The 72,089-nt window shown below is 38.6% G+C and overlaps 2 protein-coding genes and 1 long non-coding RNA gene across 6 annotated transcripts in view; 1 reads left to right on the top strand and 2 right to left on the bottom strand.

Moving 5' to 3' along the window:
* Positions 1-2,289: 2,289 nt before the first annotated feature.
* On the bottom strand, positions 2,290-36,790 carry LOC307158096 (butyrophilin subfamily 1 member A1-like). Of its 3 annotated transcripts, XM_079870376.1 has the most exons (10): positions 36,688-36,790; positions 23,192-23,265; positions 22,715-23,068; positions 22,362-22,631; positions 20,976-21,083; positions 19,145-19,186; positions 18,890-18,931; positions 6,490-6,546; positions 6,217-6,243; positions 2,290-3,511 (listed from the first exon to the last, which is right to left on the bottom strand). In XM_079870376.1, the coding sequence occupies exons 2-10, from the start codon at positions 23,247-23,249 to the stop codon at positions 2,982-2,984; spliced, it is 1,488 nt and encodes a 495-aa protein (XP_079726502.1). In that variant the 5' UTR covers positions 23,250-23,265; positions 36,688-36,790; the 3' UTR covers positions 2,290-2,981. The 3 variants fall into 3 exon arrangements, with proteins under 3 accessions (XP_079726502.1, XP_079726501.1, XP_079726503.1); XM_079870375.1 differs by lacking the exon at positions 36,688-36,790 and having other exon boundaries at positions 23,192-23,321; XM_079870377.1 differs by lacking the exons at positions 6,217-6,243; positions 18,890-18,931; positions 36,688-36,790 and having other exon boundaries at positions 2,393-3,511; positions 6,490-6,534; positions 23,192-23,321.
* A 6,335-nt stretch (positions 36,791-43,125) lies between these two features.
* Positions 43,126-47,311, bottom strand: LOC307158232. Its single transcript, XR_013821203.1, has 5 exons — positions 47,119-47,311; positions 46,766-46,850; positions 44,644-44,889; positions 43,546-43,695; positions 43,126-43,143 (listed from the first exon to the last, which is right to left on the bottom strand). It is a non-coding gene; the product is annotated as an uncharacterized lncRNA (long non-coding RNA).
* Positions 47,312-69,934: 22,623 nt separating this feature from the next.
* The window catches only part of pde6ga (phosphodiesterase 6G, cGMP-specific, rod, gamma, paralog a), a 3,045-nt gene continuing 890 nt past the window's right edge, over positions 69,935-72,089 (top strand). The window contains exons 1-3 of one of the 2 annotated variants that reach the window (XM_079870620.1): positions 69,935-70,086; positions 71,647-71,840; positions 71,940-71,980. In XM_079870620.1, coding sequence (XP_079726746.1) covers positions 71,707-71,840; positions 71,940-71,980 — 175 coding nt within the window. In that variant the 5' untranslated portion in view covers positions 69,935-70,086; positions 71,647-71,706. The remainder of the gene's footprint in view (positions 70,087-71,646; positions 71,841-71,939; positions 71,981-72,089) is intronic. The other variant, XM_079870619.1, reaches the window with a different exon arrangement.

The following is a 72,089-nucleotide window of genomic DNA, read 5'->3' on the forward strand; positions in this document are numbered from 1 at the left end:
AAACTAGGTAGAAAAAAAGATCTTATGCTGTAGAATCACAGTGATGCTGTAATCAACAATATACATTTAGGTCAGAGATTAGACTCTAAATGAGATCAGTGATTCAGGTGAAATTATGATAATGTCAAAACATAACCAACAAAACCTGATCAACTTTCTCTTTGTTCATCTGGCAGTTATAAGATGAAGCCAAAGATAATCTAATGTTTACAGTTTAAGGGTCAAGAGCCCAACTAAAGCAAACACTGATCTCCATAACGGTGTCTTAAAAAATTAGATTTTCTCCTTTGGTGATTCTGCTTGTTATCATCAGGTGTCTTCAATAATGCTCAATCATCACTCAATTAATCACTTAATGAGCTCATTAAGTTGAACACTCTTGAGTGTTAATTTAACACTCATATTTTAACACTGACTCTGGAGCCATATAAACTCCCAGGAGAGTTAATTTAACACTGGACTTTTTGCTGTGTAGCCCACTGGATCGATTACTCTTCACACTGGATTCTTTGAAGACGGACGTGGCAGCAGTTGCAAACACTTACAGGCTACATCCAAGGATGGAAACATCTCAGGTTTTAGTGATTAACACGTTCTTTCAGTGAATTTTTCGGGTGAACGTGGTAAAAACCAATAGAAAAAAAAGTACCACATGAGACGTGATATTTGACATTTTGAAAATGTTGAACATGACGCATATCGTCGAAGCAACGTTAAAAAAACGTTTTTTTTTACAAAACATTTCATCAATGGTGTGAAAATACGTATTTATAACGTTAAAAAAATGTTTCAGCCACGTTGTGAAAATACGTGTTTATAACGTTTAAAAAATGTTTCAGCCACGTTGTGAAAATACGTGTTTATAACGTTTAAAAAATGTTTCAGCCACGTTGTGAAAATACGTGTTTATAACGTTTAAAAAACCCGACATCTGTCGTATTAAATACGTAGGATAAAAACGTTGTGACAACTTTTTCACGACGTGAAAAAAACGTTTTTGCAACGTTTTTGTGTTTGCTGGGAAGTCACCAGAATTGTGATTAGTGTCAGCTTTATTTGGGCTCTTGACCCTTTACTCTTTTATATTAGTGTTAACTGTATCTGTGAATTCAATTTGCACCTTTGCAGCAGCAGAAATATCCATGAGAAAAATACGATCATATGCAGAGGTGGGAAATCCAGGGGCCAAAGAGTAGAAGTCCTGCCATATGTTTATTCCACCCATAGACTGTAAAAAAAGATGGACGACGCCCCTTCGCTCTCTTCCGTTGATGAGAACTGAAGCCGCCTGAGTCCCGATATGGCGCTGACATATTGGAACTTGAGTCTGCGCAGTAGCGATTTCGGGACCAGACCTGCGCAGTAGTGAGCAGGAAGTAGGCTAAAGCCGCGAAATCAACGCTCACTCTCTCACTCCCTCACTCTCGCAGGGAAAGTGCATTCTGCACACTTTTTTAAAAATTGATTGCAGTACGACAAGAGGCTTATTAAAATAAAGTAAATACAATCTCCTCAGTCCTCCGAAGATCCCGAAAAAAATGTCCGTTGGTGCTTCAGTGACTACTTCGCTCAGAGAACCTGTCAATCACAGCTGTCAATCATGACTAAAAACTAACTAAAAACCAACTTATTTTTGAAACAGACACTTGAACTTACATCAGCGTGATAAAAACGACAGCAAATGAAAGAAACCACCTTTGGAAAAAAGATATTTGAAGTGTAATTTAATTGTTTAGTTGGTCTCACGTCCCATTGAATAACACGGGGAGGCGGGGCTTATGACCTATACTAGGACCAGCCACCGGGGGGCGATCGAGACGTTTTGGCTTCACTTTTCAGGGCTTGTGCGGCACGCTTGATTCCACCCATGAACTCAGTCAGCTGATTTCACTAATTAGTTCTCTCTCCTGTCGGAATTAGCAAATCCAGGTGATTGGAACAAAATACTGAGGAGGACTTTTACTTTCTGAACCTGGACTTTACACCTCTGCATAGCAATGCCACATGTCAGCCAAGAGCAAAGAAATAAACCAGAACTGGACCTTATCGTAGCCAAAAAATCTGTGTATATTAAATATGGAGTAATTTCAGCCACAGCCTCAGATGAAATCAACTGAAGAGAAAAGAAGACATTCAATCTGTGAAGATCTCAGCAGAGGAGGATTAAACAACTCCACAAACAGCATTACCAGCTTCACTTATTACTAACCAGACTGACTTTATTTCTGATTTTAAATATCTTTAAATTAAATATCTATGGGGTAAAAAATTATGCTTATGCAAGCAATAGACGGTTAGAAATGTGTCCGAGTGTGGTCCGCCTTAATTGCTCTGATGTCATGCTGACGTATGTCAACAAACTCTGGCGACGGCGAAGCGGACGTGTCGGATACTTTGTTTAATAGAACAATAAAAACAGGGTTGGAAAGACATGAAAATGTTATTTTTGGGTGAACGATATCCATCCTAATAATAAAAGAATGAAAATGAAGAATACAAGTGATTACTTAAGAATACATGAATAAACTTAAACTCATCTATTCATCTGTGTCGGATCAGAAGTTTGGACATTACTAATTCTTTACACAATCCACATATAATTCATTGAAACTGAATAACACAAATGGCATTGTGGGAATGATGTAGTGAGCAAAACGTTACACACATGAAAAAGTCTTATATTTGAGCTTGTTCTTTGAATCCAGCTTTACTCAATCTGGACATTCATCAACAAACACCAAACACTATTGAGGGAGAAACAGTGAACTGTGCGATCAGCACTTCATGATGACTTTCATTCACTATCTAGTGGAGATGAGGAGGTGCTGATGAAGAACAGGTGATCAGTGATCAGATGAACTCACACACACTTCTGTGTCCACATTTGTGAATAATAGTTCATATTTGTGGCTGTTACACTTATTGTATTGTATTTCCTTTTATTTTACCTGATCATGTAAATTCATTCACTGATCTCATTATTAATCATCACAGATAATCAGTGGTGTGGAGTTTTTATTCCCCAAACCAAAAAATGGATAGAGTTTCTCATTAAAAGACTGACCAGAGTAAGAGTAGATATGAGATATGGACTCCACTTCATAAAAGGAGACGAGACCCTTCTCATAATCCACAAACACACCGACCCTCTGAGGCTCCACTCTCAGAGAAAGAGAGACAGATGAAGAATTTGAAGAGTCACAAGCCGAATACCACTCATTAAACCGTCTCACAGTCCAGTATCCATCATCAGGTCTCAGATCGATCCAGCCCTTCCTGTAACTGGATTCTCTGGCCACTCCTAAATCCCACTCAGTTTGATCCTTCACCTGCACCTCAAAGTAAAAACACCCTGAGGAGAATCCGTCCTTCCCGAGAACACTAAGATATACATCAAACCTGTCTTTTCCCCCATCCACTGCGTTCAGTCTGTTTCCACATTCCATTTGTTTCCCATCATGAGACACGATGAGATGTGGATGAGCCGTATCAGCATCCAGAATCACATTCACTGCAGAAAATATTGAAAAGTCTGCTTTACAGATGAGCATATAATAAAAGAAAGAAAATTATATTTTATAATTAGGAATCGTGGTAACTTTATTTAAATATTGCATTAATTCAAATATTGCATTAATTTTAAACTAGATTAAAAAGTTTGTAAGCAATTGTTGAAGTTGGCCTGAGAAAACCTGAACAGAAAGTCTAAAGTAGTTTAAAAAGCTTTGCTACACTGTTAACCCTTGCTGTAAAAAAAGGCCAAATTCTGACAATATTATACTATTTTCCATTAAAACAGTAATATACCGTAGAAAACAAAAATAGCCTACAGGAATATACTGTGAATTAACAGTGCTCAAAGTCGACACTCAGAGGCTGTGTTCCCAATCACACTCTAAACTCTCATACACTATTCCCCACATTAGTTCACTAATATAGTCCACTTGAATGAAAATAAGTGAGTGAATTGAGAAACTGATGAACACCTGATAAGCAGAATCACTGAAGGACAGAGAAGCAAGAACAGAAAAAAGAGAAACACAAGAACTACAACTGACTTCCAGCCACTGAGTGTGAAACCAGTTTACAAACCAGTTTAACATTATTTCTTTCATACATGTACAAAAGTTCTTGTTGAGAATTAAAGGAGAACTCCGGTCAATTTTAACATTGAGCTCGAGTTCACGCGCGTGATCATAGGTATTAAACCTATGCGTGTGAACTCTGCAATCGACTACTTTGGACTTCAACCGAAAAACAGGATGTAAACAAAGGTATTTGCGCTGGCTTAAATAACATCATTTTTATACATATCTTTCACATCTACTGCAGTCAGACTCACTCGTGTTCACTCAGAAGGAATCACTCACATTTTCTGTGCACTTGTAATGACACATCAAGGATGTTAAGAGGCTAAAAGCAGGTTTAAATATTGCCCCATTGAAGTCAACAGGGTGCAAATTTTAAAAATAGAATAACTCGGTGTAGGCAACACCGATTTTTGTTGTTGTTCTCTGTATTGACAGCACTCCAAATGTACAAAAAAATGAGCTCAATGTTAAAATTGACCGGAGTTCTCCTTTAACAGAGATTTAGTTAATAATAAAGTTTGTAGTCACCATGATGGAGATCAGTATTTGCTTTAGTTGGTCTCTTGTCCATTGACTTTTTACCATTAATTTCTCTCTGGCTGCTTTAACTTTGAGTTTATAAAGCACATTTGTTAGGGCAAGAAAAAGCCAAGAGGAAGAAGATCAGGAGTTTATGGCTGTTGTGATGTAACCATCCTGGACATGTCTGATCTCATTCTGTGTATAAGTTTTGAATTTATGGGTATTTCATATTTATTATATATCTGTTAATCTACAACATGAAATCCAGCAAAGATTCTGTAACCAATTGTGAAGAATATTGAAATCATATAGTGCATTAAAACATTTTTAACACCTGCTTCACTCAGACACACACAGACATCAACAATCAGCACATGAATCTCAACAATGGTGACAATCAAAAGTTTCATGTCGCTATGCATGCTGGGTTCTAGGATAGTATAAAACTCCCAGCATGCATTGCTGCATGAATAAAAAAATGTAAAAAAAAAATGATTGCCACCATTGATGAGAGACATATGCAGGTTTTTGATATCTCTGTGTTTCTACAAGACAATGTAGTGCTGTCTTTTGGTTGTGCATAATGTGTTAAAAAAAATCATTGTAACTTATTACTGTAGTTTCAAGTGGTGTTAATATAAAGCTTTTAATACAGGATTAATCTCTGAACAAGATTAGTGATTGAACAGGCTATATGATGATTTTGTCATCATAACCAATATAACTGCAACCATTTATAAGCCCTGTGTATGCACAAGTGTGACTTACAAAAACAGTTCAGACAGTAAGTGAAAATCTAATGATAAAAAGTCAAACACTACACAAACACTGGTCTCTATAATGGTAACTTCAAACCAAACATTTTCAATTAAACATCTCAATAACAACTTATGTAGATATATGACAGAAATAAAGTCATACTGGTTAATAATAGGTGTAATAATGTGTAATGGCTGGAAGTCAGTTTTAGTTATTGTGTTTCTTTCTATATTTTCTGTTGTTCCTCTCTCCTTCAGTGATTCTGCTTGTTCACTTAATTATCTCACTGCAACACTGCATCAGTGTTACTTTTTACTCTTTGTAGTGTGGATTTTCCTGTGGGGTTGAAAGGGTTAAATGTATAAACTAAAAAAAATTGCATAAAACATTACCGTCTAAACTTCTGTTAAATCTCAAGAACTTTTGTCGATGTATGACAGAAATAAAGTCAAACTGGTAATAATGTGTAATGACTCGAAGTCAGTTGTAGTTATTGTGTTTCTCTTTTTTCTGTTATTGTTTTTTCTCTTTCCGTCAATGATTATGCTTATTAACATCAGGTGTCACCACTAATGGCCAATCATCACTTAATTAATCACTTAATTATCTCATTAACTTCAACACTGCTTCAGTGTTAACTTAATTATCTCATTAACTTCAACACTGCTTCAGTGTTAATTTTTAACACCCTGTAGTGTGGACACATATGTACACTGAGGAGTGTTAATTTAACACTGGGGATTTTGCTGTGTACCAAAAACTCAAAAACATTAATTAATTAATTAATAAATGTTTGACATGACGGTGAATTTAAAATAAATACTTATGAATAGATTTTACTCACCTGTGTATGTTCTTAAATGTGAGACAGCTAAGTATGAAACAAAGTATGAAGTTAGAAAGGGTTCATTACAGAATTAATCTTTAATCAATAATGAGATCAATCATTTTGATCACTGCTTGAAAACACATGACTTTACACAGTTTATACTGTATATCCTATAATTACATATAATGAATAGTATAGACATATGAATGCACAGTGTATTAATTCATTGTTTTGCAAAAAAATTCAAAAGTAATTAATATTTTAATAAAAGCATATAAACAAATTCACCTTGTGTTAAAATAATCTTCTGACTTTGTAAAAGTTGATCACGTTCTAAAGAAAATTCTGAAATAGAGGAGAAAATAATATTATAGATCTGTACAGCAGAATCAAACTTTGCTACATTATTTTCCTGTTATCACTGTAAAGCTGCAGTGACACAATCTGTATTGTATAAAGCACTATATAAATAAAGGTGACTTGACTGGACATTGAAATTACAAACAAGTTACAATCACTAGTTGTGTTTATAGGGTGTGTTAACATCACACAAGTACATCAGTGACTGAATCAATATTCATTATATAAACAACTGATAACCATTTATAGGACCCAATATATACACAAACTAAATGAATACAGTGCTCTTCAGTCATTTCCGACCGGAATTTCTAAAAATCACAGCTTCATCGGAATGTTATGAAACTTGGTGACTTTTATGGCATTAGGAATGTGAGAACACAAAAAAAATGGAGGTTATGATCCGAGCAGGCTAAGAGGTCGTACAAAACAATTAGTCAAACTTTAGATTTTCGGTCAAAAATTACTGACCATAGAAAATTAATGGGAAATTGACAAAAACACAAACATTCTCTACAAATCAGCCACCATGCTGAAAAAAAGTGCTCAGCAATGAAGGGGTGAAACTCTAAAACATCAATAGTGAAAAACATAACATGATTAATAATTATAATGAATATATATATATACAGTGAGGAAAATAAGTATTTGAACACCCTGCTATTTTGCAAGTTCTCCCACTTGGAAATCATGGAGGGGTCTGAAATTGTCATCGTAGGTGCATGTCCACTGTGAGAGACATAATCTAAAAAAAAATCCAGAAATCACAATATAAAAAATATATGATTTTTTAACTATTTATTTGTATGATACAGCTGCAAATAAGTATTTGAACACCTGTCTATCAGCTAGAATTCTGACCCTCAAAGACCTGTTAGTCTGCCTTTAAAATGTCCACCTCCACTCCATTTATTATCCTAAATTAGATGCACCTGTTTGAGGTCGTTAGCTGCATAAAGACACCTGTCCACCCCATACAATCAGTAAGAATCCAACTACTAACATGGCCAAGACCAAAGAGCTGTCCAAAGACACTAGAGACAAAATTGTGGTGTTTGGTGTTTTAAGCCCCCAACGGCGCCTTCCAGGCAGCGAGGGGATGGGTAGGTTTAAGGATGAGGGTAGGGTTAGCTGCCTCTAAGGAGCCATTGGGGGCTTAAAACACCATCGAGCCAAAATTGTACACCTCCACAAGGCTGGAAAGGGCTACGGGGAAATTGCCAAGCAGCTTGGTGAAAAAAGGTCCACTGTTGGAGCAATCATTAGAAAATGGAAGAAGCTAAACATGACTGTCAATCTCCCTCGGACTGGGGCTCCATGCAAGATCTCACCTCGTGGGGTCTCAATGATCCTAAGAAAGGTGAGAAATCAGCCCAGAACTACACGGGAGGAGCTGGTCAATGACCTGAAAAGAGCTGGGACCACCGTTTCCAAGGTTACTGTTGGTAATACACTAAGACGTCATGGTTTGAAATCATGCATGGCACGGAAGGTTCCCCTGCTTAAACCAGCACATGTCAAGGCCCGTCTTAAGTTTGCCAATGACCATTTGGATGATCCAGAGGAGTCATGGGAGAAAGTCATGTGGTCAGATCAGACCAAAATAGAACTTTTTGGTCATAATTCCACTAAACGTGTTTGGAGGAAGAAGAATGATGAGTACCATCCCAAGAACACCATCCCTACTGTGAAGCATGGGGGTGGTAGCATCATGCTTTGGGGGTGTTTTTCTGCACATGGGACCCAATGACCCGAAGCACACAGCCAGGATAACCAAGGAGTGGCTCTGTAAGAAGCATATCAAGGTTCTGGCATGGCCTAGTGTTACATCCAGTGATTGTCTGTATTTCTCCTGTTCTGTATTTCCGTGTCTTGTTGTTATCCTAGGTCAGTTCCTGTGCTTAATTCATGGCGTGTCCCAGCTGATGGCATAAAGAGGGCTTGGTTGTGGCGCATCGAGCGGGAGAGAGCGGCTTTGTTTTGTGTTTGAATTGTTGCTTTAAGTTGATCCTTGGTTATGTAAACTTTTGAGTTAATAAATAAATCAATCCTTAGACATTTGTTTGCCGAACTTTCTCCTGCCTCTTTTGTTACTATTTGAGAGCCAGTAGTAACACCTAGCCAGTCTCCAGACCTAAACCCAATAGAGAATCTTTGGAGGGAGCTCAAACTCCGTGTTTCTCAGCGACAGCCCAGAAACCTGACTGATCTAGAGAAGATCTGTGTGGAGGAGTGGGCCAAAATCCCTCCTGCAGTGTGTGCAAACCTGGTGAAAAACTACAGGAAATGTTTGACCTCTGTAATTGCAAACAAAGGCTACTGTACCAAATATTAACATTGATTTTCTCAGGTGTTCAAATACTTATTTGCAGCTGTATCATACAAATAAATAGTTAAAAAATCATACATTGAGATTTCTGGATTTTTTTTTTTAGATTATGTCTCTCACACTGGACATGCACCTACGATGATAATTCAGACCCCTCCATGATTTCTAAGTGGGAGAACTTGCAAAATAGCAGGGTGTTCAAATCAAGCGGCAACCTCCCCGTCTCTCTCTTGAAACCAATACGGAAGTGAGTTAAACTGCAATTCATTGACTGGCCGCTTGAGGCTGACTGCAGAGGTGAGTCAAATCTGTATCTCCCCCATGTTAAAATTACCAACTTTACAGCAGAAAAAAACATGTTTACAGCCTGGTTCTCTCTGTGGCTTTGGTCTATACAGCTAATTTTGCCCTTCATAACAACTGTGAGGGGGGTGAATTTTTTTATAACTCATCCGTTTAGTTGATTAATATTTAAAGTTCTGCATAATTAAGGGTGTGTCCAGTTTTGAGTGACAGGTGGATTCCCGCTGATGTCAATGCTATCCGTTTGTCTCCTGTTAGCCGCGTCACTTCACCGCAGCAAGTTTTAGCTGCTGAACTTGCCACCTCTGCAGTGTTTGTGCTTTTTTCGGGATTATTTCATTCAATTTAATACACCCATTACTTCGCCCACGGCTTTGGATTCCGTCGTTGTCGTCGAGTATCGTTCGAGAGAACAACCAGCGCTGTATTTCAGTTGTTTTCCTCTGTGAACATGCACTAATGGATGTCTGACAATTTCGTTGCTTTTTGGAGTTTTCAGATTTAAAAACGTCTATAGATATAAAGGCTCGTTCGTTCTGCTCTCACGGAACATATTGATTATAATATGCTTATGTACTGTCAGATGAAATCCTGCAGGTGTCGGCGCTTTCTCCGTCAATGCAATAAATGCACATCATTGAATGAGCGCGGATTTCTAGCGCATTTACTTGAACTTCATAGGTAACGTTAATATATCTATGGTTTAACCCATTTGAGAGGCGGCCAAAATCAGAATTTAAAATGGACTGAATGCTCTCTACGAACTTGACGAGCGATGCCGCGCAATCACTGTCACACACACTCTCTCAGAGTAATAGTTACTGCATAATACATTTTCAACTAGCAGAATAGTACAGAATCACGATACACAGTCTCACTTGTAGCCATGTCTTTTAATAATATTTCGATGGGCAAAAACAGGAACTTTTAATTGTCTTTACATCATCAACTCACTTTAGCGCGAGGCCCTGTGCAGTCGCAGACTTGGTACTTTCAGTAGCATATAGCATTACCTCCCAAGCCTGAGCTAACTCGATCACGTCGAGCGGTGAGCGTGGTTTCAGATAGCCAGGCTACTCAGCTCCACTCACGCCCCGCCTCTTTGCCCATTTTCTGTTATCCGGGAGTGATGCAAGGTGACGCGAGGCCAAGATGGCGACGGTCGACTCTGCCCACTTTAGGCTTCAAAAATGCTCTTCAGAAACCTACGGGTGACGTCACGGACACTACGTCCATATTTTTTTACAGTCTATGGTTCAAATACTTATTTTCCTTACTGTATATACATGTATATATATATATATATATATATATATATATATATATATATATATATATATATATATATTTATATATATATATATATATAATTAATTATTATTAAAATGATTAAAATCATAATTAATATAATGTTTAAAATATCTAATAATAATATAAATAATAATAAGCTATGATAAAGCATTACTGTTTATTTTTATACATTTTTTGTTTGTATTGTATTAAAATTATTTTTGTATTTAATGAATCATAATGTTACCTGTAACAAAATGCTTTCTCTGTATTCAGGTTTGACTGTAGTAATAATGCAAAAACGTGTACACTTCACATCAAATTTATTTAAAAAAATTGAAAAACCTTGGCAAAAAGTTTTATTTGAGAATTTCTAAAAAAATACATTGAAATCCTCATCTTAAAGGGTAACTAAATCCTAAACCAACTTTTTTTAGTTAATGGTCTCTAAGAATGGGGCTTTATTAGTGCTGTTCATTGATTCGAGTAACTTTTTTGACATTTGTGTATAAAGTGTTTTATTTCTACAATATATGGTGTAAAAACGTCTGAGTGCTGCCCTCTTCAGGTTGAACTACGGTGGCTACTGCAGTTGAATTTTCCTATTGGATGTTTGCGGTGGTACGTGACAAAAGCGGTGGCAAGTGACGTAAGCAGAATCCTCTGGGGTCGACAAACGCGCCGGCGCATTTTGCTGGATTATTTCACATAGCGGCAAAATATGAATATGCCTACAGAGAGCACGCGCTATTGACAGCCCCCGCTCAGCTTCTCCCTCGGCTCGTTCCCTCTATCTCCACTGGGGTCTGCCCACTTTTCCAGCATTTTTCAAATATTGCCAGTGGGTGGAGTCAGGCTCTGACCAGGGGTTTAGTTACCCTTTAAAAGTAAGTAATTTGGTCCAAAAACAACTAGAGAATTCACAAGCCTCTCCATAGAGAGCTATACAGGCATCTAGTGGTAAACCCATGCAATAACATGTCAAATTAAAATTTATCAATAGATGGCGCTAATCTGACTTAAAAAAAAATTATTTAAAAGGCCCAGTCTGTATATTAATCTGAAATACTGTAATAATTGAAGAAATATTTTTAAAAATTTGAAAAATAAATGTGTGTATTATTTTCAATGGCAAAAATTAACCATAAATATTGCATAAATATTAATAAGTACCATCAAATCCTCTCAAAATACAAAAGAATATTGCATTGGTTTTACTGGAGAGGAGGAAGTTTCATTTTTAGGTGTCTCTTCTGACAGGGAAGATAACAAGTGTTCCACCCAAACGAAGAGCACCTGAGGGTTAAGTAGATATATTATGGCTGTAAACAGACTTTTAATGAACAATTCATCAATAACTTAATAAAAGGTTGTATCAGTGATTTCAGGCCCAAAAAAGGCCCAAACATAAATGATCACATTCATCTAATCTTTCCTAATGATCCGCTAGCTACCCGCCCCATAAGCAGGCCGTCAAAAAAACGTCTCTGTGTAGGCAGCCTACACAAAAACAATTGGTTTCACCAACCATTCAAAACCAAAATAAATAGTGTTCCAACTAGGGCTGGGCGATATGGCTGAAAACTGTATCACGATATAAGTGTTTCATATCGGTCGATATCGATAATTATTGAATTTTTTTATAACATAATATTATTTAAAATAAGGACCAGTCCAGGAGACAAATATATTACATTTAAATATTTTTTATTTTAAACTTAACCTACCTCTGATTATAATCTCATCAGTTATAAAGGCAGAAATGTCAACACGACCATGGAAAACTCAAAAGTCTAAAATCACAATGAACACTTAACAATTATCTCTTAACATTAAGGTGCAAAATTAAAGTATACATAAGAAATGCTTTATAAAGGGGTGGGCGATATGGCAAAAATATAATATTACGATTTCTTTCTATAAATTCTATAAATCTATTTCTTTCTATTTTCTATAAATTATACATTGATACTTATTAAAGCTATTAGTAAAGTTATCAGTCAAGAGCAGTGAGTGATTTTCTCTTTACATTTTGTTGTTTTATTATCATTAAAGGGATAGTTCTCCTAAAAATTCTAATTTTCATAATTTACTCTCTCACGTTGTTTTAAACTCGAATAAGTTTCTTTCTTCTGTTGAAAATAAAAGTTATTTGGAAGAATGACCAACAGTTGATGTTACCCCATTACCCCAGTGACTTCCATAGTATATTTTTCTCCTATGGAAGTCAATGGGGACCAGCTACTGTTTGGATACCCACATTCTTCAAAATATTAATATTAGAAAATATTAGAAGGCAATTAATACAGGTTTGGAACAACATTAGAGTGCGTAAATAATGAGATAATTTTTATTTTTGGGTGAACTATCCCTTTAAGGACAAGCGGCAGCGTGTTTACTATTACTGTCTCTTTAAGAGCTGCGCGCGACGCGTCTATTATACACGCATTTGACAAGCAGATTTTCTCTCAATTTTCTCAAGTTTGCTTTCACTTTAGACATATCCGACTAGTTTATGTAAACCTTGTGTGTATATAACAGTATTAGCAAAATAAGACTCGAAAGATAACTTAGTATTCAGGCGCTGGTAGACCGGCTTTTAGTGCATGTGAGCTTCACATGTAGCAGCTATGCGCTGAGAAACGCACACGCTTGAACAGCGCATAACAGAGAAACTGACGACGGTCTTGCATAATCTGCAGATGACATTGGTCTGACTACGGTCAGACTTTAAGTCAGGCGAGCTGACTTTTCCTGTTTTATCTAGTTACTAGAGAGTGAGTGCCTTTGTTCATGCAATCAAACTTGTTTTGCTGGTTTCTTCCGACGGAAAAAAAAAAATTATCGAACGTTTTATCGAACGCATTTTTTATTGATATTGATTACGTGTCTATCGCGATACATATCGTTATCGTTTTATCGCCCAGCCCTAGTTCCAACCAATCACCGAAAGGGGGTGGGTGTTGTGAGGTTTTACGGTGAGCTCAACCTTTCAGCTCCGACTTCGCGTGCATCCGTGCACGAGTGCAAAACCTCACAACACCCACCCCCTGTCGGTCTGCTTATGGGGCGGGCAGCTAGCGGATCGTTAGAAAACACAGTAAATTCCCCGGTGTTTATATGGGAACCACCAGCAGGGTGTTAAAAGTAACACTGAAGCAGTGTTAGAGTTAATTAGATAATTAAGTAATTAATTGAGTGATGATTAATTAATTGAGTGATGATTGAGCATTGAAGACACCTGATGATAACAAGCAGAATCACTGAAGAAAAGAGAAACACAAGAACTACAACTGACTCCATCCATCCATCCATCCATTTTCTACCGCTTATCCGGGGCCGGGTCGCGGGGGCAGCAGTCTAAGCAGGGATGCCCAGACTTCCCTCTCCCTCGACACTTCCTCCAGCTCTTCCGGGGGGACACCGAGGCGTTCCCAGGCCAGCTGGGAGACATAGTCTCTCCAGCGTGTCCTAGGTCTTCCCCGGGGTCTCCTCCCGGTGGGACATGCCCGGAACGCCTTCCCAGGAAGGCGTCCAGGAGGCATCCGGAAAAGATGCCCGAGCCACCTCAACTGACCCCTCTCGATGTGGAGGAGCAGCGGCTCTACTCTGAGCTCCTCCCGAGTGACCGAGCTTCTCACCCTATCTCTAAGGGAGCGCCCAGCCACCCTGCGGAGAAAGCTCATTTCGGCCGCTTGTATCCGGGATCTTGTCCTTTCGGTCATGACCCAAAGCTCATGACCATAGGTGAGAGTAGGAACGTAGATTGACCGGTAAATCGAGAGCTTCGCCTTGCGGCTCAGCTCCTTCTTCACCACGACAGACCGGTACAGCGACCGCATTACTGCAGAAGCTGCACCGATCCGTCTGTCAATCTCCCGTTCCATCCTTCCCTCACTCGTGAACAAGACCCCGAGATACTTGAACTCCTCCACTTGAGGCAGGAACTCTCCACCAACCTGAAGCGGGCAAGCCACCCTTTTCCGACTGAGGACCATGGCCTCGGATTTGGAGGTGCTGATTCTCATCCCGGCCGCTTCACACTCGGCTGCAAACCGTCCCAGTGCATGCTGGAGGTCCTGGTTTGATGAGGCCAACACGACCACATCATCCGCAAAGAGCAGAGATGAAATCGTGTGGTCCCCAAACCTGACCCCCTCCGGCCCCTGGCTGCGCCTAGAAATTCTGTCCATAAAAATTATGAACAGAACCGGTGACAAAGGGCAGCCCTGCCGGAGTCCAACACGCACCGGGAACAAGTCTGACTTACTGCTGACAATCCGAACCAAGCTCCTGCTCCGGTCGTACAGGGACCGGATAGCCCTTAGCAAAGGGCCCCGGACCCCATACTCCCGGAGCACCCTCCACAGGCTGCCGCGAGGGACACAGTCGAATGCCTTCTCCAAATCCACAAAGCACATGTGGATTGGTTGGGCAAACTCCCATGAACCCTCCAGCACCCTGTAGAGGGTATAGAGCTGATCCAGTGTTCCACGACCGGGACGAAAACCACACTGTTCCTCCTGAATCCGAGGTTCTACTATCGGTCGGATTCTCCTCTCCAGTACCCTGGCATAGACTTTCCCAGGGAGGCTGAGAAGTGTGATCCCCCTATAGTTGGAGCACACCCTCCGATCCCCCTTCTTGAAAAGAGGGACCACCACCCCGGTCTGCCAGTCCAAAGGTACTGTCCCCGACCGCCACGCGATGTTGCAGAGGCGTGTCAGCCAAGACAGCCCCACAACATCCAGAGACTTGAGGTACTCAGGGCGGATCTCATCCACCCCCGGTGCCTTGCCACCGAGGAGTTTCTTGACTACCTCGGTGACTTCAGCTTGGGTGATGGACGAGTCCGCCTCCGAGCCCTCAGCCTCTGCTTCCTCAATGGAAGACGTGATGGCGGGATTGACGGCGGGATTGAGGAGATCCTCGAAGTATTCCTTCCACCGTCCGGTGATATCCCCAGTCGAGGTCAACAGCTGCCCACCTCCACTGTAAACAGCATTGGTAGGGCACTGCTTCCCCCTCCTGAGGCGCCGGACGGTTTGCCAGAATCTCTTCGAGGCCGACCGATAGTCCTTCTCCATGGCCTCACCGAACTCCTCCCAGGCCCGAGTTTTTGCCTCCACAACCACCCGGGCTGCAGTCCGCTTGGCCCGTCGGTACCCATCAGCTGCCTCAGGAGTCCCACAAGCCAGCCAGGCCCGGTAGGACTCCTTCTTCAGCTTGACAGCATCCCTTACTTCCGGTGTCCACCACCGGGTTCGGGGATTGCCGCCTCGACAGGCACCGGAGACCTTACGGCCACAGCTCCGAGTGGCTGCGTTGACAATGGAGGTGGAGAACATGGTCCACTCGGACTCAATATCTCCAGACTCCCTCGTGATCTGGTCAAAGCTCTGCCGGAGGTGGGAGTTGAAGATCTCTCTGACAGGGGATTCGGCCAAGCGTTCCCAACAGACCCTCACAGTACGTTTGGGTCTGCCGAGTCTGTCCAGCTTCCTCCCCCGCCATCGGATCCAACTCACCACCAGGTGGTGATCAGTTGACAGCTCCGCCCCTCTCTTCACCCGAGTGTCCAAGACATATGGCCGGAGGTCGGATGAAACGACTACAAAGTCGATCATCGACCTCCGGCCTAGGGTGTCCTGGTGCCATGTGCACTGATGGACACCCTTATGCTTGAACATGGTGTTTGTTATGGACAAGCTGTAACTAGCACAGAAGTCCAATAACAGAACACCACTCGGGTTCAGATCAGGGGGGCCGTTCCTCCCAATCACGCCCCTCCAGGTGTCACTGTCGCTGCCCACGTGGGCGTTGAAGTCGCCCAGTAGAACGATGGAGTCCCCAGTCGGAGCACTTTCCAGCACCCCTCCCAGAGACTCCAAGAAGGCCGGGTACTCTGCACTGCCATTCGGCCCGTAAGCACAAACGACAGTGAGAGACCTATCCCCGACCCGAAGGCGCAGGGAAACGACCCTCTCGTTCACCGGGGTGAACTCCAACACAGCCCGCCGCCTCTCACCATGGGCAACTCCAGAGTGGTGAAGAGTCCATCCTCTCTCGAGGAGTGTGGTTCCAGAGCCCAAGCCGTGCGTAGAGGTGATCCCAACTATCTCTAGTCGGAATCTCTGAACCTCACGCACAACCTCAGGCTCCTTCCCCACCAGAGAGGTGACATTCCATGTCCCTAGAGCTAGATTCCGCGTCCAGGGATCGGGTTGTCTAGGCCCCCGCCTTCGACTGCCGCCCGATCCACTTTGCACCAGCCCCTTACGGTCCCTCCTGCAGGTGGTGGGTCCACGGGAGGGTGGCCCCACGTCGCTCCTTCGGGCTGAGCCCGGCCGGACCCCATGGGGGGAGGCCCGACCACCAGGCGCTCGCATACGAGCCCCAACCCCGGGCCTAGCTCCAGGGTGGGGCCCCGGCTGCGCCATACCGGGCGACGTCACGGTCCTCATTTTTTTTGGCATCATAAGGGGGTTTTGAACCGCTCTTAGTCTGACCCGTCGCCTAGGACCTGTTTGCCTTGGGAGACCCTACCAGGGGCATATAGCCCCAGACAACATAGCTCCTAGGGTCATTCGGGTACTCAAACCCCTCCACCACGGTAAGGTGGCAGTTCAAGGAGGGGACAACTGACTCCCAGAGATGAAATCAACTGAAGATAAAAGACATTAAATCTCTCAAGATCTCAGGAGAGGAGGATTAAACAACTCCACAAACAGCATTACATCTTCACTTATTACCAGCTAATTATTGAGAATTAATAGAGGTGTAGATGTTGATGTTTTATTGGAAATTATAGGTTTTGTAAGGTCACCATCATGGTGATCAGTGTTTCCTTTAGTTGGCCGGTTTGACTCTTGCCTTTTTAAGCAAGTTTGTGGTCTTTGTAACAGTGTTTACCAAAACACATAAGTTGTTACAAAGAAAGCCAGAAACAAAGATGATCATGTTATGTAATTTGAACCATAATGAATTAGAATGATTTACTAATCTCATAACTGAGCAAAAAAGGTTATTTGTAACTAATAGATTATTATTTATTTTTTTCACCAACAATAATTTCTTACCACAGGTCAGACATTCTGAATTGTGATTTTTAAAATACCTTGTGGAGCAAATTACTTTAGACACATACAGACATCAAGAATTAGCATATGATTTCAACAATGGTGACATGCTTCATGCAGCAATGCATGCCGGGAGCCACCATATTATAAAACTAATGGCTCCCAGCATGCATTGCAGCATGAAGCATGTCACCATTGTTGTGATTCATAAGCTGAATCTTGATGTTAGTGTGTGTGTTTTTCTTTTTGGGGGGTTTTCTCTAGTGATGAGTCGTTTCGTAATTCACGATCCGTTCATTGCGTCTGTCACGTGAAAAATGAACGAAAGACTCGGAAGGTAAAGTAATTATTTATGTTCCCTGTAAATTATTTTTGACTGCATTATAATGATTTCTTAATTCAGAATATGATCAAGATTGCGTAGGTGGATGTGTTCGGGGAATTTGCCTGTTAAAAGTATAACATTTAAAGCCCCTTAAATGAACGAAATGACTCGAAAAAAGATTTGTTCATTTTGATGAACGAGATCGAACAAGAGAGTCAGTAAAATGATCCGAACTTCCCATCACTAGTTTTCTCGCAATGCTAAAGATTACTTTAAAAATTAAAATTCAGAATGTTTGATCTTTGGAAAAAAAATTATTGATAATACTATAGGTAAAAATCTGTTAATAACAAGTAATCTCTTTTGGTCAATGATGACATTTGTCAATATTTTTTCTTTATAATGATGAAATATGTATCACCTGATCATCTTTGTTTATTGTTTCCTTCACAACAAGTATGTTTTTGGTAAACACTGTTACAAAGACAACATTTAAAATAAAACAATATATAGTCAAATCATCCAACTAAATGATACACTGATCACCATAATGGTAACCAAACATTTTCAATAAAACATCAACATCTAAAACTCTGTTCATTCTCAAAAAGAACTTCTGTAGATGAATAACAGAAATAAGGTCAAACTGGTTTGTAATAAGAGAGATTTCATGTCTTTCAGTTGATTTCATCTAAGGCTGTGTCTGGAAGTCAGTTGTAGTTCTTTTGTTTCTCTTTTCTTCAGTAATTCTGCTTGTTATCATCAGGTGTCTTCAATAATCAAACAATCATCACTCAATTAATCATGTAATTATCTAACTAACTCTAACACTGCTTCAGTGTTACTTTTAACACCCTGCTGGTGGTTCCCATATGAACGCCGAGAAGTGTTAATTTAACACCAGGGAATTTACTGTGAAGATTAGATGAATGTGATCATTTATGTTTGGGCCTTTTTTGGGCCTGAAATCGCTGATACAACCTTTAATAAAGACATATTCACCATGTTGTATTCTGCTCTTCTCATCCTGTAGTTGTTTGTGTGCTGAAGAAAATTCAGAATAAAAGACAATAGAAAACAGAATTCAGACAACATGAGCATTAATAACATAAAATTTCGGATTGAGTAATAACACATCACAGGAGATATACAAGTATGTGAATACATAATGTCTGTTAATTAAATATTCTGAGGATAAAAAAAAAAACAGACTTGACATTAATACTGATTTAAATAAGTTAATAAAGACAGATTCACCATGTTGTATTTTCCTGTGCTCATCCGGTAGTTGATCGAGTGCTGAAAATTCCAAACAAAAGACGAGAAAACAGAATTAATTATATAGCTTACTTACATACATTTCCTTCCGTAGTGTTTGGGAAAAAGACATTTTCCTCAGTACTTCACTTCATCAACGAAGATGAGTGAGCCAATACCTGTCTTACACGCCTATACTGTCAACACTTTACTTAACTTCTTGTGTTATCTTTTTACATGGACTCAGTTAAGCTGTATTTACTCAGTATTTTCAACTTGAACATTTTTGTTTTTTGAACTTTTTGAATTTAGTTGAAATAACTATGAAAGTAAAGTGAACTTACTTTTTAAGTTTTCTATACCAAAGTTCATGTTGATTTCACCTTATTTGGCTTATTTTCTTAGTTCTTAGTTCAACCAAATAAATAATTATTTTATTTCTGTTGTTTTTTTATTTAAATTGTAAATGATTATTTTATTTCAAATGTTTCAGTTGACAGCTTTTTTATTACCATTTAAATTCCTTTCTATGGCAATTAATAATCTGATGTCAGCCATTGAAACATATAAACTGCAAATCAAATCAAATCAATTAAATCTGTGAAGATCTCAGCTGAGGATTAAACAACTCCACAAACAGCATTACCAGCTTTATTTATTACTAGCAGTTTGATTTTCCACAAGTGTATAAAAGCTGTTTCTGAGATTTAACAGAGACTGAGCTCTATGCTGTAAAGTGTAAACTAATGTAGCACTTAGAATCACACAGCTAACGAATCAACATATGAATCTCAACAATGGTGACAATCAACAAAAAGCTTCATGCTTTTGATTTTGATTGTCATCATTGTTGAGGTTTGTATGAAGAGTGTTGATGTCTAAGTGTGTCTAAATGACCAGTTTAAACTTGTTGCACAAAAGATGTTGTTTCAGATAATCTCGGTTTTGTGTCAGTGTAAATGCATTAGTTATCGTTCTATCACAGCTGAACTGGTTAAACTAAAAAAAAAGCATTTTTGCAGTACAGTAGGTGTCTCAACCTCACTACTGCATTTGCTTTGAAACAGTGATTTAAACCGTAATATAAAAAGCAATTGAATGTCATAAAAGCAGACAAACTTCAGCTGATCTACTGTACTTTGTCAATGCTCAAGTGTTCTCAATTCAACACTATTGCAATTGGTGAAAAATAATTCATTTAGAGAAAAGTGAAGGGTCAAGTGCTCAAGTAACGACAGTAAACAATAATCACCATAATCGTGACTTCCAACTAAACATTTAAAAAAAAAAAAAAAAAAAAAAATCGGCATTACTGTAAAACCTTTCACTGTAAATTTGCAGTAATTAACTGGCAGCAGCTTCTCCTGCAAAGTAAAGCAGTTTTTAACTGTAAGAAATTGTCGCGTAAAATATTGCCAGCACAATTGCACTAAATTAAAACAACATTTAACTCATTTCATTTGCAGAAACTGACAGCCTTAATTTGGCCAATTTAACTAATATTTATAGTGTGCTAGTTATGTTATTAATAGTCAACAAAAACAATAGCTAAAAAAACAAGCAAACACAGAAAATGGTAAGACCATTCAGCTGTATAATTTATTCATGCTGCAATGCATGCTGGGAGTTTTGTACTATGCTGGCACCCAGCATGCATTGCGTAATGAACATTTTGATTGTCACCATTGTTGAGATTCATACGCTGATTGTTGATGTCTGTGTGTGTTTAAGATATGCAGATGTTCATAAATAGAAATGAGTAAAAAATTAATTATCCCCAGTCTGCCTTATGTACATAAAACATAAAATAGCAAGAAAACAAGAACTTTACCTCTGTTTTTATGAGTGAACACAGCTATCAGTATTCCAGCAATCACAACGAGCACAACAAAAACTGAACTCAGGATGACTGACGTCCTCCAAGAAATAAATCTATTATCTGCAAAACAAATCAGTAAATAAGCACATTGTGTAAATCAAACATATTTTTACAGGTGTTTACATGATGTTCAGTTCTGAATGGCACATACACAGTAAAATGTTGATACAAAACTATAAACCTAATGCTAATTGCAGACTATGCTGAATTAACCCTTGTGCACCAATTTAAAAAAGTTACACATATAGCTACATAGAGGACAAAAATGTCCATGTCAATAAACTGTCATAAAAAGTTGACGCTTGGGAGCACAGACTTAAGTTTGGTATCATTTTAAAGAATACCCTTGGTAGATTATTGCTGAAGTTTAATAAAAAAAAAAAAAGTACATCCAAAAAAAAAGTTATATAGGTTTAAGTTTATGAAAATTATTTATGAACATTATTTTATATACAATATATATTTTATGAAACAAGTTGAACTCTAAAACGGTGGAAAATCAAAGCCATAAATCTAAATAATTTGTGTTCCAATTTTGAGGTTGATATCTCAAGAAATGAGCTTTCGGTAAGATTTTGTTTGGGCGCAGTACCAGACTTTCCCCATTGGATGCCAGCAAAACTCCACTGGTGAACACAGCGATTGGCTTTGTTATTTGCAGTTGAGTTTTTCTAGCCTGGTAATACCAGACTCTGCTAGGAAGTCTGACGTAGTCAGGCTAGAGTTTTTCTCTCTCAATACTACAAACACACACATGCACACAAACACATATTTTTTTTATAACACACATACCAACCACACTCTGACATCCATACCAACACACCCACACAATTATCATTGCATAATTTATCCAATTGGCTCTATAATATTCCCGAAGCAGAAAACAGGAATATAGCAAGTATTTGCTTTATAGGCCAAACCTGAAAAAATGGCACCATCTGATAAAAAAATAGTAAAAATTTAAATTTTGAAGCCTTGCCAACAGAATGAAAGCCCATTAATAAAGATTGTATCATTTTATAGTTAAATGGTCCTGGGATAAAAAAGTGCAGTTTTAATGGGTTTCAATGGGGACATTTTTGTCCAAAAGGCACTGAGAGGGAAGTATTTTGTGTAACTAGTGCAAAATAGATTTTTTAAAGGAAATGGCGGTGAAATAGTAAAATTCCAATAAAAATACACACTGTGCCAAATTTTATGCAGTTAGCATTAACACAGGCAAAGTGATCAAAAAAACAAAACTGAAAAATCCAAAAATGTCCATAAGGATGCACAAGGGTTAAAAATATAATGTGAAACATAACTGACAAGTACATTAACAGATGTGTCATTACTTACTTGTGGTGTTAATCAGTGTCTCCAGCATGTGATGTCTCAGTTTGACTCTGCAGTGAATCTTGCCACTGTGATAAACAATGATGGTGTGTTTGACACTGAATCTGGCTGTGTTTCTGTGTGTCTCATTAGTTTCTGAACTCAAACTGACTCCTTCACTGTCCAGCCACTCAAGATCAGGTTCAGGATTCCAACCTTCAGATTCACACTGTAGATGAAGCCCTCCTGAACGATCAAACCCATCTACAGTGATCACTGGAGGACGTCCTACAGCTGCAGATCAACAAGAACTGTCTGTTGTTATTCTGAAAAGTTAGTTTGTTCCATGAAAAGAGCATTATCACTGGTTTCCTCACCTTCAACTCTGACATCAACAGTGGCGTCATCATACCAGGATTTAGACTGAATAAAACACTTATAACGTCCTTCATCAGAGACTCGGACTGTTGAGAGTTTGAGTGATGCGTTTCCTCTCTGTAGTTCTTGATGGATCAGTTTTGTTCTTCCTCTATAGGACTGAATCTGATCTGTGTTTCTGTCTTCATGATCATCATAGAGATGCACTAGTGGTGAGTCTTTCTGATCAAGTCTAAACCACTCCACTCTCATGTCCACAACACTGATGCTGGGTTTGACTGAACAGGGCAGAGTCACTTCTTCACCAGATACAGCAAATAAAGGATCTGCAGGTCCCACTACTTCATACTGCTCTGTTACAAGAGAAAGAGCAGATCTGAACTACACAGCCTAAACGTTTTTACTCTAATGTTGTTCCAGATGAACAGTACTGTGCAATAACTATAAAGTATTATTTACAATGATGAATAAATTACCTGATCTTGAATCTGTAATTCCACTGACAAGCAGGAGAGTCAAACAAATGCACTTCATCTCTGAGACGCAGATGCTAAAAATAAAATATGAAAAAAGAGAAAACATTACAGAAAAGTGTGTCAGCATACATGCTTTTTGCCTTAGAATAATACTTACACTAAACCTTATGTCCAAAAGCGAGAAACACATTTACAATAACTTTCTGTTCAAAGAAAACTGGTTAAAGACAAAGCAAATACACAATGTGTATCTACATAGTACAAATAAATTATAAATATGTGACTCATTTTAGAGAAATTAATCGAAATTAAATGAAAAAAATCATTGGGACAGGAAAGTCACCGCATACCAGGAATAAAACACAATCGGTCTTCCGACCTTTTACTATCGTGTCAATCGATGTTGATATGCGAGGGAGAGAGAGCAACAGCGCTCGTGTTGTCTGAAGAAGACTGTGAGAGGGCTCTCTCTCTCTCTCTCTCTCTCTCTCTCTCTCTCTCTCTCTCTCTCTCTCTCTCTCTCTCTCTCTCTCTCTCTCTCTCTCTCTCTCTCTCTCTCTCTCTCTCTCTCTCTCTCTCTCTCTCTCTCTCTCTCTCTCTCTCTCTCTCTCTCTCTCTCTCTCTCTCTCTCTCTCTCTCTCTGTAAGGCGGGGGAGTGGGATAGGGGAGGGTTAGCCAGTTTTTAAAACTGGCGGCCATGGAGAGTTCGGGAGGAGCGGGTTTTGCCCAGCTCACCCGGCGGCATGGAATTAAAGTGCCGGTTGGCATCGAGAGTTCAGTGGAGGAGGTTAGTATAGCGATCGGAAAAATTGTTGGATATAGGCTAACAGTACGGTCTGCATCTAGGATGAACGGTGCTGTTGTCCTGTTTTTGGATAAGATTGAAAAAGTGAATGAGGTTGTTGAGAAAGGAATAACGCTGAATGATAGCTTTGTGAAAGTTTTTCCTCTGGTTAATCCAGCGAAGAAAGTTATGCTTTCGAATGTGCCCCCTTTCATTAAGGACGAAACTTTAGAGAGTGAACTTTCAAGACATGGTCAGATTCAACCATAAGGAAGATTCCTTTAGGTTGTAAGTCTCCATTATTGAAACATGTTGTTTCTTTCAGGAGACAAGTATATGGTGCTGAAGAGCGATATAGAGGATTTGAATATTGTTCTGAAGTTTAAGATTGACGGTTTTGACTACGTTATTTTTGCGACAACTGAAAGTTTGAAGTGCTTTGGATGTGGTAAGGAAGGCCAATGCGTTCATGCACCGAGAAAGAAACGCAGAAAAATAGCATTGTGGGAGGAGATTCGGAGGAAAAGAATCAGGAGAGCAATGAAATAGAACAGGTGCTTGTAGCTGGTGAAAAAGGAAAAAATGTGGACGAGGTAGAGGAGAATATAAAGGAAACGCAGGGAAGTGATGAAGTAAATCTGATTGAGCTACAAGCAGATCTTTTTCGAGATGATGAGACCATTTTCAAAGTTCCAACAGTTAAGAGAAAAACAAATCAATGGGAAGTTGTGCCTAAATCTAATAAAAAAATTCAGGATGGTGTTGCAACTGATGATGGAGTTAGTGGGGAGTCCTGTAGTGCAGATGAGGTTTCAGAATCAGACAGTGAAAGAGATAATGTCGATTCTCTTACAAATCTGGAAGACTTTAGTGGTTACAGTTTGGAGCGAATAAGACATTTTCTACAATCCACTAAGGGGAAGCGAAATGTTGAAGTCATTGACCATTTTTCTGATCAGACGATGTTTATTGAGTCAGCCAGAGTGGCAATGAGGCGAAGAGGGGAACATTGTCTGTCAAATCCAGATGTGTATCGGCTGAAGAAAATTGTGCAAAGATTGAGTTCTCAAATAATGCAAAATGAAAGTGATCAAATGGTGGAGTAATATTAATGTGTATGTGTTGTGCCTTTTGTTTTGCTCTCTCCTATGGAGTAATTTTAAAATTTTATCCATTAATTTAAATGGAGCGAGAGACGCTGTTAAGAGAGCACAACTATATGATGTTTTGAAAATTAAAGGTATAGATATTGCATTTGTACAGGAAACTCATAGCACACAAGAAAATGCTGTAGAATGGCAAAAAGAATGGGATGGGCAGATCTTTCTAAGTCATAACAGTGTTTTTAGTGCAGGAGTTGGAATTTTATTTTCCAAAAAATTCTTGCCAGATTCCTATAATGTAGAAGAGATAGTGAAAGGAAGGTTATTAAAAGTTACAGCAAAATATGACAAGATTATTTTGGAATTGATTAATGTTTATGTTCCTGTCAATGCATCTGAAAGAATGATTTTTTTAAACACACTTGCTAATACAATTCATCAATGTGAAGAGCATTATTTGATACTTGGTGGAGATTTTAACTGTACTGCCAATGACATCGATAGAAATCATTTAGAGCCTCACAGTGCTTCAAGACGTCGATTGTTGCAAGTTATTGAATCAAATGAACTTTGTGATGTCTGGAGGAACTTGCATGACGATATAAGACAATCCACTTGGACACATGTAAGAGAAAATCACATTGCTTTGGCAAGGTTGGACAGATTTTATTGTTATAAGTTTCAGTCTCAATGCTATAAAAGTTGTCACATATGTCCAGTAGGTTTTTCAGATCATTCTATGGTGATTACTTCTATTTATATTAATTCTATAAAAATTACAAGTGCTTATTGGCATTTTAATTGTGCATTTATTGAAGATTCTAATTTTAAGAAATGTCTTGGGTATCTTTGAGAAAAATGGAGATTACAAAAAGAAAATTTTATTTCACTGCAACAATGGTGGGATGCTGGAAAGCTTCAAATCGAACAGTTTTGTAATCAATATGCTTTCAATGTGACAAAGGACATTACAAGATCTATACAAAAATTAGAATTTGAAGTTTTGGAGCTTCAAAATTTATGTGGGTCCATAGGTAATCAAGATAACTTTAAGGCACTGAAAAATAAAAAAACAATTTTGGCTGATCTGCTTGGAGTTAGAGCACAGGGGGCGCTGGTGAGATCAAGGTTTCAGAATATATCTGAAATGGATGCCCCATCCAGATTCTTTTTTAGCTTGGAAAGAAAGAATGGCCAATGGCGGTTAATGCACTGTTTAAGATCTGAGGATGGAAAAGAACTTAGGAAAACTGCTGATATACGCAGAAGAGCAACTAAGTTCTACGAAGAGCTCTATGCCAGTGAGCATAAAGAAGATAATTTAATGGCACAACAATTTTATAAAGATCTTCCTCGGGTGCCTAAAAATGCTTTTGAAGAATTAGTGAAACCCCTGTCAAGGGAGGAGTTATATGTTTCCTTACAAAGCTTAAAAAATGGCCAGGCACCAGGAATTGATGGTTTGCCTGTTGATTTTTTAAGGCCTATTGGGAGTTTTTGGGAGAAGATTTGCTTGAAGTTTTGAATGAAAGCTTAAATGGAGGCAAGCTGCCACAGAGCTGTAGAAGGGCAGTTTTAACCATGCTCCCAAAAAAAGGTGACTTAAAGGAAATAAAAAATTGGAGACCGGTGGCATTGTTGTGTGCTGATTATAAAATCCTATCTAAGACCTTGGCTAACCGGCTAAAAGAAGTGATGGGAATGATAGTACACACAGATCAGTCATATTGTATACCTGAAAGATCGATTGTGGATAACATCTCACTAATTAGAGATGTTTTAGAGGTTTCTAGGCTTTTTGGCCTAAAGTGCGGTCTGATTTCACTGGACCAGGAAAAAGCTTTTGACCGGGTGGAACATTTTTATTTATGGGATACTTTTAAAGCTTTTGGTTTTCCTCCTGTTTTTATAGACATGATAAAGGTCCTTTATGAGGACATTGAAAGCATATTGAAGATCAATGGTGGCTTGAGTGCTCCGTTTAAGGTAGGAAGAGGAATCAGACAAGGATGTTCAATGTCTAGGATGTTCAATGTCTGGTATGTTGTATTCAATTGCTTTGGAACCTATGTTAAGTCAAATAAGGGAGAGTATTTGTGGTTTCAAATATGATAGTGCTTGCTTTAACTGTAAAAATGTCAGCATATGCTGATGATGTAATTGTTTTAGTGAATGATCAACAAGACATTAACAGACTAACAGAAATTGTTGAAAATTTTGGTAAAATTTCCTCTTCAAAAGTTAACTGGTCAAAGAGTTCAGCTTTTTTAATGGGTGATTGGAAGGCTGAAAACCTGATTTTGCCTGGTGGAATGGTATGGGCAAATAAAGGTTTTAAGTATTTGGGAGTATTTTTGGGTGATGAGACCACAATGCAAAAGAATTGGGAAAATGTTTTAGAAAGAGTTCAAGGAAGACTGGGGAGGTGGAAATGGCTTTTAAGAAAAATGTCATTTAGAGGGAGAATTCTTGTAATCAACAACTTAGTGGCATCTATGTTATGGCATCGCTTGGCAGTATTAGAACCCCCAGTGAGAAGATTCAAACCTCTATTGTTAATTTCTTCTGGGACAAATTGCATTGGCTTCCAAAGAGTGTTGTGTACCTTCCTGTAGAGGAGGGAGGACAAGGTTTAATACACCTCGCAAGGCGGAAAGACGCTTTTAGACTGCAGTTTGTTAAAATACTATTGTATCAGAAACTGTCTTGGACAAATATAGCTTTTAAGCTTCTAAGTGTGGTTGGAAAGTTTGGATTAAAGAGAGAATTATTTTGGACAAATTCTTTAAAAATGGGGTTGAAAGAAATATCCTGTTTTTATGAAGGTGTTCGAAAATCATGGAGTTTGATGAAAATAACAAGGTCCACTGATGGAAAATCTTTGCATTGGTTAATGCTAGAACCATTGATTAATGGATCTCGTTTGAATTTGTCTTGTGAAATAGTACCATGGTTTGAACAAAGACTGAAGAATGAGAAGATTATAACAATGAAGGACTTGGTGGAAGTGACTGGATGGAATTTAAGTAACTCTGTTGCATTGACTCAAAGACTAGGACTTCGGTCCGAAAGAATAGTTGGACAGATGTTGAAAAAATGTCGCGACTCATTATCTGAAGAAGAATGGACGCTTCTCTATAACTTGTCAACATTAAAAAGTGAGTCAAATGCTGAGGACTTGTTTTCAGTAATGAGGATTTCTCCAGACTTGCCAGATACAGATACTAATTGTCCTTTAACAATGTCAAAAGTTTGGAAGGACCGAAATATTATGTTTATTGGTGGAAAGAGTTTTTATAAAATGTGTGTAAAAGTGTTGAATAAAGAACAATTGATGCATCGTTCTGACAATCCTTGGTGATGTCACTTAAGTGTGGATTCTAGTTTTAAGCCAATTTGGGGTACGTTATACAAGCCACCATTGACAAAGTTTATTGGAGACTTGCAATGGAGAATCATGCATGGCATTATTGCCGTTAATGCTTTTATTTCTATTCTTAATCCACTTGTAAAAGAAAATTGTGCTTTTTGTGAACAGAGGGAAACAATATTTCATTGTTTTGCACATTGTGAGAGGTTGAAGCCTCTGTTTGAATTGTTGAAAGTGATTTTTAATGATTTTGGTGAAATATTTAGTATAAATGTTTTTATTTATGGTTTTAAGGATTCAAAAACAAAGAGAAAAATGGGGCGTTTGCTCAATTTTATCATTGGTCAGGCAAAAATGTCTATTTATGTAAGTAGAAAACAGAAAATTGAATATGGAAATGAATGCAATATAGTGAGTGTGTTTAAAGGTCTTGTAAAAGCGAGAATTAAGCATGATTTTTCTTTTTATTTTCATATGAAAAATTTATTGGATTTTGAAAAGATCTGGACTTATGGAGATGTACTTTGTGAAGTTGAAAACAATGCTTTACTATTTTCTGATGAATTGAGATGAAATAATGTGTAAAATTTCTGTGAATGATTATTGTGTAGTAAAGTTTTTCTAAAAATCAAAAAAAAAATCTCTCTCTCTCTCTCTGCTTGTTCTTATGCGCCCTCTCCACTGATCAACATTATTCGTTGTTATGACGACTTATTTGTTCCCTCGTTTAAATACATCGTGGACACGTTGAACTAATTCCCTCCCTCATTTTGATTTGACGAATTACAACGTGGCCACAATATAGTAAAACGAGGGACCAAATTAGTAAAACGTGCTGAGGTATTATTAATTCTTGGCCAAAAATATGGTTCCAGCCGTTTAGATGAAGCTAGACATCACCTTTTCTCGAATGGTACCAAGTCTCTCGAGAACCTGCCACCCACCCAAGCTGCATTGATTCAGCACATCAAAAGAGCACTGCTGCAGGCCAGCTTCTACTGGAATCAGGCAACCGCTGTCCAGCAAGATATCCCAGAGTTTAATGCATGGGGATGGTTTCGGGACTCTACGAGCAAGACTTGGGAACCTTACTGGACTAATCTCGGAGATGCCAGTAAAGATTGCACCATTCTCCTCCACTGTGGCTGCAAGACAGCATGTAGAGGGCACTGTAAGTGCTGTAAAGCCGGAGTTCGTTGCACTTCTATATGTGCATGTGAGGGTGCTTGTACAAACAATGATGGTGAAGACAATGAGAGATCCGGTGATTGTGAGTGATAATGATAATTCATGTGAGAGACCATGAGAATTCACTGTTGTTTTTTATGTTATTGCTGTTTTTTTTGTTATGCTAAGCAAACCTTTAAGAGTTTTTGAAAAATTGACTATATTATTATTTTAACAATTTAACATAATATAAATATTGCCTTGCAATTTATAATTGTGTCTTATTCTTTCTTATATGATTACACTTTGAAATGTATTCACCTGTGGTACACTGAAAACTATTTCACTTTTATAAGGAAATGAATCAACATTGAGAATAACCTTCAAACTTGTGGTAAAAAAAAAGGATTTTCAACCACAGTTTTGAAAAGAATACAGGTTCCAGACTTACACAAGCATAAATATAAATATGCCAATGGACTTCCTGTGGTCAATAAACATAAAATAGACACCACATCCTCATTTGTAGCGCATTTGGTTCAAAATTTGTAGACAAAACCGTTTTTCTGACAGCGGCCATATTGAATTTAGGGAATTTGGGGGGTCCTGATATACCCAATCATAAATGTAAGTATTCCTATGGGTTTCCCATGGTCAAAGAAGGTAAAACAGACATCAAGTTTGTATTTGTATCTCATCTGGCTCAAAAGCTATAGCCGAAACCCTTTCAGGCGGCGGCCATATTGGATTTGGTCGCAATCTTGGTCTCAGGGACCATTGGCTCGGGCGCCCTGGCTAAATCATTTCAGTATCCCCTCAGCTACATCTGTGCCAAATTTGGTGCTTGTAGATGAATTTGCGCGAACAATGGTGTGGAAGGCCACATATTACAGCCCAAACTGCTTTTTTGGACAGCGGCCATATTGGAATTGGAGGATTAAGGGGTCCAGATATACTGGGTCATAAATATAAACATTCCTATGTGTTTCTCATGATCACTTAAGCTGAAAAACATATCAAGTTTGTATTTGTAACTCATGTGGTTCAAAAGTTAAAGCCGCAACCCTTTTCGGGCAGCGGCCATATTGGATTTGGCCGCCATCTTGGCCCCGAGGGTCGCTGCCTCCGGCGCCCTAGCTAAATCATTTCGGTATGACCTGAGCTACATCTGTGCCAAATTTGGCGCTTTTAGATGAATTTGTGCGAAATTACCTATTTATGTGCTTAAGGCCCCCAACTATATTGATTCAATAGCGGTGTGTGAGCTCACTAGGGAATACCAATATGGCGGCGCGATGGCTTCACTGTTTATGACGTCATGAGCTATCCAGTCATTCCGGCGAAACACGGAGTAAAGCAGCGCCGCCATTACTGCGTGCCTTGCTGCTAAGGAAGTAGAGTGTTGGTCCTGTTGGCGGCTGTAGCAGATGTAGCTGTACGAAATGTTATTTTTATCTATTCATCTTTAATTTTGTACAGTAGCCCTGCTGTATGGCTACAAAACTTCCTTCGGCCGGCCATGCAGTCACACACTACTTCGAGAACTTTGCAGTTTTCTCTCTGTATTGTTACGCAAATCTCGCGGGAGCGGGCGGTTTGAACTTTGCTGCAGGCGGGAATGGGCGGCTAAAAAAAACACTACGGGATCGGGAGGTAGCCTAAGCGTTTTAGATGTCCCCGATAGCCTAGCCAGTCTACTATTCATCTTCCCGGCGGGACTCAATCCCAATGCAGCCCTCTACACGGAGACCGACAGACTAACGTTAGACAGAGCAGGTTAGTTATGATATAAAAAAAGCTCAGCTCTCAGATTCTGTCAATTTTATTATGAAATTCAAACAATAAATACCGTTTTGGTGTTTGTAAATGTGACGTGACGGATCTCTAGAGGCACGTGAACCGATCATCTCAACTTAATAGTAAATAAACACGAATGAAACAGTACAACTTACCGAAATGTATATTCATCATACATAATATCGATCAATCAGTGTTTTTTAACCGCGGAAAGGGTCAATAAAACAGCTGGAGAACAATTATGTCATATAACATTTTTTTTTCAGGAAAGCCATTTAATGACCATAATGGACTATAGCAGGTTAGTTGGCTAGAAAAAAAAAAAGAGCTATAGAGAGTATTTCGCTAAATATGTGTACTATATTACGCATTGCGGCATGAAACATGTCACCATTGTTGAGATTCATATGCTGATTCTTGATGTCTGTGTCTTAAATAAAAAATAATTCCCCTATTATGTATTTAAAAAATTCAAAATGTCCAGTCTGTGCCAAGACAGTATTGTTAGTGAATATAATCTATTAACATCAAATGATCACTTTTGGACAGTGATGATATAAGTGCATCATTCTACTTTTTGTTGTTGAAAACTAGATAACCTGAACATCTTTGTGTCTGGCATTCTTTGTAACAAATTACATGTTTTGGTAAAAACTGTTACAAATAACACAAACTCACAAAAAAATAAGCTAAGAGTCAAACTGCCCAACTAAAAGAAACACTCATCACCATTATGGTGACCAACCATTTTCAATAAATCGTCAACATCTAAACCTCTGTTAATTCTCAATACGAACTTCTGTAAATGTATGACAGAAATAAAGTCAGTCTGGTTAGTAATAAGTGAAGCTGGTAATGCTGTTTGTGGAGTTGTTTAATCCTCCTCTGCTGAGGTCTTGAGAGATTTAATGTCTTATTTTGTCTTCAGTTGATTTCATCTGTGGCTGGAAGTCAGTTGTAGTTCTTGTGTTTCTCTTTTTTCTGTTCTTGTTTCTCTTTCCTTCAGTGATTCTGCTTGTTGACAGCAGGTGTTCATCATTAATGCCCAATCATTACTTAATTAATCACTTAAGTATCTCATTAACTTTAACTCTGTTTCAGAGTTATTTTAACTCTATGTAGAGAGGGACCAAATGTTCTCTGAGCAGAGTTAATTTAACTCTGGGGATTTTGCTGTGCACATATCGCGTCTTTTGCACGCTCAAGTTTGTTCAAATGTAGGCGCGCGGCAAGCGCACTCATAATTGAAGCAACGCACTAATTTTTTTTACCAGGCGCAACGAGATGAGAAAAATCTAAACTTTTCAGAATGCCGCAAACACACCGCAGGTCATGTGACAGGAACCAATCAATCACCCCTTTCCATAAAGTCAACATGAAGGATGGGGGTGCACCCAAACACTACTAATAAATATAAGCTAATGTGTAAATGTCAGTAATTTATCTTTTTTGACTCATTCTTTTTATAAAAAAATATTTAAAGGCTGAAATATGAGGTTTATCTTTGTATAAAACCTTTTTTGTCAAAACTTTATTTTAACTTGTACATGTTAGTAGATAACATGTTGCAAGACACTCTTTTAAAATCTGGCCATCATTTTTAATGGTATTTTAATGTTTATGTAAACAAAAAGTGCATATTGATGCTAATCAATTTGTTATTTGCTGTTTTTCGACATAAAACTTGTTGAATTGACTTCATTCTGTAGTATTAGTACTTTTTGAACAGGATTCTGTGATAACCGTGATAATTTTAGTCACTTTAATCATCTCATCATTTCCTCTCTAGTTATGATCAACTATGATCTACTAAAATCAACAATAATTGTGCTTTTACAGTATAATATGCAAAAGTACAATTTTCTATAAAAAAAAATCTACCTCTCCCTCTCTCTCACACACACACACACACACACACATCAGATAATGATAGATAGATAGATAGATAGATAGATAGATAGATAGATAGATAGATAGATAGATAGATAGATAGATAGATAGATAGATACTCTAATGATCCAGAGGCAACTATCTATCTAACTTGGATAATGCGTCGTGTAGGTCTTAAATTTCAATCTTTATGGTCTTTATGGGGGCATGGGGTGGCACCGGCCCCCCCTAGAATATGATTGAAAGACTAAAGGCACAATAATATTTGTCCAAAAAAGCCATGGCATGGTTAACATTAAAATGTGAGAACGTTAACTAACACCATAGCTACATGCAACTCTGTGTAATTTCGATACTTAATGTTTTTTTTATTTATTTTTAGGCACAATTTAGTTGTGTCCAAGCCCTGAAAGGGCGAAGGCCCTATTGTTTTCGGTAGGATTCCATAAATCAGACACGCTTGCATGTAATAATATGAAACTCGGTACATATAGATCTCATCGGGTCGAACAACTTTCGTGCTCTAAGTTTTACGCCAGCCCAACAGGAAGTCGGCTATTATGGGTTGTTTGGAAACGCATGCTGTGGAATTTGATGTACTCCTCCTAGGGAATTCATCCATTCGCCTCCAAACTCGGTCAGCATGAAGTCAAGACATTGAGGATGCTAAATTGAGGACGGATTTTTGATATCTCGAACGGTTTGGCCGTGGCGAGGAAACAAATTTATGGCGAAAAAATGAAACAGGAAGTGTGTTATAACTTCTGCATACATTAACTGATCTTGATGAACCTTCAGCAGTGTGTTTGACCTTTAGTCAAAAATGGGGGCTTAGTTTGACATAGAGTCACAAAACTAGGTACGTATATTGTTCTCATCAAGCCGGACAACTTTATAATTTACAGTCATTAGCTACGACCAACAGGAAATCAGATATTTTGTTTGAATGTGGATTTTTGGGATATTTCAGACTCTGAGTTTTTAGCTATTCTTCCTAAGTGGTTTATTTTATTCACACCAAACTTTTTCAACATGATGAAAATACATTAAAGATGCTAAATTGTGAACGGATAATAAACATCTCAAACGGTTTTGAAATAGTGAGGGATTAAAGTAATGTCCACAAAGGAAACACTAAAAGCCTCATATCTTCTAAAAATGTAATTATACACCATTTATTTCTATATAAAACTATACAAATATCACAACTAAACCCATTTTATTCTTTTTTTAAAAAGAATTTTATTTAAATTGTACTCTAAGTTTAAAAACACTAATAATAATAAAAAAAATCAAGTCATACATAGGGCTATACTGCCCTCTTGTGTTCAAAATCAGGTAGGCCTATTGTATCTATATAAAAATATGCTAGGTATGTGGCAGTGAGAATATTTTACCACCGGTTAATCAACGCTGGGGGCTTTTGAATCGCTAACTTAAAAACGAAAGTAAAATATGTTCGTCTGCACAGACATTGATAATGGTGCGGAGCTGAGCGAGCGTTTTCAAAGAATTCCTATGGAAGTATGAATGAACTAAAAACGTCGACTCTGTTCTGCTCGTTCCTCGCCGTGGACGCGCACTGTTATGAATGCCCGTGCAGCCGTGAGCATTTTAGTTTAATTTTAAAATTAGCGCCTTTCGGGGGGCGGATTGCTTGAATTTATCTTACAAAAGCACAATGTTGTGTTTTATTGCGAGTGTACACAAATATAAGTTAACACTTTGTAGTTTGAATGATGTCCTGTATGAAAATAATGTTTTGTGTGTCCACTGTTCAATCGCGCCCGCGCCACACACACACACACACACACACACACACACACACACACACACACACACACACACACACACACACACATTCCAGCATTGCAATCTTGACATCGCAGCCTGTTCATTATAGTCTTAATAAAATATAATAATAAAAGAGTCAACCTAACACAAAAATGACACTGCTCTGTTTAAATAGTCAGTAGAAGGCTACAATTTGTACCATTCACAGTAAGCAGTGCTCTGATGTTTCCAAGTACATTTTTGCACGTGTGAAGAGGATGATTTTTTCCGTCGATATTGGAATGTGAGTGAAGTACAAAGCCAATGATAAAGAATAGTTTAGCATCCAAATACATCGCAAATGTTGAAACATTTTGATTCTAATGAGTTACGTGAGCCAAACACTGCTTACTTTCGTTTTCATTTTTATTTTATTTCGTTTGTTATTTATAGTTATTTTAAATATTATTATATATAATATATAATATATTTTTTATACTATTATATATAACTATATAATAGTTATTAATAGATATTTTTCTATTGTTTCTCTTCTGAATATCATTAAATTTAAAGGATTTGTTGTGGAATATTTTGAGTGTATCATAAAATCAGAATAATTCTCATTTATTTTAGTGATTCCCTAGTGTGTTTTTTTTTCTTCATTGTTCTAATCAGGTCAGGCAAGTAAAATTCTCTGTGTCTTGTCCCTTAAATTTTACATACACACACATATATATATATTTACATATACATACATACATACATACACACACACACACACACACACACACACACACACACACACACACACACACACACACATATATATATAGCTGCTAGCAGCGATGAAGGGCCAAAGCCGGCGGCACCGCCACCCCGGTGCCTTGGGCCCGTAATCACTGCTCGCAGCTATATTTTTGTTTTTTATTTATTAGAACAAAACTGTGTGGTCTAATAAATGCAGTGCCACATTTAATACCATCTATATTAGGGCACAGGGGATTGCAAATATTTTTGAAATCGTGCTTAATGTTTTCTAAACAAGTATTTATTTCCAGTTGAATTTTCTGATTTCCCATGGGCCCCCCCTCCCTGGTTCTTGGTCCCCCCTGTGCCCCCCCATTTATAAAATCCTGGAATCGCCCCTGCCTGTCCTCCTTTCCAGTTCTTTGTATTTATTAGGAAGGATGTAGAACTTCAATTCATAATTTGTTTGTTTAATGGCGGTACAGAAAACGACACAGCAACTCTTCGGCATGATTGTCCCGTGTATTTCAATGAGCGCCAAGGCAATGTTTTCCCCCACGGGCTAAATTCACATTACGTGACGGGGCTTTCCCAGACCAACCGTCTGTATGTATGGCGGCAGGCAAGATGGCGGCGCCCATAGAGATCGTGGCGGATTTGTGTATATAGATCAGTGATATAAACACGTTGAAGGTTGTTGAATCAGGATTTCTTTTTCGAAAATGCAAAAATACATATAATTTCCATTTATTTACAAGATTAAGTATTATATGCATTAAACCTGTTGAACTCAAACATGGTCCTCAAGTCACACTCATGTCAGACTTCAGGTAAATGTGTTTCTGATTCTTCCATGACTTACCTTCAACTCAACATTCACTGTGTTCTCAAGAGTGTCTTAATAATATGAAAGTTCAGTACGATCGTAAGGAGATCCTTCCTGGTTTAGTTTCACTTTCTCTTATAACACCGGAACAGACACAGTCCCTCCCATCATTCAAGCTGATAAACCTGCTGTAGTTTCTTCTGGCACACAGACTGACACTCCTCACTTTAATCTGATTTGAAATATGGCAGACATGTTACATGGAATTAAACGAAAATGTGGATGATGAAACAATGTACGCATCCACAAATATAGGGAGAACTGTGACCCCACTACTGACAATATGCCAGAAATAAATTTCAAAAGATTTTATATGTTTATCACATATAAAATTTATTCTGGAAATATAAAAAAACATCAAAAACATCATTTTAATAGAAATCTCATATAAAATGTAATGTAAATTTAAAATAAAATAAGTTTAGATGATAGAACATCAAAGGAAACAAAGTATCACAAAGTTTTAGACTTTAGAGATCTAAAGTCATTAGTTTGCGAATCATCACATAAGTTTAGTGTATTTATTACACTCGTTTGCTGGGGCCAGTCTTTCTTTCTCGTCACATTAAAAAGAAAAACTAAAGGTGAACTCAAGTCATTTAATTCTCATTGAAAAAAAATTTGTTTAAAATCATGTACTCCCACATTATTTTTCACACATTTTTCATTGTTTTGGCATTACGCTGGAATTGGTAAACGAGCAAAATCAATGTTGTACATTACTGACAGAAATTACTATATATTTTTAATATTGCTATACTATTATTATTTATAAGTTTATATACTGTACAGTTGCATGAATAATGTTATGAGATTAGTGATCTAATATTTCACCAGTAGTGATGGCAAGTCTTAATAAGTGAGTCAAAGAACCTGTTTCGTTATATGGGTCTGTGTGTTCATGTGTTTTCCTTGTGTTTGCCATTGGCTTGATTTGCTGTCAGCGCTGCGATGCAACTCATGGTGAGTTAATCAGGAATAAGGGTCTTATCTGGCGAAACAGTAATTTTCTAAAAAAAATATACATTTATATACTTTTTAACCACAAATGCTTGTTTTGCACTAGCTCTGCGATGCGCCACACACTACGTTATCATGTTGAAAAGTCACGCTTGATGTAGGCGGAAGTACAAACCTATAGTATTTACAAAGCGAATGTACAAAGACTAAGTTTGTGCCGACTAAGACGGCAATTACAATAAATAAATAAATAAATAAAAGGTAAAATAACGGTGTCGGACGATTTTGAAGTTTGAGGAGAAAAAGAGAGGTTTTTTTTACCCTACCCTGCATTTTTGACCCAGAACACGCGTGACCTTTCAATGTGATTATGTAATGGGTGACGTATCGCAGAGTATAGTGTAAGATGAGCAATTGTGGTTAAAAAGTATATAAATGTATTTTTTTTTTTTTTTTTTTTTAAATGACTGTTTTTCTATATAAGACCCTTATTCCCCGACTGGGATCGTGTAAAGCCCTTTAAAGCTGCACTGAAACTGCAATTTGGGCCTTCAACCGTTGGACCCCATTGAAGTCACTATATGGAGAAAAGTCCTGGAATGTTTTCCTCAAAAACGTTAATTTATTTTTGACTGAAGAAAGAAGGACATGAACATCTTGGATGACGTGGGGGAGAGTAAATTATCAGGAAATTTTAATTCTGAAGTGAACTAATATTTTTAGTCTTTAAGTAAATACCATTCACTTCTGTCATGCTGATTTTGTGATCTAGCTAGTTTTCAGTCAACTGGTGAAATGGTGAGTTTGTGTGGTTGTTCTATGGAGGCGTGTTAAGGGTGAGTTTTAGGGTAGTGCTGCGGGGCTACTGGTTGCCAGAGGCTGCAGAGCCAATGGGTGGAGCTTGACGTCCAGCTAGACGGTTCAACCAAACCCTAACCCCGATCACTGAATATAACTCCACCCATTAGATCCACAGAGGTAGAGCAGATCAGCTGGACTAGGTCAAACTCCAGCCATTATGTCCAGAGAGGGGGAGCTGGACTTCATTTGGCTCTGCAGCACCACTTGATGTTGGGCTCAGTGCTGGAGGTCTGAGGCCACTTTTTGTGTATAAGGGACAACATTTTATTTTTGTAACTTAATTCAATGATAAATTTGATTATTTGATAAATTTGCATTGCATTCCTAAAGTTTATTTCAATCAATCCCTGTAGGCTGCTCACCGTTTGCCTGCCGGCGGTGCTTATACCCGTTTAATGTAAGCTGCAGGCTCCCGTAAGAATGGTATTAACTAACATTAACTAAGATTAATAACTACTGCAATTTTCAGAGATGCTAGCAACAGAGGTGGGAAATCCAGGGGCCAAAGAGTAAAAGTCCTTCCATATGTTTATTCCACCTGTGGCATAATGAGCTGAAAGCCCATTGGTCCGCATTCTAAGTTATGTGACGTCATTAACCTGCAAATCCGGCGAAACACGGAAGTAAAGCAGCGCCGCCATTACTGCGTGCCTTGCTGCTAAGGAAGTAGAGTGTTGGTCCTGTAGGCAGCTGTAGCAGATGTAGCTGTACGAAATGTTATTTTTATCTATTCATCTTTATTTTTGTACAGTAGCCCTGCTGTATGGCTACAAAACTTCCCTCGGCCGGCCATGCATTCACACACTACTTCGAGAACTTTGCAGTTTTCTCTCTGTATTGTTACTGACACATTATGGTACGAGTTCACTGCCTGTGAAAACCTCACAACAGCTTTTAATGTGATGAGCTCATCTGCGAAGGTATGCAGTATCTGGCCAATCCATCCGGAGCTCATGTAATTCTGACCTTCAATCAATGCCCTGTAGTTTAGGTTCTGAAGCTCATGCCAGATGATTAATAAAATAATCTTGAATACCTGTAAGCTGCCAACTCTCACGCTTTAACCGTGAGACACGCAACTTTTCACACGCTCTCACGCCACACATCCATTTCTCACGCACAGAAAAATCACGAGGCAAAGAGGACACGGAGACCGACAGACTAGTCAGAGCAGGTTACTTATGATATAAAAAAAGCTCAGCTCTCAGATTCTGTCAATTTTATTCCAAAATTCAAACAATAAATACCGTTTTGGTGTTTGTAAATGTGACGTGACAGATCTCTAGAGGCACGTGAACCGATCATCTCAACTTAAATAAACACGAATGAACAATGTTAAAAGAAACAGTACAACTTACCGAAATGTATATTCATCATACATAATATCGATCAATCAGTGTTTTTTTTAACCGCGGAAAGGGTCAATAAAACAGCTGGAGAACAATTATGTCATATAACATTTACCTCAGGAAAGCCATTTAATGACCATAATGGGCTATAGCAGGTTAGTTGGCTAGAAAAAAAAGAGCTATAGAGAGTATTTTGCTAAATATGTGTACTATATTACATATTTATTATATTTTTACTCATATTATTAAATAAAGTTGTTGTTATAATAATAAAAAAAACGCATTATATTTAATTTGAGTTCTTTTTAACCTTAAATAATACTCATAAGGATCTCTGTATGTTTAACTTACAGCATTAGGTGAGATTTTTTTTCTTGAGAAAAATTAACACACATCTTGTGTACCTAATATTTATCAAAATTAGTCAATATTAAATCAAATCACAAGAATTGAACTGAATTGAAATCCTGAAATTTGTTTCAAGCAATAATAAAAAAGCGTAGCTTACCAGAAATTGTAGGCTACCATATAATATAAACATTGCAACATGTTGTCACTAAACCTAATAAAATTCAGTTAAGTAACTAAAATGTTTTGACAATCACATTATTTAAGCCCCAGGATCCGCTTTCATTGAAATGTCATTAGAGGGCACCGGTGTCACACCGTCGTCACTTCGCAGGCGCGCAGTAACGGCGGCAGGCAAGATGGCGGCGCCCATAGAGATCGCGGCGGATTTGTGTATAGGCCATTTTGATACTGCTGTGATACAATGTTTTGATACTGCTGTGCCTTGTTACATCTTCATATTTTCTGCTTACACAAACTCAGAGACCATCTACGGAGAGCCTTGACACTTCCTATTAGCCCCATTGTATTGATCGTGGTTGCAGTTCCATTAGAATTCCACTGGAGGTGATCGCGGGCGAGCGCAGACTGAATGGGAGTCTATGGGGCTATACAGCTAAATTTGTCTCTTTCACCCGATTGCCGTTGAGAAATCTCAGATTTGATTGTAGGTTTTGCAAGTTCAACATGGGTTATTGGTCGAAAGTTGAATGAATGAGTACTTAAGTCCTTTTGATTTCTTACAGGTTGAGTTGTTGTTGCCCATAACACGCTAGCATTCTGCTAATGAACGCTGATTGGTCAGTGAAGGACTGATTACAACCAGAGATACCGCTTGATGGCATCGTGGCATCCGAAGCGGGACCAGAAACAAACAAAACAAAAACTCTTCTAGCACGTGTGTTTACCTGTGTCAGCTGTGTTGTCGATGCCTCGAGAGAAAAGAAAGTGCAGAGCGCGAAAGCACCAAAGCGACTGAAGGATTGCCGTAAAGCAGTATCTCTGGTCGTACGATGTGTATGACGTCGATTGACATTTTAAAAGACTTTTTAAAGCAAATAAGTGACTCTAAAAAATCTAACACCCAGCAATGTGTAATTTCTTTGCATCTCCTTTCGAATACAACATTCAAATTACTAGACAAAAAATTATATCCTGAAAAAAGTGGATTTTGATGGGTATATCGCCATAGACCTCCATTCATTCTGCACTCGCCTGCGAGCGCCCCCGCATGGGCAGAGACGTGTTACTGCAGCCAGTCCAGAAACCGGAAGTAACCAGAGAGCGCCAATTCTCTTCCTATTAGACATTCTCTGACACACTTCCTCATTGGATATTTTGCCAATATTAAGATCTCAAATTATTTTTTTTATTTTTTTTTGTTTTGATATCTTGTTTTGCAGAAGGAGTAATCTGTGGTTTTCATTTTGTGTTTTCTTTCTTTTGTATAATTTATGTTTTGAATAGTTTTTCTTGGTAAATATAATATTTGTGAATTGATTTATTTTGTATATTGTTTATTCATTTGAAGTGTGTTGATTTATGTACAGAAAACAGAAATACTTTTTTTTTCTTGCTTGTTGATTTTGGTAAAAAGACTGTTGAATTTGTTTACTTTAATTGTTTTCTTTATTGAATTGGGCCTGTTAAGGTTAAACGTCAAGGCTTGTAGGTGGATGAGTATTTGCCATCCACCTGTTAGCTTGTATAACCTTCTTATTAATCTTTTCTTTTCTGTGTGGTATGTGTGTGGTGTGGAGAGTGTGATCTTTTAGGAGCTGCGGCCTTTTTGACCCTTTTTCTGTGTATGTTTTTTTTTTATTATAAATTATAATAAACTTTTTTGTAATTTTGTATAAATACCCGTGTCTCCATGCTTTTGTCTTTAGTGGGGAACCTGTGCACGGATAATATTCTCTGGGTGAAAATCCCAGGGTGGCGTAGTCTAAACTAAAACATTTAACATATATACCCACTAAGCAAAATGATGTCCGAAAGACGTCTTTTCAATGTCTTTGTTACAAAAATCGGACGTTGAAATGACATCCACTGAGGAGCCAGAATGAAAGTTGTTATGACGTTAAAGGAGAACTCCGGTCAATTTTAACATTGAGCTCATTTTTTTGTCAATTTGGAGTGCTGTCAGTACAGAGAACAACGACAAAAATCGGTGTTGCCTACACCGTGTTATCCTCTTTTTAAAATGTGCACCCTGTTGACTTCAATGGGGCAATATTTAAACCTGCTTTTAGCCTCTTAACATCCTTGATGTGTCATTACAAGTGCACAGGTCATGTGAGTGATTCCTTCAGAGTGAACACGAGTGAATCTGACCGCAGTAGATGTGAAAGAAATGGATAAAAATTATGTTATTTAAGCCAGCGCAAATACCTGTATTTGCATCCTGTTTTCGGTTGAAGTCCAAAGTAGTCGATTGTCGAGTTCACGCGCATAGGTTTAGTTACCTATGATCACGCGCATGAACTCGACAATCGACTACTTTGACTTCAATCGAAAACAGGATGTAAATACAGGTATTTGCGCTGGCTTAAATAACATAATTTTTATCCATTTCTTTCACATCCACTGCGGTCAGATTCACTTCTTCAGATTCCTTCTGATTGTTCTTCAAGTGGAAGATCAAGTGATTGTACTTCAACGGCTGGATTAGTGTCCAGGTGAGATGGCGATCTGAATGCCTGCCTTGTGGTTCTCCAAGCATGCACATATTTCCTGTGTATCTCTCTCTCTTTTTGATTAAAATTACTGTTGGACAAAAAGTGGAATACCTCTGCACTTCATTCAGCCATTGACTGACGTGGAAAAACCGATGACACTGTCAGGTCGAGATTCCAAAAGTGGCAAAATCAATGATTCCTTCAATCCCTGCTTGAACTGCGTTTCGTCCAAGAACCTCAAAATATCAGAAGGATAAAATAGAATTTTTCCTGCCAAGACATTTTTCCCCCCTTTTTCTAAGCTTAACTATGTTATTTTGTTTCAAAGTATTCTGTACTGTCTAAAATTATTTAATCTGTCACATACAGATTAAATAATTACAGTCTGTTGTTGCTATCTTAAGTATGGAGCTTGGAGAGAGTGTTTCATAAATTTACTCATAAATTACTCCACCGGAGATGCTGGTAAAGGGTTAGAGACACCATTAAGCCCTTTCAGTTGCATACAAGCAATATTCAAAAAAAGAACAAAGCATGTCTGAAATATGAAAATGTCCAGTTAGATGGGACAAATACTTTACACACCCAAATGACCCAATCCTTCATATTTTTTTTTAGTGCTGGAACTTTGGACTTACTGCATGTTGAGGCAGATTGTGAAGAAGCCAAGTCCTGTTGGTTTCTGTTAATACAGGGAGATCCCATGCCAATGCCAAGTCATTTACAGCTGCCCTCTGGTCCTCAGTGAGTCCACAGGATTGGTTATTGGATGCTTCATCTTCAAAAAGCTTTCAAATCAATATGAGACCCATCACAATTACATATCAATTGTATATACCACTTAATACAGAGTAGTCTAAATTATTTTTACAATAATAGCTTTGTTTTGGCTTATATTATGGAATGCAACATATTTGACGTTCTTAGTAGAAGAGACTGGTCAAGCTTTAATTTTAAGGTACATTCATATCTGGTTAACTGTGTTCGAATTATGAACCTTTTAAAACATTTACCCACTTTACAGTGTCCCAGAGTAAGTGATCAATCATCTGATGCCTGATGTTTGGCTAGTTGTGTTTAATATTAGTTTATAAGAAAAAGTCTAGGTTTGATTCCATATGTGGTGCTTACATTTGGAATTTGTTGCAGTTGTAACCAAGTCTAGGGTTCCTACAAATTCCTACAAAAATCCGTACTTTTCCAGACTCAAATTTGCAAACCACTCTGAACATTTTTTAGACCATATTTAACATAAACAGTTCGAATATCATTACTTTCATCATTATATCTGGTATTTAGTACAGTCATCTGTAAATATTTTTATTTTCTTATTTTTTAATTGCTTTTCTGAAACCTAAAATTATATATATATATATATATATTATATATAGTTAATTTCTAAAAATTATTTATTTTTTTATTTTAGAAATCTAAATCGGAGCAATAGTCTGAAAACCAAATTACTCAAATTCCATACTTTTTCAAATTTTGTTTTCCATACTTTTGCATTGGAACCCAGTCATACATCTCATGGTATCAAGAATCTATTGAATTGTCTCGTTAATTTTGTTAGGATAAAATGTGTACTTCGTATAAAATGACATGCAATTCCCACACAGTTCACCTGATATGGATGTACTCTAAAATTAAAGCTGACAATATGCACTTTCACAACTGCATTTAAAAAAAAATACTGGAGTACAGATATGGATTGCATTGCACTTCTTGGAACATACCGGTCTGATGGTCTCCTTGATCTGCCACATCTTCAAGTGTGATGGTGGCTGTCTGGGGTGTTCCACCTACCAGCACATGAAGAACTGCAGGGCTAAGACCTGTCAGACGAGGTCCACCATGCAGAAAAGAATGGCCAATCATTCTCCCTGCCATGATAAACATTTCATTCTGCGCCAGAACTTGTGAGGTGGAAGGGATTAGATGGTCAGACTGGCCCTCAAAGAGTAAAGTGCCGCATGCATTTCCTACAGGGAAATAATCAAACCATAGATTTTTACATTTGAAGTTCACAGTTAGATTTTTTTGACAGTCCCCAGTTTAAAGGTATACAATGAGTGATATAAAGATTCTCTATGTGCAAAAAACAGCATCTGATCTAACATCTTGTCTTTTTTTAACTATTATTACCTGTAAACATAAAAACACACAATGTAAAATTTGCTCTGAGGTGAAATTACACCTGTTTAGTTTGATTAGTTTGGTCATTTGAACCACACCAGAGTTTGTTTAGAAGTGGACTGAGACCCATCTTTTCAGTGGTCTCAATCAGCTTTTTTGATGCGCACCAGGGTTCAGATGGCAGCGTTCACACTTATTCAAATGAACTGCACTAACAGAGCAATTGAACCAAACATGCCAAGTGAGAACACACCCTTAGGGACATGCAAACGAACCAAGACAAGGAAGATGAGACCCTAAAAAGGACAGAATGCTCACTCATATCTGTTTTTCTCGTCATTGTCGCAAGTTTGCCCATCACAGTTCGGTACAGGCATCAGAACCGCGTCTCCATGCAGCAGATCTGTGTTTGTGTGTGTGAGGAATTAATGTTTTTTTTTAATGGGGGGGGGGGGGGGGTATGTTCCAGACCAAACATACCAAGCGAACCTAGTGTGAATACACCCTAAAAGAAACCTTTAAGAACTTAAAGGTACAATATGCAAGAATTTTTGGCCGCTAGAGGGCGCTACATTCCAAACAACAACAGCGGCGTAGCTTGATGACGATGTGAAGGAGCGTGGAATGATGGGAACTGTCGTTTTCAACTCCACCGTGGATGTAACTCAGTCAGACAGGAATCGAAAAATCATGCTCATGGATGAGGCTAAGTTCTATTTTTATAATGACATGCTTTTTGTGGCGAGGGGGGCGTGGTTCAGCGCGGTCTGTAATGAGAGAGAGAAGAGACGAGCGGGACGCAAGTAGGTCAAGTGCAAATGACGAACACCTGTGTCTTATTGCTGTGATCCGCTTGTCGTTGTGCACGACTTTTGTTTGTTTTGCTTTATTTTAATAAAGTACGAGTCCCAGTCACGCCGACCCTGTCTTCTTCCTTCCTGACTCTTGAACCTCATCATACTTTTATTTCATTAAAATGAATTAACCGCAAGAAAAGTAAGGTTTAATACTAAATTGGTTATCATAGATGTTACTGTATGTCGAATTCATTGTTGTGATAATGCGGCGCAGTTTTACGTGTTCTAAACAATTGTTGTAAAAGTACATTCGAACATACCCACATCATTTGCCAAAATACTGATTAATCTTTATGTATAACACATGCTATATTTATTTACATGGCCATAAACACCAGACATGATAAACAATGTCAATAAACTAAACACAAACCTAAAGCAATAATACTTCCCTTACATAAACATAACTATTACCGAATGCTACATTTGGAAAATATAAAATTAAGCATGCTTTGTCGACAGATCCAGCTGCAATCGGTAAAGAATAATTGTGTTCCATAACGACTGCAAGAAACAAGCTAACGTCTGTTGCTTGATAGACGCTACAACTACAACTTCCGCATTTGTCCAGGACTTCACGCAGTACGAGCGGAAACCGAGGGTAAAGCGGATATGACGCAATTGACTGGCGACTCCCAGCTCCCCCCTGCTCTAACGCCCCGTTTCCTTGGTTAAAATCGCAATTTTCTCACGATTTAAAAATAGTTGGAAACATTTGGGATATTGTAAGTAATCAACTTAACAAAATATATAACACTGGCCTTGAGATTATGGGATATTTTAATGCAAAATTCTTACATATTGTACCTTTAATTTAGCTAAATTATTATTTTATTTTTAAGCCAGATTTGTCTAGTAAACTTACCAAAATCAACAGTAAAACCATGTTGTAACTTGTGCATTACCATACTTAAAGTGTCGATTCACACCAACCCCAATAGCCAAATCTCCTGAAAAGACAAGAAATTACAAACACAAAGTCAAAGAAGTGCACTACTATACTGTACAAAAATGTATAGATAATTTTCTCCAATATTCTCCTCCATTATATGAAAATATGAAATTTATGCAGTATATGCTCAAAATTTATTTCAGAATAGGATCTTAAGAAAGGGAAAAAAGCAAGAAAGCAGTGAGTAGACAATCAATGCTCTTATACATGTAATTAAACCAATAAGATGTACATCATATGTACAGCTTACTGTTAAGTTACAGTACCCTGTAATTTAGCTTGGAACGGTCTGGCCCAATCAATGTAGGGAGCCTTGTAGAAGTTGAGGATTGTTCCCTCTTGCTCCTCTACATCTTCTCCGATGTCTAGTTTAATTTTCAGGGTTGGCTCGTCTTCTTTTTTTTGTAGCCACTGTCTTCTGTAGTGGTCTGCTGCCAGTTCTGGACTGACAATGCCTTTCCAAGCTGGAAATGAAAACAGAAGTTTTTTAAAGCCACAGTACAAAGCTGTCTGAATCAACATGGTCTGCAACTCAATTGAGTCAATAGAGTCTGCATGAGATAATGTACTATAAACCATACAGGCTCATACACTTAAATGGTTAGTTCACCCCCCAAAAAATATTTTATGCCATTAATTCCTCTCCCTCATGTCGTTCCAAACTCGTAAACCTTTGTTCATCTTCGGAACACAAATGAAAATATTATTATGAAATCCGAGAGGTTTCTGAACCAGCCGTAGGCAGCAACATCATTGCAACTTTCAAGGCCCAGAAAGTCAATTAATACATGGTTAAAATAGTCATGTGACTCCAGTGGTTCAACCTTAATATTATGAAGCGACGAGAAAACTTTTTGTGGGCAAAAGACAAACAAAAATAACAACTTTATTCAACAATCTCTTCTCTCTTCTCCTAAGCTGTTCACATAGTAAAAACAGTCCTGTGTTCTCTGTCAGAATGCTGGCTCATTATTGGCCAAGCTCCTGCATCAGCATCACACACATGTGTTGTGGTGATCACGTGACCAGCCTCGGCCAATAATGAGCCAGCGTTCTGACGTAGAACCTGAAGCACTGGACTGTGTTTACTAAGTGAAGAGAAGAGATTGTTGAATAAAGTCGTTTTTTTTTTTTTTTTTTGCACACAACATATTCTCATCGCTTTATTACATTAAGGTTGAGCCACTGGAGTCACATGGAGTATATTAACCATGTCTTTACTGCCTTTCTGGGCCTTGAAAGTTTCAATGGCTGGTCCATTATATCTTCATTTGTGTTCTGAAGATGAACAAATGTCTTATGGGTTTGGAATGTCATGAGGGAGAGGAATTAATGACAGAGTTTACATTTTTGGGTGAACTAACCCTTTAACAACACAGTCTGCATGGCTACAGCGGTCTAACTAGTAGCTGACTCTGCATCTGTTTAAGTCAAACACACACGTAACTAATATAACCATATTATTTTTATTGGCCTATTTAGTTTTCTTAATATAAAATATTAAAATATCTATTTTGTAAACTCCTTATAGCCAATGGTTACTACAGACACATGTTTTATTCAATTTTATATTATTTTTTCTGCGGCATTTTATTGAGAACGTCAAGTTTGACAGCATCGATCGTAGCAGCAGCACTGTCACTTCACAGAAAAGTAAAGTATAAAGTTAGTTAAGTTGTAAAGTTATCATCATATGGTGAACACAGTAGATAAGACGTGTTTAGAGGCTTCAATCTTCGTTAAGTTTCGCCTTTCGCGCTCAGGCTCACCTTGTTCGGCTGAGACAGGGACGGGGACGGGGGACGTGGGGGAAGGAGGACGTGGGTGTGCAGCAGCCGCTGAATCTGTGTCTACGAGACATGATAACCCGGAGACAGCAGAGATGTTATTATTGTTGGATGTAAATCATAATTCAGTAATTATTTTACTAAGCTAACGTTAGCTAGATAAAAGCAGGTCATGTAGCAACAAATATAAGTAACTCTGAAAGTTTTGGAATACAGGAATAGGGCAAGCTAACTTTCTTTTTGAAAAACTGTGTGACATACTTTCGACTTCGGCGTTCTCTGTCATCTCTTTCCTTCTTTTCTTTCCGTTTTTGATGCCCTGACTTTTGATGTGACATGCCTGTGTGTGTGTGTGTGTGTCACTGTCTGCGCTGCATCAGAGCCCGTCTACGGAGAGCCTTGGCACTTCCTATTAGCCCCATTGTATCGATCTTGGTTGCAGTTCCATTAGAGTTCCACTGGAGGTGATCGCGAGCGAGTGCAGACTGAATGGGAGTCTATGGGGCTAGACGGCTAAATGTGTCTCTTTCACCTGATTGCCGTTGAGAAATCTCAGATTTTATTGTAGGTTTTGCAAGTTCAACATGGGTTATAGGTCGAAAGTTGAATGAACAAGTACTTATTTCTTTTCGATTTCTTACAGGTTGAGTTGTTGTTGCCCAGAACACGCTAGCATTCTGCTAATGACGTCAGCATTCTGACGTCATTGACATTTTAAAAGACTTTTTAAACCAAATAAGTGACTCTAAAAAATCTAACACCCAGCAATGTGTAATTTCTTTGCATCTCCTTTCGAATACAACATTCAAATTACTAGACAAAAAATTATATCCTGAGAAAAGTGGATTTTGAGTGTTTTTCGCCATAGACCTCCATTCATTCTGCACTCGCCTGCGAGCGCCCCCGCATGGACAGAGACGTGTTACTGCAGCCAGTCCAGAAACCGGAAGTAAGCAGAGAGTGCCAATTCTCTTCCTATTAGACATTCTCTGGCTGCATCATAGCAAGTGCAATTAGCAAGAGACGCTACACTAGCGATTGTAGCTCGGACAGCGCAGGTGAAATGAACCATTGTGAGGGGGAGGGGTGTGACTGAAACAGTTAATACATTATTTGTTTTTTAAATATTAAATCTATGGTCAAAACGGACAAAATACACATTTAGTGCATGAGGGGCCCTAACACATTTAATGTATGTATAAAAAAGAGAAAAGAAATAAGAAAAGAAAAAGGGGGTCTGCTCTTCTGGGCCCTAAATCAGCCTGGGCCCTTAGAATCGTCCTAACCTTCCACCCCTTTACGGCGCCCTTGCTGGTTAATAATAAGTGTAATAATGTGTAATGGCTGGAAGTCAGTTGTAGTTCTTGTGTTTCTCTATTTTCTGTTCGTGTGTTCCTCTTTCCTTCAGTGATTCTGCTTGTTAACAGCAGGTGTTCATCACTAATGCTCAACAATCACTTACATATTCACTTAATTACCTGTGAGGTTGAAAGGGTTAACAGTATAAGATAAAAAGACACACCCACAAAATGTATTTTAACAGTAATAAACTGTAAGTTATAAAACAGGTTTATACTGGCAACACTGTTGCCAGTAATTTACTGTAAAATCTTGTTTTTTGGGTCACCATTGTGCTGAAGAGTAGAGCCTGTGCTTCAGTCCAGGAGAAGATCTACAAACATTGATGATTTGCTGCATGTTGCTTTATTTAACAGGCGGTGACTGTGTAGTTGCTGATCCAGTGGAAATCTTTCATGTTCAATAGTTTTTTAGTCGTCTCGAATGAAAGAAGTTCACAGTAATACTTTGCTCACATTATTTATACATTTTAGTTAATACATTTAAATGACAGTTGGTCAGTTTAAGACAGTTGGCTTCTGCAAGTGTAATTAGTTAAATCGAGTTTTAATTTAGTGCATTTTTACAGTAACATACTGTAGATTACAGTAAAGAACTGTACAATTAACAGTATATTACTGGCAACAGTGTTACCAGTATTTTACTGTAAAAAAAAACCTGGTAAGGTCTAACAGTGCACAAAATGTATTTTTAACAGTAATAAACTGTAAGTTATAAAACAGGTATATACTGGCAACACTGTTGCCAGTAGTTTACTGTAAAATCTTGTTTTTTGGGTCACCATTGTGCTGAAGAGTAGAGCCTGTGCTTCAGTCCAGGAGAAGATCTACAAACGTTGATGATACGCTGCATGTTGCTTTATTTAACAGGCGGTGACTGTGTAGTTGCTGATCCAGTGGAAATCTTTCATGTTCAATAGTTTTTTAGTCGTCTCGAATGAAAGAAGTTCACAGTAATACTTTGCTCACATTATTTATACATTTTAGTTAATACATTTAAATGACAGTTGGTCAGTTTAAGACAGTCGGCTTCTGCAAGTGTAATTAGTTAAATCGAGTTTTAATTTAGTGCATTTTTACAGTAACATACTGTAGATTACAGTAAAGAACTGTACAATTAACAGTATATTACTGGCAACAGTGTTACCAGTATTTTACTGTAAAAAAAAACCTGGTAAGGTCTAACAGTGCACAAAATGTATTTTTAACAGTAATAAACTGTAAGTTATAAAACAGGTATATACTGGCAACACTGTTGCCAGTAGTTTACTGTAAAATCTTGTTTTTTGGGTCACCATTGTGCTGAAGAGTAGAGCCTGTGCTTCAGTCCAGGAGAAGATCTACAAACATTGATGTTACTCTGCATGTTGCTTTATTTAAAAGGCAGTCACTGTGTAGTTGTTGGTCCAGTGGAAATCTCTTTATTTACAAAAGTTTTTTTGTGGTTTCAAATGAAATAAGTTCACAGTAATACTTTGCTCACGTTGTTAATGCATTAAAAATTTTAGTTATAATATTTAAATGACAGTTGGTCAATTTAAGCCAGTCGGTTTCTGCAAGTGAAATTAGCTAACTCGAGTTTTAGTGCATTTTTACAGTAACATACTGTAGATTACAGAAAAGAACTGTATAATTAACAGTAAATTACTGGCAACAGTGTTGCCAGTATTTTACTGTAAAAAAACCTGGTAAGGTCTAACAGTGTGCTTTCGTCGAGTGCCAAAGAGTACGCAGTGAAAACCCAAGCTTTGCCGCGCAATTGATCATAAATGTCACTCGACAACTCGCTAATCCGCTCGGCCACTGTGTTTGCAGATAGAGAGAGATTGTTGACCAAGCCCTTCTTTTCTGGACATAGAATCTCAGCGACTTTTAACATACAATCCTTCATAAACTGCCCTTCAGTGAATGGCTTTCCTGCTTTAGCGATCAATTTACTCACCACATAACTTGCTTCAACTGCAGCATCAGCATCCTTTTTGGCTTTATGGAAAAGGCTTTGCTGGGACGTTAGCTCTCTCTTCAACTTCATGACTGTTTTTTCTCTCGTCTGCCTGGTACTTCTCATACTGTTCTCCATGTTTAGTTGTGTAATGACGCTTGAGATTATACTCCTTTAGGACTGCAACTTTTTCTTTGCATATCAGACAGGTAGCATTTTCATGAAACTCCACAAAAAAATGCTGCAATGTCCATCTTTCTTGAAACTGTCTGTGTTCATCATCCACTTTCCTTTTCGGTTTGGAAAGAGACATATTTTCAATTTCTTTAGCAGCCAAACAAATAAACTCATAGGACCAAAATCAGCTCTCTTATCAAATATGCCGGGTTGGGGTTTGCGCGTGTTTTTTTTTTTATTTTTATTTAATTACGCATTCACGTTCTTTTTTTATTATTTGTTTTATTTTATAGAATTGTGTTCTTGTTTCTATTTAATATGAAGTGGTATTTTAAATTGGCTTGAACCAAAAAAAAAAATTATGTTATATGTTTATGTTTATGTTATATGTCGGATTATGTTATATTTTTTACATCAGTTGCGGGCCGGAGGGAGGGGGAGGGGGGGCCATAAATGGCCTGCGGGCCGGCAGTTTGAGACCCCTGCGTTGGGCTAACATTTGCACGTTTTAATTTGCGGGTGGTTATTAGGCCTACACTGTTAGCAGGGTTCTAAATTAACTTTTTTGATCACCAGCCAATGTGGCTGGTAACTTTCTAAAGTTACCAGCCAATCAGAATATCCACTAGCCAAATTTTTTTTTTTTTTTTTTTTTTTTTGAGTAGGCTATCCTGACAATACATGACGACATTATTGTGATCAAACACTAGCCATTCACGACCCGTCAGCCATTTGGCATTACATTTTCTTTTCTTAGTTTCTCTGTCGATATCCTCATCCCATGCCTCGTTCCTATTCTCGCCCCCAGAAGTCTACCCCAACCACCACCGCATTTCGTTTAATATTAACCTACTTTACTAGCCAACTCCGTTTGTCTTATTTCTTGTGTTTTCTGTGTCCGTTCGTTTCCATGGTTTCTCGCAAACTTTATGCTAAAGAAAAGTCAGAAAAAAGTTTCTGTAATTAACAGAAGAAAGACAATATAAGTTGCACTGTAGTTTCCACAAGTGTAATGGCAGCCGACATTAACAGACGATTTTGCAAAAAATAAACAAAATAAAATAAAAATAAAAATGTTCCGTCCCGCCCCTCCGTGTTCGGCGATCAGGTTTCATTCTCTCGCAGCTAGTAACTTCACGAGCGTGTCTTTTCCGCTCAGCGTGTGCGCCGTTCTCTTCCGTGTGTGTGTGTGTGTGTGTGTGTGTCGGCGCGCTGCGCTCTCTGCTCAATGTTCTGCTCTGTCGTTAACGGGCCAAATGCAGTCGAATCATGTACTGATCGGCGATAACGCACTGGAAAAGCGTGAAATTTAGAGGTGGATAAACGCAATTTAGAGGTGGGTAAACGCTATTTAGAGGTGGGTAAACGCTATTTCCGAATTTTTGGAATGCCTCATGCATCACCGGCCAAACTGGCTAGTAAGTTTTTATTAACACCCGCCAAAATGAATTTTAACCCGCATTTGGCGGGTTGGCGGGTGTTAATTTAGAACCCTGACTGTTAGACCTTACCAGGTTTTTTTTACAGTAAAATACTGGCAACACTGTTGCCAGTAATATACTGTTAATTGTACAGTTCTTTACTGTAATCTACAGTATGTTACTGTAAAAATGCACTAAATTAAAACTCAAGTTAACTAATTTCACTTGCAGAAACCGACTGCCTTAAACTGACCAACTGTCATTTAAATGTATTAACTAAAATGTATAATTCATAAATAATGTGAGCAAAGTATTACTGTGAACTTACTTCATTTGAGATCACTAAAAAACTATTGTACATTAAACTATTTCCCCTGGACCAGCAACTACACAATCACCGCCTGTTATATAGCAACATGCAGCAAATCATCAATGTTTGTAGATCTTCTGCTGGACTGAAGCACAGGCTCTACTCTTCAGCACAATGGTGACCCCCAAAAAATAATTTTACAGTAAACTACTGGCAACAGTGTTGCCAGTATAAACCTGTTTTATAACTTATTACTGTTAAAATACATTCAGTGGGTGTGTCTTTTTATCTTACACTGTTAACCCTTTCAACCCCACAGGGAAATCCACACTACAAAGAGTAAAAAGTAACATTGACAGTATTGCAGTGAGATAATCAAGTGAATATGTTGAATAATAAGTGAATACGTGAAATAAGTGAATGAGAAGAACTACAACTGACTTCCAGCCATTACAAATGTTATGTTGAATATGATAACAAAATCATCAGCCTGTTTATTCATTAAATCTCATTCCATTTTTAATTCTGTATCAAATGTGTTACATTACCACCACTGTGAAACTACAGAAATAAGTTACGATGATGATTTTTTTTTTTTTTTTTTTTTTAACACATCATGCACAACTTAAAAAAGGAACAGAGCTACAATGTCTTGCAGAAACCCTGAGATATCAAAAAATCTGCATATGTCTCTCATCAATGGTGGCAATAATTTATTTTTATTTATTTATTCATGCAGCAGTGCATGCTGGGAGTTTTATACTCTCCTGGAACCCAGCATGCATTGCGACATGAGACTTTTGATTGTCACCATTATTGCGATTCATGTGCTGATTGTTTATGTGTTTATGTGTGTGTGTGTGTGTGTGTGTGTAAGTCTAGCAGGAGTTCAAAATATTTTAAAGCATATGATTTCAATATTCTTCAGAATAACTAATTACAGAAACCTTTTTATTGTATGTTGTAGATTAAGAGGTATATGATATGAAATACCCACAAATTCAAAGCTTATACACTAGTTAAGATCAGATAATAAGACATGTCCAGTAGAGCCCGACCGATATGGATTTTTGGGCGCCGATGCCGATACCGATAAAAAAAAGCCAGATACCGATATATCGGCCGATATTATTTATGTGTATATTATAATACAGTAGCAATATTATTTATGTGTATTATAGTACAGTAAGTTTGGACACACTTTACAATTGGTGTGTACAAACTTTTGATGGGTACTAGAGCCCGACCGATAAAGGATTTTGAAGGCCGATACCGGTACAAATATTTGTTGGTTTTAAAATCCGATATTCCGATATATCGGACGATATTTTTTTATTTTTTTTTCAGAAACGCGCAACAAAACATTAACAAATTTCCCTAAAATTAGTTATTTGTAGTTATTTATGAGTTTTAACTAAAATAATATGATAATGCATTTTAAAAAGAAACTTGTTTCTTTTATTGTCACAACAGAACAGAAGAACATCAAAATATATTAAAGTTCTGATAAATAAAATGTATAAAAATACAAACTTAAGATTTTTTTTTAAGACTAAACGTTTAGTCCTTTGAACAAAAACAACAATTTCACATTAAAATTGACAACAAATTCAAATAGTCATAATTTACTCTCTAAGTTATTTGGATGAATGTGGGTAACCAAACAGTTGATGTACCCCAGTGTAACAACAATGAGAAGGAACCAACCACCGACTCATCTTCTTTTTGAATATTAATTCAAATTCTCTGCTTCTCGATGAATGAGGGGGGGGGGGGGGGAAAGACTTGTTCAGAACGTCTCATGATCCTCATCCATCTTGTCATCGGGGCCAGGCGCCAACCAGTCGGGCTGTTTAAAACTGACCCCCAGCACTAACGAAATAACTGGTCAATACTATCTTTGTTGCCGAAATTACTGATTGGTTAAGAGAAAGACAGAGACCAAGGTCTCACAAGAGTCCTCACGAACCAGAGCCATAAATCATCCAGTCTCCAGAAAGTCTGCTTACCAAAGACATTTTTATTGGTTAACTTAAGGAAAAACTGGTCAACGTTTGATAGTTTTGCAAGACGGATCAGTTCAGAAAATGGTACTGCTGACCCCTGCGGCCAACGGACCCCATCTTGGTCCCATGAGAGATGAACAAAACCTCTCTTCAGCAAGAACTATCCATGACCTCAGATTGGAATGTCTAAACTTTGCACACCAAAAAGACTTTACCTATCAAGATCCATAAAACTCATTCAAGAACAATTTTCAACGGACTTAAAAACATCATACATCATTCTATGTGTTTCTACGATATATATGTGTCCGTTTAATATGCTTTGATCCCATATAATTCATGTAATTGTTATAATTATAATTATTAGACGTGTGAATGTGTGAAGTGTGTACTGTTTCATATCAATGCTATCTTACGAACACAAATAGCAAGATGACGGGAATTAAATCTGTTTAAAAATGTTCATATTCTGATAATTAGAAATCATGCCTAAACTGCATCTGGTCTTTTAGTTTCATTAGAGAAACCCCTCAGGGAATACATGATTTATGACTTTGAAAACAAAGAACAGTGTCTAATTGGTCCGCTCTCTTCAGAAGGGGGGGGGGGGGGACAAATTTTAGTTTAAAACCTTAGACCCAAAAACAACTCTGGGCTCTCTCTCCAAGTTCGCTCTCGGGAGTCCAAAAGTTAGTTCGTTCAAAATGTTCTGATACAGAAGAGCTCTCAACGAGTGCAGAACAAAGACGGAGACGGCAGACGATGGTTTTAGTAACCATGTAACGTTAACAGACGAGCAGATCAACCCAAATTAAGATCAGATATGGGTTAGATTCAATTTCCAGTCATCTAGCTCCTTTCCGTATCTCATTTTCTTTCTTTCTTTTGTGTTATTTTTCTTTTCCGATTGAAAGTCTCGGTTTTAAGTTAAGTTTTGCTGCAAAGTTTCGTTCCACGATTCACGGCTGCAACCCACGCTTTCAACTTCAAAGACGCATCAACCATCCGCGACCGCCAGCCACACGTGACTGGTCCTCGCCCCATCTCCAGGCACAAGGAGACCACAGCCGACGAACGAACCAGGGGAAACCCTCTGTTACGCAACGAAGGGAATTCCCAAAAAGGAACGCCAAGACAAGCAAGTACCTCCAGACTAAAAGCTGCACTGGTGTATTTACATAAATTTAATAACCTGTCTAAGAAACGATAGAAGGGTTAAATTAATGATTGATGGTTCGTTCCAGGTCATGTCTAAGTGCATATGGAATCGTGAGATTTCATCCTTTCACTCTTAAACCCACTCTTTCCTCACTCTCTTCCTTTCTGCAACTCGTATGTGTGTGTGTGTGTGTGTGTGTGTGTGTGTGTTTGTGTTAGAGATTAGCTGTATGTGTTAGTATATAATCAATAAAGTATTGTTTGTATTTGAAAAGAGATTACTTGTGTATGTGCTTATCAGATTTATTGTCTTGAACTTCGATCAAAAGTTACCTATGCTTTTACCCTATTTCTTAATTTACTGTAAGGGGGTTATTCTTTCTTGGCCAGGAAGATATTATATTTCCTAGAGTTAATAATTGTTTATGCCTTCTGTTCATTGGATGAACTGATAAATGATCATATTATTGATTCTGTTACAGTAAATTTTGAAAATAATTAAATTATTAATTATTGATCATAATTCGTTATGAATAATAATTAATTATATTTATACGTGGGCGTATAAACGCTACATTATTTATGGTGGAGAGAATGCGGGAAGTTTAACCTAAATTGTAAGCATATACGAAGTAATTTATATTTTCATTTTCATGCGGATGAGAGATCCGAACCTCTGAGAGTCTGTGTATGACGTATGCAGCGCGCGCCGCGCGCTCCGTTTGAATGGATGTCTGCTGCTTGAGCTGTTACTCTAGCCTAGTCTGCCTCCCTTCCCGTGTTATTTTATTTTAAACTGCAGTAATATAACCTAAGATATAAAATCTCACACAATGATAAGGTAAGGATTGAGCGTGTCCCTCAATCTCTGAAATACTTTGATTATAGCTTACTGACGTCTGCGTGTTCCAGCGTCTTTCAAAGCTGTAACTTATGTGTGTTTGTATCAGTCAGAGAGCTGAATGAAATTAAAACTGCAGTAATTAAAATAACCATGTAAAGGACGGACGAGCGTGTCCCTCGTCTAACGTGAACGTTAGTCCTTATTTATCTGATCGTCACTCAGTGCGTGTTCCACTGGGACGAATATTCTCCTCACAGATTAGTCTTTATTTATCAGGTTGTCCGTGCGTGTCCCACGGCAATTCCCGTGATAAACTATAAGCTTATCTGTGTCTGTTCAATTAATTCTCGTGTAAACACTGCGTATGTCCGAGTGTAGTTGAATAGGAATTATTTAAAGTTGTATTCAAGTAAAGCTTGACGTTGAAACTCAACCAACAGTTAAAAACCCTGTTGTCTTCGTGTGCCCAGATAAAATTGCACAGAGACGATCTACAGAGATCGCTATAATTGTTCCATCTATTACAGCACAAAGCTGCCCTTTAAAGTTAATCTCACTCCTAACAAACTGAGTGAAGCCCCACGTCGTAAAAACAGCTACGAGTGGTGTCCCATTTGTACAGTTTGAAATGCGCCGTCATTTCACATAATATTATCAACTGTACGTGCATATTTCTTTGAACATTGTTGAAATGCGCCGACATTTCATGTAACATGCATTACTGTTTACAAACTGCAATTCACTTTTTGCCCACTAGAGTTTGTTTTGTCGCCATAGTTACAATCGTGACACGGTTAACCAACGCTTAACCAACGCTTCCGGGTGAACTCTGACCAACGCCACAGTGTAAACAAACTGAAACAAAACCCATTTGTGGCTAAGCTAAGCTAAGCTAAAGCTAAGCTAAGCTAAGTAGTTGTTTACATTGAGGCCTAACCTATATGCTAAAGCCTTAAGCATTATCTACGTTTGTCATTAGTATTAACATCAGTGGTTAAATACCGTGTCTGTTTGAACAACGTTAAAGTGATTTAACCATTTAAACACCTGTTACACCTGTTGGGTTTTTCTTCTTTCCTATTTTACCTGTCTCATACTTTACCCATATTTTTCTGTGAAAAGGAAATTTCGGTTCACAATTATTAATTTCATTTACCTGCATTTTACTTGAAAAGAAAATACTGGTTTATGATTATTAATTGCCAAATTCTAATTTGATTTAAAAAAGGGAAATATTAAATCAATATTTAAGTTTTATTTTTCTAAACAGGTAATTTCTAATGATTTCTAGATTTATTTTTAATAAATCTAATTTCATAATTTTCATAATTTCTAAATTTCTCTTTTGATTCCTAGCTTGGGAGTGAAACACCTGAGCCTCAATAGGAGACATTGGCATCTCACTACAAGTTTCAAATAAATCAGAGATAAACCTCTCTTACAAAGTTTTATTTGTGAATGTTTAGTTGTTGGCAACTATCAATTCTAAACTCGTAGGTTGACAAAGGCTCCAGAGCCATTTGTGGATCCAATCTCCTTCCCTCCTTTCCTTCCTACATCCTTCCTGTTTTGTCCTGCGTTCCCATCCTTCACATTTGTGGGAAACAAATCTGGAAGAACCATCAATCGAGTCTAAAGAAAGAGAAAGATAATTTTTCCAAAAGAAAACAATTATTAGGTATTTGATTTGTAATCAAACCCTCTCTTGTTCTCCATACTCTCTCTGTCTTTGTAAACACAATTTACAATTTAACATCTTATCCAAGATCAGTTAACAGAGACAAGTGTTGAGCAACCCTCGCCTTCATAGCATCCCAGCTGTAAGCGGTCCAACTGACGGTGTGTGGTGTCAATCCTGTAATACTCGGAAAAAGGTATCAGCATTATTATTGTATTATTTTTCCTTGTAAACATAAACAATAATATTGTTTACCTTTCTGGAAACAGATTCTCACCTATAGGAAGCATTTACGAGAAAAATAATATTTCTCCCACTTAAGAATTTTCTTTCTTGTTTTATTGACATTAGTTTTAACCTCTCTCTCTTTTTCCCTTACTCAGTGAGTGACATAGTCCTCACAGCACGAGTTTAAACCAGCTTTTCATTGATAGAAAATATTTATAAAAAAATATTTCTCCCATTGAAAAAAAAAAACATTTCAATTGAGATTTGTTTTAACCTTTTTCTCTCTTTCCCTCACTTAGTTGAGTGACAAAGTTTCCACATCACTAACCTACCTGTCTACACTGAGAGCAACACTTAGACATTACAACACTTCACTATTGTTGTACAGTCACTGAAACGACACTTAGCTGTTCAACCATACAGGCTTACACCCCACACAGATCTGTGTCAGTCTCTTCACCCCGGCGTGCCAACATGCCGTGGACGACGAACCCCACTGACGTGGATGCCTGGCTCAGAGGCATCACAGACTGCCTCACACCAAAGACAATTGAACTGTTATTATTTTTAATAATAATCATAATTCTGAGAAGACTCCTGACACATGATTCAAGCCAGAATCAGAACCACAACCACGTGGAACTAACCAAGATCATCTGTTCCCTAAGCAATGCCTTCACAGCCCAGCTGACACTAAGCGACAAGCACATCACCCACCTTCAGGAGGAGCTGACACGTGCTCAAAGCCGCATGGACAAGCTGGAAGTGAAAGTCCAGGACGACTTCAAGCGTCAGACTGCTGAGTTCCTGAGAGAGCTGATGCACACTCAACGCTGCACAGACCAGCTCAAAGCGAAAGCTCAAGTGCCTGACGAAGTGGAGCAAGAAACAAAGAAACAAATTGACAAGCTCCAAGAAGCCCTTGCAGTCACTGAACGTGACAAACAAGAATTAAAGACTGTCCAGATGCACCTGGTAAACCAACTCCAGGTTACTGAACATCAGCTAGAGAAAGCTAAAGCTGACATTAAAGATAAGAACTCTGAAATTAATGCTCTGAAAGCCCACCTGGAAAGGTGCAGTGCTGACATTGACCACCTGACCCAACAGCGAGATGACGCCAACGACGAGCTCTACGCGGTCAGAGATGAACTCCGGCATGTTTTCAAACAGAAACCAGAGCCAAGAAGGGAGAGACCTCCCTCAGCATCACCACTGCTGAGCAGAACAGAGTCCTCCATCCAAGAACTGGCATACAGAGAAAGAAGTGAATGGCCACAACCCAAAACGTCACAGGCCTTCACCACAGAACCGTTCACTGCCAACAAGCAACGAGAACTCATCCAGGCAGACTCCAAAGCTGCACAGGGGATGACCTTTAAAGATCTCAACCAGCTGGTTAAGAATATCACTCAGTTCAACCCGAACTCCACGGAATGCCCGGACATCCAGTCCCACATCCGAGATATCAACTTCCACCTAGAGGTGAGACCACATGTGACTGACAGAGACAGGTTCTACCTCCTCAGATCGACATCCAGTTCAGAGGTACGAAGCTTCCTAGACCGACAACCTGCTCATGTCAAGTCAAATTACCAGCTGCTATGTGAGACACTGATAAAAGAATTCACAGGCCCAGAGTTGGAACACGGTGTGTTAATAGCTTTGGAAACCAAACAAGGTCGACAAGAGACTCCTCAAGCCTACTACCACCGTTTTCGACAAGCCTTCTTTGGTGCACATAACTCACCTGAACAAGAAGAGGATGTGAACTTCAAAAACCTCTTTCTGAGAAACCTGCACCCCGGATTAAGTCATCATCTTGGTCTTGAGGCCTGTGCAGACACAATGACAATTCAGCAGCTACGTGACCTGACACACAAGGCCCACATCAAACAGAAGATGTCCTCAAAGAAAGGTTTGAAAACATCCACAGTTTCAAACTTCTTCAGCCAAGACACAAGCCTTGCACTGGAAGACAACCAGTGGCATGACAACACCACAGTTCTTCGTAAGAAGCCCAGAGAACGTGATTCCCATGCCGATGACAGCTACCACACCAAACGCATGGAAAAGTCATGGGACCAGCCACGCTTCTCAGGAAACCCACCTCGGCACCACTCAGTTAAGCACAGCACTGAGTATGCCCAAGAACAAGACAGTTTAACCTCAGAAGACATGGAGCAACTAATGAGGCGACTGGAAGTGTTCCTAGAAAACAGGATGGAACGGGAGACCACCGATTCATCTGATACACCTTCATAACGAAGATGACAACCACTTGTTCTACAGCAACACAGAACAAAGTGGTCTCTCACAGTCAACCACTGAGGTACCAGAAAACACCATCCTGGCTACCCATCACTCATAAAGAAACCACCAAACGAGCTCCAAACCCAAGAACCATGTGTGTGCTACAGCAACAACAGTAAGCACCGAAGGTCAGAAAGTCTGTTACAACCAGAAGGCATCATCGGAGGAATGCAACAACGGAGACAAAGTTTTGCACCACAGCTTCACGCAGCCATGCCAAACTGCCTCCCAATGTCTGCCAGAGAACTTCCTGCCTTACTGGTTTGACCCCAGCAGATCACAGAAGATCCCTTTTCTAAGGCAAAGAGGCAGCAAGCTCATCAAAGCTCAGCCATCAAGCAAAGGGGGGAGCGAAACAGACTGAAACAGATCTGACCATACATACATACATACATACATGCATACATACATACATGTACTACACAACACCCCTAACATACTCACTAACATACAGAAGTTAACCACCTCTGCCATGCAAAACATGCAACAAACATGTTTGCCCCCACAGATAGAAACTAACTTCAGAAACTAGCTTAACAACTTAGCTACACTTACCATAGGAAACATGGTAACTACCCATCCAACAAGTACACCTGAGAACACCTCTCATTACATCATGATCCCTGACGCCTTAGCTGTGCAACAGTAGTTACAAGTCATATCCGGAGGAACACTCAACTGCTTTGTTTTGTTTTACCTCTTCCTTCCTTCCTTTCCTTCTTTTATTAGGTAAAAGGCCTGTCCACCCCATAAGGGTCAAGGTCACAATAATAGGATTGACACACCACGCCTAATATTTGTAAGTCACCTTAAAACGAATGTGAGCCAGAGAACTCCCTGCATCATTCGTATCACAAATTGAAAGGTAAATTGGTCCAAGCCTAGAACGATTTAGAAGAGAAGAAAACAAACAAATCAAATTTAGTCACAAAATTGATTAATCACCATCCCAAAATAAATTAGGATAACGTCCTAAAATTGAACTAAACTTTATTCAACGTGATTAACTATATTGAGAGAGTGAACCTGTTTATGCCTAGGTAATCTAATGCCCTGCACCAGTAAAGTGACCAGTCATGGAGGTGTTGTCTTGTTGTTTGCTGTTTGTGTTTGCTTCCTCTACTCATTTCTCCAGCGTTCACCGATGCCTTCTACTCAACCCATCAGTGACCGAAGGGGGGATATGTAACAACAATGAGAAGGAACCAACCACCGACTCATCTTCTTTTTGAATATTAATTCAAATTCTCTGCTTCTCGATGAATGAGGGGGGGGGGGGGAAAGACTTGTTCAGAACGTCTCATGATCCTCATCCATCTTGTCATCGGGGCCAGGCGCCAACCAGTCGGGCTGTTTAAAACTGACCCCCAGCACTAACGAAATAACTGGTCAATACTATCTTTGTTGCCGAAATTACTGATTGGTTAAGAGAAAGACAGAGACCAAGGTCTCACAAGAGTCCTCACGAACCAGAGCCATAAATCATCCAGTCTCCAGAAAGTCTGCTTACCAAAGACATTTTTATTGGTTAACTTAAGGAAAAACTGGTCAACGTTTGATAGTTTTGCAAGACGGATCAGTTCAGAAAATGGTACTGCTGACCCCTGCGGCCAACGGACCCCATCTTGGTCCCATGAGAGATGAACAAAACCTCTCTTCAGCAAGAACTATCCATGACCTCAGATTGGAATGTCTAAACTTTGCACACCAAAAAGACTTTACCTATCAAGATCCATAAAACTCATTCAAGAACAATTTTCAACGGACTTAAAAACATCATACATCATTCTATGTGTTTCTACGATATATATGTGTCCGTTTAATATGCTTTGATCCCATATAATTCATGTAATTGTTATAATTATAATTATTAGACGTGTGAATGTGTGAAGTGTGTACTGTTTCATATCAATGCTATCTTACGAACACAAATAGCAAGATGACGGGAATTAAATCTGTTTAAAAATGTTCATATTCTGATAATTCGAAATCATGCCTAAACTGCATCTGGTCTTTTAGTTTCATTAGAAAAACCCCTCAGGGAATACATGATTTATGACTTTGAAAACAAAGAACAGTGTCTAATTGGTCCGCTCTCTTCAGAAGGGGGGGGGACAAATTTTAGTTTAAAACCTTAGACCCAAAAACAACTCTGGGCTCTCTCTCCAAGTTCGCTCTCGGGAGTCCAAAAGTTAGTTCGTTCAAAATGTTCTGATACAGAAGAGCTCTCAACGAGTGCAGAACAAAGACGGAGACGGCAGACGATGGTTTTAGTAACCATGTAACGTTAACAGACGAGCAGATCAACCCAAATTAAGATCAGATATGGGTTAGATTCAATTTCCAGTCATCTAGCTCCTTTCCGTATCTCATTTTCTTTCTTTCTTTTGTGTTATTTTTCTTTTCCGATTGAAAGTCTCGGTTTTAAGTTAAGTTTTGCTGCAAAGTTTCGTTCCACGATTCACGGCTGCAACCCACGCTTTCAACTTCAAAGACGCATCAACCATCCGCGACCGCCAGCCACACGTGACTGGTCCTCGCCCCATCTCCAGGCACAAGGAGACCACAGCCAACGAACGAACCAGGGGAAACCCTCTGTTACGCAACGAAGGGAATTCCCAAAAAGGAACGCAAAGACAAGCAAGTACCTCCAGACTAAAAGCTGCACTGGTGTATTTACATAAATTTAATAACCTGTCTAAGAAACGATAGAAGGGTTAAATTAATGATTGATGGTTCGTTCCAGGTCATGTCTAAGTGCATATGGAATCGTGAGATTTCATCCTTTCACTCTTAAACCCACTCTTTCCTCACTCTCTTCCTTTCTGCAACTCGTATGTGTGTGTGTGTGTGTGTGTGTGTGTGTGTGTGTGTGTTTGTGTTAGAGATTAGCTGTATGTGTTAGTATATAATCAATAAAGTATTGTTTGTATTTGAAAAGAGATTACTTGTGTATGTGCTTATCAGATTTATTGTCTTGAACTTCGATCAAAAGTTACCTATGCTTTTACCCTATTTCTTAATTTACTGTAAGGGGGTTATTCTTTCTTGGCCAGGAAGATATTATATTTCCTAGAGTTAATAATTGTTTATGCCTTCTGTTCATTGGATGAACTGATAAATGATCATATTATTGATTCTGTTACAGTAAATTTTGAAAATAATTAAATTATTAATTATTGATCATAATTCGTTATGAATAATAATTAATTATATTTATACGTGGGCGTATAAACGCTACACCAGTGACTTCCATAGTATATTTTTCTCCTTTGGAAGTCAATGGGGACCAGCTACTGTTTGGTTACCCACATTCTTCAAACTATTAATATTAGAAAAATATTAGAAGGAAATTAATACAGTTGGAACAACATTAGAGTGCCTGTAAATAATGAGATCATTTTTATTATTGGGTGAACTATCCCTTTAAGGACAAGAGGCAATGTGTTTACAATTGCTACTGTCTCTTTAAGAGCTGAGCACGACACGTCTAATGTACACGCATTTGACAAACAGATTTTCTCTCAATTTTGCCTTCACTTTAGACAACCGACTTTGTTTATGTAAATATTGTGTGTATTTAACAGTATTAGCACAATAATACTCGAAAGATAACTTAGTCCAGTATCCAGGCGCTGGTAGAAAGGCTTTTAGTGCATGTGAGCTTCACATGTACGCGCTGAGAAACGCACACGTTAGAACAGCGCATCAGCATTTAAAATTAAATGTTTAACCGACAAAGCATTAAAGCACATGCACATTATGAACTTTTGTGAACTGCAGTGTTAACATTTTATGTGAATATAGCCTACGTCGCGTTGTTCCGCTTCACTCTCGGCTTATTTAACCGCAGCAAAACTGGACATGAGTCACGAATTTTGTCATCCTTATTTGAGTTAAGAGAACTGATAGGGATGTTCTTTTAATTGTTATTCAAGCAATGTATGTCTAGTGAGTCGTTACCAACTCACCATGAACACACTTCACCGATGATCTCACTCGCGGTTCTCTCTGCCCGACTCTGGCTGGATCAGCAGGTTGCAGAATGTGTGGCGCGTTATACACGAGTGTTGCCAACAGGGACGGTGTAGAGTGCCCTCTGGTGGACTAACTATACAACGCCAACACTCATAACATGGTTGAAGGGTGTTTCGTCCGTTTTTATTTTATTTTTGAAATATTTATTTATAAATGCCGATACCGATAGTTTTGAAAATGCCTAATATCGGCCGATAATATCGGCCTGCCGATATATCGGTCGGGCTCTAATGTCCAGGGTGATTATGTAATCATCACAACAGTCAAAAACACCTTATCATCTTCCTCTTGACTTTTTCGTGCCATAAAAAATGTGTTTTCTAAACTCACAGGTACAGCAGCCAGAGAAAAACTGATACTATAAAGTCAAGGGTCAAGAGCCCAACTAAAACAAATACTGATCTCCGTCATGGTGATAATAACTTTATTATTTTCAATAAAACATCAACAACTAAATATCTGTTAATTCTCAACAATAACTTTTGTACGAATGTTAAATAATGTTAAATAATGTTAAACTGGTTTGTAAACTGGTTTCACACTCAGTGTTGCTGGAAGTCAGTTGTAGTTTTTGTGTTTCTCTTTTTTCTCTTCTTGTTTCTCTGTCCTTCATGGATTCTGCTTATCAGGTGTTCATTAGTGTCTCAATTCACTCACTTCTTTTCATTCACTCTGTCAAGTGGACTATATTAGTGAACTAATGTAGGGAATAGTGAATGAGAGTATAGGGTGTGATTGTGAAAACAGCCTCTGAGTGTCGATTTTGAGCACTGTTAATTCACAGTATATTCCTGTAGGCTATTTTTGTTTTCTACGGTATATTACTGTTTTAATGGAAAATGGTATGATATTGTCAGAATTTGGCCTTTTTTTTACAGCAAGGGTTAACAGTGTATAGTTACTGTGCTGTAACTTTGGCTTTGTTCACTGCATATTCCACAAATGAACGTGCCATAACGGACATGCAATACTAACACTACATTATAACACCAAGTACTCTCAGTCACTAATGGCCCTTTCAGACAGGACACAAAATGCGCTGCGCTATGAAACCCATTTATTTCAATGGCTTGTGCCGCGCGAGGATGTTTTGTTGCTGCGTCGACCAAAGCGGAACGCAGCATTGGCGGGCTCGCGTGCACGCCGAGGTCAAAGTTAAAAATAGTTCAACGCCGCAGCGCTCTGTGACGATTACCCGGGCGACCAATAAAAACGGGCCATCCAAACAAGCGCGGAAATCAAAATGAAAACTCCGCCTACTTTAGCTCTGGCTAGCGTAGCGCAAATCGCTCTGTATCTGAACTTAGGGCTACATTTTATTCCTCCACTTAATAAACAAACTATTCAGTCAGATAGGTATTTGTTGTGAAAGAAATACATTTACAATTTCAAGCATTTTCAAGCATTTAATCCAAAATTTAAGCAATTTTCAAACCTTGAAAACACAACATCAAAATTCAAGCAATTTCAAGGATTTCAAGCACCCGTACGAACCCTGTCTGTTACTGAGCGGCTCAACCTTTAATGTGGGTTTGGCGGACGAGGAGCCCTGCAACCCCACAGTACCCGCCGAGCCTGAGCTCCTTCACGTCAGTCCTGCCGAGCCTGAGCTGCTTCTTGTCAGCCCTGCCGAGCCTGAGCTGCTTCATGTCAGCCCTGCCGAGCCTGAGCTTCAAGTCAACCCTGTCGAGCCTGAGCTTCACGTCAGCCCTGTCGAGCCTGAGCTTCACGTCAGCCCTGCCGATCCTGAGCTTCAAGTCAACCCTGTCGAGCCTGAGCTTCACGTCAGCCCTGCCGAGCCTGAGCTTCACGTCAGCCCTGCCGATCCAGAGACTGTTCACGTCACGTCTGCCGATCCAGAGACTGTTCACATCACGTCTGCCGATCCAGAGACTGTTCACGTCACGCCTGCCGAGCCAGAGACTGTTCAGTCACGTCTGCCGATCCAGAGACTGTTCACGTCACGCCTGCCGATCCAGAGTCTGTTCACGTCACGCCTGCCAGAGACTGTTCACGTCACGCCTGCGATCCAGAGACTGTTCAAGTCACACCCGCCGATCTAGAATCTGTTCAAGTCACATCTGCCGAGCCAGTGTCTTCGGACAAGATGGCCGCTGCCGAGCCAGTGTCTCCGGACAAGATGGCCGCCACCGAGCTAGTGTCTCCGGACAAGATGGCCACCGGCGAGCCAGTGTCTCCGGACAAGATGGCCGAACCTGAACCTGAGCCCTTAGCAGAGATGGCCTCTGCCACGCTGTCTGTTCCTGTCCCTGAGCCGGTATCTGTTCCTGTCCCTGAGCCGGTGTCTGTTCGTGTCCCTGAGCCGGTGTCTGATCGTGTCCCTGAGCCGGTGTCTGTTCCTGTCCCGCAGTCTTCAGGTCCTCTTCCGCTCCACGGGCCTGGCCCTCCATCCCGCCCCTGGGTCCGCCTCCACTTCACCTCCCTCCTGGAGAATTTTGGAGCATCTGGAAGCTGCTCCTTTGAGTGGGGGGGCTATGTAACGGTCACCAGCTGGAGTGCCCTTGAGAGCCACCAGAGGGCACTCCACATCAGACTCTTATCACTCCCTCACAAACTACATGCCCCATAACTCACCGTCCAGACTCTTCATCACTGATTGCATTCACCTGTGTCTCATTACCCTGTTAGTCTCTGCCTATTTATACCATGTTCACTCATTCACTCACTGCAAAGTTTTGTATGTTGTTGCACTGCATTCCCGAGCATTTTCCCTGGTTTCTTGTCTCTTGGTTTTTGGATTTCTTACCTGTTCGTGGATTACTCTTTTGCCTCTGACCCCTGCCTGTTTTGTTTTGGTGTGTTTTGGTTTGTTTGTTTGTTTGTATGGCCTGTGTTGTGACCTATTGCCTGTTTATTGGATGACATGTCTGGATTGCCCCTTAATTAAAGCCGCATTTGGATCTCTACCTTCGTGCCTCGGAGCAGTTTGTAACAGTAATATATTAACACAATATATTATACTGTATATTTTCAAATATACTGTTAAACCATTTAATATATTGATCATTCATATATATGGAAATATATTGTCTTTTCATAAGGGGTGGCACATTGTGATTTTATATTCCAATGAGCTTTTGTTTCTTGTATAAAATGTACACCACAGAAATATGCTATAAAATGTATTTCCTATTTTAGTCATCCATTTTTGCCTGTGCAAGTTTAGAAGGAAATGATACCGATACCGATACCCCAGTTGAGTTAGTGTTTTGTGTGTTTGTTCAGATTGGAGATGTTAATCTTTTCTCTGAATGGATGGAGATGTAGAGATTATCTGACAGACTGCTGATCAAACTGAAGCCAGGACTCACAGCACACACGGGACTTCTGGACAGGTGATTCAGAAAAACTGTTACATAAGTAGAAGATCAGGATCATCACACTACGTGTCATGTGTGTGAATATGTGAGCTGCTGACAGTTCTGTGTGCATAAACAAAATTGTTGATGTGAATATTTTGATGTGATGACTCACTCCTGTTTATCCATTTTAAAGTTAAATATCTTCAGTGTCATATCTTGACATTATTTTATGCAATATTCTAATTATATCTATATTCTAATCTATATATTTAATTATTCTAATTCACAACTGTTTTCAGTCAAATTGTAATGCTGATAATATAATATGTAAAGAAAAAATAAACAAACCCTGAAGCAAAAACAAATAAAATCCTAAAGTAAAATTAACCAAATCCTCTGTGCCTAATTCAATATTGCATGAACCATGGAAAACAAACCAGATTAATCTCATATCTGTGGATGTGGCCTCATCGAACCCTTTAAGGGTTGATGACAGCTGCAATGTTTCGGAAAGAGGAAGGGCCGACATGTGCAGGAATAATCATCTTATGGTGCTCAGAAGTATATAAGAGCTGATGTGAGCACGTGTGTTGACAGAGAGCCGCGTCCTGACCAGCTCAACACACAGAGAAACTGAGAAAAGACCAGCAGGTGAGTACATATGCTTTACAACATCTAAAATGGAAAACAATTGATTTGTAATGTTTTAGTGAAAGCTTCAGTAATAGCTATTTGTTATATCATGTTGTGGCATTGATTTTAAAGAAAGACAGCACACACACACCTATCAAACATTTCACAAAAAGTGGTGTGTAGGATTGAAATGATAAAACAATATATTGTTCAAAAGATATATATTGTTTCTGTTTGTTGTTAGTGGACATTTTTATAGTTAAGGCCCGTTCACACCTAGGACGATAACTATGACGACGAAGCTTTAATATTCGTTCTTGTTTGTTCACTTCTTGTTTGTTCACTTTGTTCACAATTTTTACAGCTACACTGAAAGCAAAACAGAATCCATAAGAGTTTAATGACCTTAAGCATTTAAACCTCCAGACAACATATCCGTGTGTATACACTTATATTAAAATAAATATATGTATCATCGGTTATACGCTAATTACATAGTTATCGTTATCTTTATTATCGTTCTTGGTGTGAACCAGGGAAACTCAGTTCCTGGATTTAGCTCCAACCAGCTCCAAAACATCTGTGGCCGGTTGCATAAACTGCTAAAACTAGTCTTACATTTTTTTTCTTCAAGACTGGTCATAACTTTTTAAAGTCAGTTACATAAAAAGGTAGATTGTTCTCATTTGAATCCGAAAAGGAAGAATGATTAGCCAGATTGGTCAGACTAGTTCTTAATGGTCAGACAGTCTTATTAACTTGCTATGTTTGTGCAACTGGTCCCTGCCTGGAAGTTTCTAATAATCCTGAAGATCTTGATTAGCTGGTTCAAGTGTGTTTAATTGAGGTTGGAGCTAAACTCCGCAGGATAGTGGCTCTCCGGGAACTGAGTTTGACTGGTGGGAACGATCCTGATGAACTACAGCCATGTGAACTTGAAGAGAACTTTATACATCCACGTATTACCAAAACAGTGATTTAAAAAACATTGAGCAAAAATTTAGTGACGAAAAAAGATACTGCAGCATTTGAGATGACGATGGGCACTTTTGATGTTTTTTTTTAGCAATGACATTCAGATATTTTAAGCAAGTCTTACATGTCCATATATGTTCGGTGCCACTGTTTCAGCTGCAGCAGAGAAACTATTGTAATGCAAGTGATGTTTTGAACTCAATTCCTATATTATAGTACAGTAAACTCAAGTAATGTACTCTTTTGGGCTTCATCTTATAAAAGGAAGAGTCTGACATCAAGCTAATTCTGCTTATTGTGCAATGACCTTCATCTAATGAGATTAATTGAGAAACCCTCTGGACAGCAGATTAAAGGGGGCTTGATCATTGTAAGGGGGATTAAAGGAGCCTGGACACTGACAGCCTAGAGATTTATGATTATTATTATACACAGTCTATTCATCTGTTCAGAACAGAACATCTCTCTGCCGATTCTTTCTATTTTTTACATCGAGTATGAAGTGTGCTATATAAATAATACTGCTTCTACTGAAATAACAGAAAGTTTTGCTTGTTTATTTGCCAACTTTTGAATGCCAAACAGCAATCTCTAAACCCTCAGTCTCTTACAGATCATCATCAAATAAGAGCCCAGCACTTGCCATTGGTTTATATTGTGGTTATGGAGGACTCAAAGCCTAAAGCGAGCAGCAAGGTTGTCACACGTGCCATGGCGCCTGGCACTGGCCAGGCCAAGTTCAAACAGAGGGCAACGCGACAGTTCAAGAGCAAACCCCCCAAAAAGGGTGTCATTGGGTACTACTTTTAACTTTTTTTTAAATTCCTTTCAACGCCTTTAGTTTGGTCTTGAATGGATCTGCAGGTTTTTATCTGTCTTAATGTTGTTATTCTCAGATTTGGTGAAGATATTCCTGGAATGGAATGGTTGGGAACTGGTATGTACAATTTTTAAGTCAAAAAAGTTTTATTAAATATTATTTACTCTATATTCAAGTCCTTTGAGACTTTGAGATTATGTGCATGTGTAATCATATTCTCTCTCAC

Source organism: Squalius cephalus (genome assembly GCF_949319135.1).
Source record: "Squalius cephalus genome assembly, chromosome: 1".
In the NCBI taxonomy this organism is placed as follows: Eukaryota; Metazoa; Chordata; class Actinopteri; order Cypriniformes; family Leuciscidae; genus Squalius; species Squalius cephalus.

Bases quoted from the DNA above. Each gene is read 5' to 3' on its own strand.
- LOC307158096 (XM_079870375.1), bottom strand. From the start codon at position 23,318: ATGCTGACACACTTTTCTGTAATGTTTTCTCTTTTTTCATATTTTATT. The intron at 21,084-22,361 runs GTAAGTAATGAC...TTTGTTTTGCAG, and splicing joins GACACTGATTAACACCACAA to ATAATAGATTTATTTCTTGG. The intron at 3,512-6,216 runs GTGAGTAAAATC...TATTTTCTGCAG, and splicing joins ACATTTAAGAACATACACAG to TGAATGTGATTCTGGATGCT.